General features: G+C 59.9%; 1 protein-coding gene across 1 annotated transcript; it reads right to left on the bottom strand.

Moving 5' to 3' along the window:
* Positions 1-37,357: 37,357 nt before the first annotated feature.
* SPOCK2 (SPARC (osteonectin), cwcv and kazal like domains proteoglycan 2) lies at positions 37,358-56,566 on the bottom strand. The gene is made up of 11 exons (XM_062214200.1): positions 56,178-56,566; positions 45,783-45,791; positions 45,407-45,452; positions 45,082-45,196; positions 43,992-44,106; positions 42,480-42,594; positions 41,978-42,097; positions 41,428-41,646; positions 40,197-40,259; positions 38,923-39,060; positions 37,358-38,841 (listed from the first exon to the last, which is right to left on the bottom strand). The coding sequence occupies exons 1-11, from the start codon at positions 56,364-56,366 to the stop codon at positions 38,696-38,698; spliced, it is 1,275 nt and encodes a 424-aa protein (XP_062070184.1). The 5' UTR covers positions 56,367-56,566; the 3' UTR covers positions 37,358-38,695.
* Between the last annotated feature and the right edge of the window lie 4,382 nt (positions 56,567-60,948).

Raw genomic sequence — 60,948 nt, forward strand, 5'->3', positions numbered from 1 at the left:
GGACCCCTGCAGCACATGGAAGCAGTGAAGCACCCGCGTGGCTGGGGCAGGATTTACGTGCAACTGGGCATTTTTCCTTCCTCTGCCGTCTTTGCGAACGTCAGCCTCTGCGTGGCGCGGAAGGTGAGCGTGTGAGATCTGCAGCCGCCTCTGCCCACTTCCTCACTGCGAGACCTTGCACAGAGGGCTCGACCCATCTATGCCACAGCTTCCCCATCCCTAAGGTGGACCTGTCTGTTAGGCGTCCAGCCCTGTGAAATGGGCTCTGGGTTCTCACCCATTTTACAGATGGGAAAACCAAGGCTTGGGGGCTTGCGTGACAGTGGGCCGAGGCTGAGGTCCAGGCCTTTCTGCCGCTCAGCTGACTGAGAACACCTGTGCCCCACGGTGGGGACAGGAGTGTGCTAGGGCCTCAGGCCCTGCTCCTCCCCTTGGTGACAGATGTCTAGGAAGCACTACTTTGCCAGCCTGGTCCCCTGGGCCTGGGCAGTCTCGGCAGGTGCCGTGTGCCTCTGTGACCATTGCTCGCCAGCGCCTGGCCAGCCCCGCCCCAGGAAGAGGCAGTGGCACTGGCTCTCCCTCTTTAGAGCTTGGCTTTTTCCCTGCCGGCTGGGAGCGCAGGCGTGCGGAAGTGAGCACTCACCTGGCGGGAGGCTTCCCCAGGGCAGCGTGGGGAGAGGGAGCAGACACCCACACAGGTTCTGTACCTTGTCATCCGATACATCTCCCAGTGACGGGGACTTACCCTAGAGACGGAAGCGTGGCTGGAGGCTGGTTCACAGATATTAGACATTAAGTGTTGTTCATAACAGTGGAAAACTGGAAAACCACCGAGGTCCTGAGTGCCGGGGACCGGCTAAGGAAGTCACAGCTACGCGTAGGCGGAGTCTGCGTAGCCATCAAAATGATCTCGCGGAAGGCTTTTATGACAGTCAGGGATGGTTAGGATGTGCGAGTATTGGGTGACAAAAGCAGCCCATGAGACCACGCACACCAGATGACTCCATCTTGTAAGATGAAGTACTGTCTATGGAGGGAAATGCCTGCAAACGTCTAACCCAAACTGGTGACAGTAAACTATGCATAGCCCATCGTGTTGGCTTTCCTGATCCGAATGCTTACCAATTTCCTTCTTAGAAACGTGTTAATTTGAGAGGCAGAGAGAGACACAGAGCTCCCATCCACCGATTCAAAATGCCCACAGTGGCTGGGGCTGGGCCACGGCGGGAGCTGGGAGCAGGGAACGCAATCCGGGTCTCCCAGGTGGGTGGCAGGGACCCCGTGACCTGAGCCATCACCACTACTCCCAGAGTCTGCATCAGGAAGCTGGAGATGGGAGCCAACCCTGGTCACCTGGGTGGAGGCGGAATACCCGCTCCTTAACAACGCGGACTTTCTGTGTTCACGGTGTAGAGAACGCAGCTGCTAAAGTCAGCCTGCCCAGGTTCAGACCCCCGGGGGGGCCAGTGCCGCAGCTCACTAGGCTAATCCTCCGCCTTGCGGCGCCGGCACCCTGGGTTCTAGTCCCGGTCGGGGCGCCGGATTCTGTCCCGGTTGCCCCTCTTCCAGGCCAGCTCTCTGCTGTGGCCAGGGAGTGCAGTGGAGGATGGCCCAAGTGCTTGGGCCCTGCACCCCATGGGAGACCAGGAGAAGCACCTGGCTCCTGCCATTGGATCAGCGCGGTGCGCCAGCCGCGGCGGCCATTGGAGGGTGAACCAACGGTAAAGGAAGACCTTTCTCTCTCTCTCTCTCACTGTCCACTCTGCCTGTCAAAAAATTTAAAATAATAAAATAATAAAAAAAAACCCGGGGGGCCGAGGCCTCTCTGGGTTTCCATCTTCAAGTACGGAATGGGGATGGGGGTCGGGCAGTGGTGAGCGCAGTGTCGCAGGGCCCCCTGTCACTGCGGGCATCACGCTGGCACTCAGGAGGAGTGCCCACGCCCTCTGCCCCACCTGCCCTGCTCCGAAACAAGGCGCCTGCTCTCCCCCTGAGGTCTGCAGCCCACCTTGTCCAGACACCGCTCTGCAGACCTCCGTGCCTGTTCCACAGCCACGGCCTGGAAGACACGGCCCAGCAAGCGCCCGTCTGCTGGCCCCGGAGTGAGACGCGGAAGTTTACGAAAACACATAACCAAATGTTTGATTTGGGCAGAGGCGCCCCAGGAGCACCAAAGGACAGAGGGGCTTTGCAGTGAGGCCCGGGGCTGGGGGGGGGGGGGGGGAGGCTCGCTCGCCTCGGGCCTGTCTTCCCACTTGGTTTCTTCACTCTGGCCTCACCACTTCATCTGCGGCGGGACATCTGGCCCCAATATGGGGCTGATTTCAATAAAACCAAGACATCCCCTTTAGCCCTGTGGACTTGGAAAAAGCCAAGGAGAAATCCTGCGAGGCGGCCAGCAGGAACCCTGAGAGGCGAGGAGGGAGACAGCAAAGAGGAGGGAGTTGGTGACCAAGTGAGCGCCAGGACCTGCGGGGGGTGGGGGGGTGGGGGGGGAGGGCGGGGTTGAGGGCTGCCCCTGGGTTCCCTCTCTCCTGTCGCCCCTCTCCAGGCAGGAGCTGGCTCACATGGGTCCCAGGTTTCTCCAGATGTGGGAGAAGACGCGCTGAAGTTGGCCCCTACGCACACGCATGCGCACGAACCCCTGCCCCTCCTCACCCAGCAGAGCAAAGAGGACAGAGAAACTATGGAGGGTGCACCAGACTCCATCCGCCAGCTCCTTCCCAGGGGGAAGCTGCAGCCCCTCTGCCTGCAGACATCCATGCAGGTGTTACTGGTTGGTTGTTTGTTTTTTTTTTTTTTTAAGATGGTTGACTTTCATTTATTTGAAAGGCTGAGTGACACAGACAGAAGGAGAGACAGAGAGGGGGAGAGAGGGAGAGGGGGAGAGAGAGAGTGAGGAGAGAGAGAGATCTTCCATCTGCTAGTTTACTCCCCAAATGCTTGCAACAGCCAAGGCTGGGCCAGACCAAAGCCAGGAGCCTGGAACTTCATCCACGTCTCCCACGCGGGTGCAGGGGCCCAAGCACTTGGGTCATCTTCCACTGCTTTTCCCCAGGCCATCAGCAGGGAGCTGGATTGGAAGTGACGCAGCCAGGACATGAACCGGCGCCCATATAGGAGGCTGAAGTACCGGCTACTCCACAGTGCTGCCCCCTGGCCCCACCCCCCACCTCCCACTCAAACGCAGGTGTTAAACTCTGGGGACGGAGGAACTGTCGCTGGTGAGCGCATCAGGAAAGGGCGACAGGAACGGCGGGCTGCACATGAGAGAAGGAAGTGAGGGAGGAGAAAGCTGTGATTCCTAGAAAGTCCCACTCCGCCCACCCCACAACGATCTTATTTCTGCAGAATGAGAAAGTCATCCCTCCAGGACCAGGATGGTGAAGAGGGTGCCAAGACCCAAGAGAAGGGCTTCACATTTGCAGGCCGTGAACTTGGCTCTGGTGGGGCCCCCTGGCCGTGGCGCAGGGACCCTGCTGGCCGTCCCCACACGTGGCACAGCTGGTGTGGAGGCCCAGCAGGGCGGGGCTGCCGCTTCTGTTCCTGGCGTGGGCAGGAAGAGGCACTGTGACAATGGCTTGGTCTTGCTCTCACTTGGGCACGGGGAAGACGCTGAGAGAAGGTGGCCAGCTGGCCCGGCAGGGAGCAGAGACCAGCTCTCCTGGGCTGTGCCCAGGCCTCTGAGGGCAGAGATCCATGACTGTGGACCAGGGCACCACATGCAGGTATCGCTCGCCCCCTCACTGTTCATTAAAAAAGCAAAAGCAGCAGGAAGAACACCCTAAATTCACACAGGGTTCTCAAAACAATACATCTCCAGCATTTAAAAATTTTTTTTTTTTACTTAAGAGGCAGAGGGACAGAAATCTTCCATCTGCTGGTTCCCTCCCCAAATGCCCACAGCAACTGGGACCAAGCCAGGTAAAAGCCAGGAGTTGGGGCCTCATTCCAGGTCTCCCATGTGGGACGCAGGCCCCCAGATACTTGAGCCATCCCCTGCTGCCTCACGGGGCGTGCACCTGCAGGAAGCCGGAACAGGAACCCAGGAGCTCGGAGAGGGGACAGGGGTGTCCCAAGGGGCATGTTAGCAGCCAGGTCATGCACTATAATCCCCCCAGGTTCTCACACGAGCCGGTGTCTCCAAGTCCCTGAGAGGCCTGCTGTAGACACGGATTCCTGAGTCTCGGAGTCTGCATTTGAGCGAGTGCCACGGTGAAGCCCACGCTGCTGGTCCCGGGCTCAGCACAACACTGAGACCATCCGCCTCCCCATCCTCACTGGGTTTAGTTGCTCAGGGTGCTCAGGGGATCCTGGGAGGAGCACAGGCCGGGCGCTGCGACGCTGTGGGCATCAAAGCACACGGCCAGCTGTCGGTTCAGTCCTCCCTAGACGCCAGCTGCTCTCACCACCGCCTTGCCTCGCCCCTGTTCTCTTGTCACTTCAGAGAGCGGGCCGGGCTGCTCTGCGGCTGTGCAGGGGCCGTCTCCCGGCGCCCGCTCGCTCCTGGGCCTCAGCCAGCTCCTGGCTCATGGTGTGCGCGCCCCCCACTGTCTTCACGCCTAACCTCCTCTCCCTCTTCCCGTCGTCCTGCGGGGCCCTGCCCGGCCCCTTACACATCCCGCAGAGGTCCCTGTGTCTTACCTGCCTTGTGATGACCACCAAGAAAGCTGCTCTTGCCTGGACACATGGAGCCTTTGGCCTGGGAGGGGCTGGCCCTTGGCCCGCACGGACATAAATCACAAGGATGTCAAGGTGGATGCCGCCTCCCTCTGCAGCCCGGCCGCCAGCCCCACCATGGGAAGACTTGGGAAAAAAAGCACACAAGCTTCCAACAGTGACCCACTGTCCCCCCACCCCCAGCCGCATCCGAGCTGATGCCGGGGCAAGTCTCCTGGCTTCTTTCCCTCAGCTTAGTATAGAAATAAGAAGCCGGGAAGCAAGCTACAAAGAAGCAGACACTGTTTTCTGTTTTGCAAGGCGACAGAAAAGGCATCTGGTCTGAGAGAGCGGAGTCAGGGTGCTCCACGTGGAACACTGGCTCTCAGGAACTGCACCAGTCTTCTAAGGTCTCACTGTTTTCCTGTGGGGTCCTCCCATGGGGGCACCTATGGGACAGGGTTTCCCAGAAGGTCTGCTCATTGGCTTGGGGCCCGTGGAGACAGTGGGGGTCTCTCGGAGACAACCCGAGTCCCCTCAGGGGGGCTCAGCCCCCCTCCTCTGCCAGTTCTGGGTGGAAGACTGCAACTAGCTTGAGCCTGTGGTCCAAAGCCAGAACAAGATGTTCACAGTGGGGAGAGGTGAGAAGCAGCCTTGGCGCAAACCTTCCAGCCTGCACGCACCAGACGTTCTGCTGAAGCCTAAGCAAAAGGCCTCAGAAGGGAAGGGTTGGGGACGCTGGCCAAGGCCTGCTCAGAGCAGCCTCCAAAGAGACAGCCAGGCCAGCCCTGTGACCAGGCAGCCAAGCACATGCCGCCCCAGGCCAGCACCTACAAGCAGTCTTGTCAGGAAGACGGAGCAACGGGCTCAGAGAGGGCAAGCCTCCTGCCTAATCACACAGCCGTTTGACAGCTGATGTGTGCTGATCCTTACCACATGCCAGGCCCCACTCTAGTTGCCCTACGCAGCTACGTAGAGGCCTGTCGAGTCCTCCCAACAACCCCAGAGGCACTGGGCAGGTCGTGCTGCAGTAACACACACTCCCCAGTCTCAGGGCCTAACAGACACAGGCTGACCTCTCACCTACACAAGGCAGCTGCGGGTGCACCGAGCCCCGGGCCCTGCGAGGCAACCTCCCTTCCCGCGGTGAGCCATCGGCCCAGCAGCTCTGACCTGGGGCTCAGCCCGCAGGCCTTCGGCCAGCCCTAGTCTTACATGGCGCCTGCCTGGCTGCAGGAGGCAGGGGAATGTGGGGGAACAGGTGGGATGTTGTGGGTCCAGCTATCTCTGCGGCAGGCGAGTCCTATTATTATCCCCATGTTACAGACAAGAAAATCAAGACAGACAAGCGTTATGACAGACTGTCATAACCAAGTGTCACACACTAGGTAGCTTACACGGCTGAGGACTATGGTTGGGCTGAGACCCCGGCGTCAGTGGGACTGGCCCCAGGCCTGCCTCCTGCTCCTGGGGTTTGCTGGTGTGGTTGGGGCTCCTCCCTTGTGCAGGCTGTCAGCCGCCACAGCCCACTCCTACTGGACTGGGGCCCACCAGGCCAGGATGACCTCATGTGAACCACATGTGCAAGTGGCCTCTCTTCCACAAAGTCACACCCGGGGCACTTAAATACGGAGGGGGTGGGGGGAGGGAGACAGAGATCGGCCCTCAGCAGGTGTGATCGAGGTCATGCAGAGCCAACAGGCAGAAGGATGCCCACTCAGACCCCACAGCCGGCGGCAGCTGCCTGAGCCAGGGGCCGGCCAGTGGGGGTTGGGGCAGGGTCCCTGAGAGACCTGGAGCCTGGTGGCGGTGGTGGAAACCCAACCGTGTTCTAACTGCTGGCTCCACTCCTGGTGCTATCTGTGCTCCGTGAACACAAAGCCCACTTCAGTCTTCAAAGAGGATGTTGAAAACCTTGGGGAAACAGCCCCTCCGCCTCCCCTCTCTCCCGCCGGCCTCCCAGAGACTGGCGGCGCCTGTGCAGGTGCCCCTTGCCACAGTCCTCCCTGGGCCCCCGGGAAGGCGGCTCAGCCCTTCCCATCCCTGCTGGCTGCGGTGACAGTGACCGAGCGAGTGGCCCCACAGCAGAGCTGCAGCTGGAAGGTGTGCCCGCTGCCCGACTCCACCGCCATCCGGTAGCAGCTGGAAGTGGGGAAGGGTGCGTGTGTGTGTGTGTGCACGCGTATGCAGATGTGTGCCTGGGCATCGCTGTCCCCCAGGCCCTGCCCGGACTTTCCCCAACCTCTCCGCACACGGATCCCACTTTGATTTCGTTTTTTAAAGGTTTACTTATTTATCTGAAAAGCAGAGTGACAGAGAGAGGGAGTCAGATCTGCTGGTTCACTCCCCAAATGGCAATACTGGTCAGGCACATCTCCCATGTGGGTGTCACCGGCTGCTTTCCCAGGCACATTAGCAGGAAGCTGGATGGCAAGTGGAGCAGCCAGGACTCGAACTGGCACTCACATGGGATGCGGGTGTCAACAGGTGGCGGCTCACTGCGCCTAGCTGCCTCGCCTGCTAGGCCAAAGTGCCGGCACCAGCCCCACCTTTCAGCAGGATCATGGGGGGCATGTGTTGCAATACACGAATTTAGCAAGAACTCAAGCATTCAGACCACAGCACCAGCAAAGCTTATGATGGTCAGCAGCACTCGGATGTCCGCTCTCATAAGCCACAGCCAGGCCCCTCTCTGCTCAGGAACCTATCTGATGGGCACTAAACAGGAGCCTCACGATGCCCACCCTGGGGCCTGTGCGGTGGCACAGCAGGTTAAGCCACTGCCTGAAACCTCAGCATCCTCTGTGGGCACCGGTTCAAGTCCCAGCTGCCCTACTTCCCATCCAGCTCCCTGCTAATGAGCTTGGGAAAGCAGCAGAGGATGGCCCAAGTCCCTGGGCCCCTGCACCCATGTGAGAGACCTGAATGAGGCTGCTGGCTCCTGGCTTCAGCCTGGCCCAGCCCCGGCTGTCACAGCCATTGAGGAGTGAACCAGCAGAAGGAAGATCACTCTCTTCTCCCTCTCCCTCTGTCACTCTGCCTTTCAAATAAAAACATATTAAAAAAAAAAAAAAAGCACAATACCATTTACAACAGCATCAGAAAAAGAAAATACTTACCATGTAAGCAAACATGTCCTTCTGCTAAAGAGTACAAAACTCCTGATGAAAGAAATCCCAGAAGACCTAAATAAATGGAGAAACATACCATGCTTGTGGCTTGGAAAACTCAGACTAGTACAGATGTCAGTTCTCCCTAAAGTGATCCATAGGTTTAATGCAACTCCTAACAAAATCCCAGAAAGGCTTTTACAGATGTAGACAAACTTATTCTAGATTTATATACAAAACATGGGTCCTAGAATAAAATCTTGACAAAGAATAAAATAGGCTCAAATAAATACATAAATTTTTTAAGAGAGAGAGAGAATAAAGTAAGAAGAATTACTCCACCCAATACCAGGTTTTCCTGTACATCCACAGCAATAAAGACAGGGCGATGTAGGAGACCTGGAATGAGGTCCAGGTCCCTGGCTTCAGCCTGGCCCAGCCCCAGCTGTTGTGGCCATTTGGGGAGTGGACCCACAGATGGAAGACCCCTCTCTCTCTCTCTTTCTCTGTATCTCTGCCTTTCAACTAAATAAATACATCTTAAAATAAACAAATAAGTAAAGGTGGTGTGGTGTGTGGCATTGTGGGAGGGTGGCTTTAAGTGTAAGGTTTTCCCACAGGACACAGCCTGCCCGGGTGGTTACAGGTTATCTTGCATGGTTGCGTCAGAGCAGGGACTGTTCCTTTGAGAGAAACAAGTTATAGCTATCAGTCTGCTCGTCCGGCAGTGCCCGGCATACTTCTGGCTCCTGTACTCTGCTTGCTGGATAATGGCCAAGGCCATCGAAATGGAGTTTCTGCCTTTAGAAGCCCCCCACTGCGACTCGGGGCCGTCTTCTCCGGACCTGCCCCGTGAGAGGGCAGTCGCCAGCCCTAATAAAGACTCCTGATTTGACCTCAGAAGTCTCGCTGTGTCTTTAATCTGTGCCCCCCACAACAGCATGAGCAGCGGGGTAGATCAGTGTACAAACCAGAAGCCTCAAGAACAGATGTGCGTGCAAATGCCTGACATGCCCCAGAGCAGCTCGGTGGCAGGGGAGACCCCCCCCCTTTCCAACCAGGGGCTGGGACAACCCAGGTCTACAGAGTAAGACGCGAACCTCAACCTCCTTGTCACCTGGTTACCTTCCACCGCAGAGAGCTCGGCGTGGGTCACAGGCTGCCGAGTAAATGCAACCCTCCAGGACTTCGAGAAAACCTTAAGAACCTAAGGGTAACCAAAGTGTTCTTAAACTTGACACTGCGAGCGCAAGCCATGAAAGAAAACACTGACGCATTAAACCTCAGAGAAATTAAACCGATACACATCATTGGATCTGGATTTGCATAAGTGGTAAACACAACAGGAGACAATGGAGAAGTTACAGCATCGATTCGATAGGTGGTGATATTAAATAATTATAGTCACATTTTTATCTGTGATATTGTTGCTGTGACCCCTTTATGATCTTGTTCAAGGGTTCAAGGTTCAATGCTAAGATATTTGTCAATGAAAAGATGAAAAGTCTGGGATTTGCCTCTGACTTGGTGGATGAAAAAGGGATACGGGGAACTGGACGGGTCAGGTGTGGGGAGGGAGGGTGCGGGAAGTATCACCATGTTCCTGAACCTGTACATACGAAATACATGAAATGTTTATACCTTAAATAGACTGGTCATGCATTGGCAATTTTTGAATCTAGGTGACAAGCAGAAGGCAGCTCTTCAAGTTATTCCATATACATTATTAATTTTCCATAATACAAAGTTAAAATGGGGGCTGGCACTGTGGCGCAGTGGGTTAAAGCCCTGGCCTGAAGCACCAGCATCCCATATGGGCACCAGTTCTAGTCCCAGCTGCTCCACTTCAATCCAGCTCTCTGCTATGGCCTGGGAAAGCAGTAGAAGATGACCCAAGTCCTTGGGCCCCTGCACCCACATGGGAGACCCGGAAGAAGCTCCTGGCTCCTGCTTCAGATTGGCACAGCTCAGACCATTGCGGCCATCTGGGAGTGAACCAGCGGATGAAAGATCTCTCTGTGTGTCTCTACCTCTCTCTATAACTCTTTCAAATAAATAAAATAAATCTTTAAAAAAAAGTTAAAATGAAATTCAAAATATTCTATCAGATTAATGTGGCAATACTCTTTCCCCTTACTTTCCTTGCAATACAGTATTTGATTTTTTAAAGATTTATTTTATTTATTGGAAAGGCAGAGTGACAGAGCAAGAGGGAGAGTCAGAGAAATCTTCCATCTGTTGCTTTACTCTCCAAATGGCTGCAACAGCTCAGGCTGAGCCAGGAGCCAGGAACCTCATCCAGGCCTCCCACGTGGACCCAGGGGCCCAAGTACTTAGGCCATCTTCCGCTGCTTTCCCAGATACATCAGCTGGGAGCTCCATCAGAAGTGGAGCTGCTGGGACCTGAACCTGCTCTCCAATGTGGAATGCCAGCGTCACAATTGGTGACTTAACCTGCTGTGCACCCAGGCCCCAGGATCTATTTTTTGTGGGCTCCCCACCCCCACAGAGAGCCCCAGCCTCAGGCCCTGTCCTCACAGGTGTTGCTCCCTAACCTCCCCCCAACTTCAAATGAGACCTCACCTGGGCTTTAATTGACTAAAAACAAGCAAACAAACCCAAAACTAAAAAGCACAGCTGTTGGGCTTGGCGCTGTGGTGTAGCAGGTAAAGCCGCCACCTGCAGTGCTGCCATCCCAAATGGGTGCTGGTTCGAATCCCGGCTGCTCCACTTCCGATCCAGCTCTCTGCTATGGCCTGGGAAAGACAGTGGAGGATGTCCCACGTGCTTGGGCCCCTGCACCCATGTGGGAGATCCAGAAGAAGTTCCTGGCTCCTGGCTCCGGATCGGCATAGCTCCAGCCATTTCTGCCATTTGGGGAATGAACCAGCAGATGGAAGATCTCTCTCTCTCTGTCTGTCTCTCTCTCTCTCCCTCTCTCTCTCTGCCTCTGCCTCTCTGTAACTCTGACTTTCAAATAAATAATCTTAAAAAAAAAAAAAAAAAAGAAAGCTTTGGTATGTTGTGCTTGAAGCTCTGTCCTCTGACGTTACACAGTAAAGGATAACAATGGCTGTCACTGTCACTGACTGTGCCTGACTGGAAGGCCAGCAGACGGTAACAGCGGTCACAGCACCCCCGGGAGCGATGTACAGATGGGGACACTGAGTCAAGGAGCAGGCAAGCCCTTACCCAAGGTCACACGGTTCAGGGCAAGAGAGTACAAAGGCCCTGCACCTCACACCCTGTCTGCTGAGGCTCCGTGTCCCCGCAGGCGCTGGGCTGCCCACTCCTGCCTGGACGCCACGGCTCTCAGGGGCGCACAGAGCCCTCCAGTTGGCCGCAGGTGGCAGACTCTGGGCAAACGCCACGCCTGGCCTAGGAAAGCCTGGTGAGCCTGTGTTTACCCCACGGTGCCACGTGCACAAAGGCTCCTTGTTCGGTCCAGGCCGGCAGGTTTTGAAGGACGTGGGTTTAGGACCGGGGCTGTTTACCAGGACTGTGCTCCATGTCTCAGAGGCAGAGGGGATGCCGTCCCTCCCTGGGTGGACACTGAGGCCATGTCCGCTGTCCGGGCACACAGTCCCACCTGACAACTTCCCCCTCACACACACACGTGTGCACATATATTCCAGGAAGCAGGGAAGGTATTTCCTGAGTCCATAAATGGCCTCGTGGGAGCCCACACCTGTGACGACATCTGCGACGTCGCGGTGTGTGTGTGCACGTGTGGGACCGGCCACCCAACTGCCAGAGCCAGGTGCCACAGGACGACTGGACCCCCTTGTCTACTAAGGACTTCCCGAGGGCGAGAGCAGAGAATGAAGCAGGCGCGAGGCCCTTGCAATGGTAAAGCTTCTGGGCTGCCAGCCTGGGCCCCCAACACGGGCCACGTGCCCAGCACGCAGGCCCACGCACACGCATCACGTGCTCACACTGTGGGCACTTTCCTGGCTAGAGGGCGCCTGGCCTCAGGAGAACCTCCAAGGTCTGTGGCTTTGGCAAGATCAAGTCCTTCACTCTTCCTGAGCCTGGGGCCTCATCTGTCAGATGGGTTGTGAGAACACGCGCCTCCCGCAGGGAGCAATGGACTTCGTGTTCCCTTGGTTCAGCCTGTTCTTGGGGTCACATAGGAGTTTCCACGGCGTCCCGGGGCTCCTGGGGACGTGTGCTGGCATTTCTGCCAACCGGCCTGACATCAGAGGGCGTGAGCCTGGGGACGGGGGTGGTGGCTGTCCAGCCTGTCGGGCTCTGCCTGTCGGTGACCTCGCCGGCTTGGTCCACACTGCCTGGGCCACAGGAGTATGCAACAGATGGCAACAACCTTTGGAGCCCCCGGGGCTGGTGGACAGAACACCCCCAGGTGAGGCCCCCAACAGGACCTCGCAGCACCTGCGGCCAAGGTCACTCAGGACAGAGCCTCTTCCAACATGTAGCACCCAGGGAGGCCTCTTGGACACCTGGAGCCCAGCGGCCCTTTGTGGCCTGCAGTAGTCAGTGCTTGGTCATTCTCACTAAACACCTTGGTGAAGCTACTGATGAAGGAAGGGGGTTGACTTTGCCTCTCGGTTTAGAAGCCTCACAGGCCAAGATCCAGCTTCCCCGCTGGTGTGATAGCTGGGGGTGGGGATGATGGATGGGGGATGTGGATGAAGGAAGGGCACGTGGCGAGCCAAGAAGCCGAGGGAGAGGCCGGGCCACCGGCTTTGCAGCCAATCCTCTTGCAAGAGCTGCTTCCAAGGGCTCACGCACGGCAGCCCAGGGCCCGCGAGCTAGGCCCACCTCCTAGACGGCAGAACTGGGGTGAGTGCCCACGCTGCTAGCTCCCTCAACATTCTGGGATTCAGCATCCACACAGATCGGGAGTCAAATGCCATCCAGACCAGAGCGTGGTGTTCACATTTTCCCGACCCCACATGCTGTCTCCCGAGCTGTCCCCACTGTGCCTGCTGGCACGGCAGGGAGAAGAGCCCCCAGCCTGGCCCCACAACCCCTTCTTGCTCTTGTGTGGCCTCTCAGAGACTCCTAGTGGAGGGAAGGGGGCCCTGGGCTCTGGGCTCTGGGCCTGAGCCCCTTGTGTGGTCTCAGGGAAGCCTCATTTCCAGGTCTATCGGTGCAGGTGGGGCGTCTCCATTTCTGACCTGGAGGGGCCCTCCTGTTGGGGGCACACCTGAGGAGGGAGCTTTTTTTTTTTAAAGATTTATTTATTTATTTTAATGCAGAGTTGCAGAGAGGGGAGGGGGTCTTCTATCTGCTGGTTCACTCCCAAGGTGGCCACAATGGTCGGAGCTGTGCCAATCCGAAGCCAGGAGCCAGGAGCTTCTTCCAGGTCTCCCATGTGGGCGCAGGGGCCCAAGGACTTGGACCATATTCCACTGCTTTCCCAGGCCATAGCAGAGAGCTGGATTGGAAATGGAGCAGCCAGGACTCAAAGCAGCGCCCATATGGGATGGCAGCACTGCAGGGGGTGGCTTTACCCGTTACGCCACAGCGCCAGCCCCTTTACAACACGAACCACGTGCGTCTTTGTTCTGATGGAAAGCGGAGACAGGAGGGGTGGGCAGATAGGGCACACACAGTCACACACGGACTAGAGGCAGCACTTCTTGAAAGCTGAGAAGGGGCCGCCACCGCCTGCAATGCCAGCATCCCACATGCGCACCAATTCTGGCTGCTCCACATCCGATCCAGCTCCCCGCTAATGTGCCTGGGAAAGCAGAAGATGGCCCACGTGCTTGGCCCCTGCATCTGCACAGGACACATGGAAGAAGCTCCTGGCCTTGGCTTGGCCCAGCTCCGGCCTCTTCCCTCTCCTCTCTCTGTCATTCTGCCTTTCAAATAAGTACAATAACTTTTCAAAGTATCCAGGCCATATTTTTAACTGAAAAATGAAAATTATAAAATAATGTGATAAAGTATTTAGATAAAAATAAACTATAGGTTCTCTAAACATTTATGCACAGGGAAAGTTCTGGAAAGGTATAAAGGAGCTTCAAAAGTTCATAGGAAAATGAAATGAAAGGATACGTTTATTTTTGGTGCAAAAAATGTTAAAGCCCTGCACATCGGATCTGCAGTAGGCATTCTCTCTGAGCTCTTGGAAGCCCCTCATATCTTACATCGGTCACCATGGCTGCCTCTGAGGAGGGAGGGGCTTCAGGGGCGGCCAAAGAGGGCTTTCTCCTCGTCCTCCTGGCACCGTTAACCCGGCCCAGGGAGCCTGTCCCAGCTCCCAGGGGTCCCAGCAGCAGCGGAATTCCTCGTCCCAGGGCCAAGGCCGGGCTGCGCCCCTGGCATCCGGGGTGGGACTTCTGAGTGGCTTGTTGTAAATAACCAGCTTCCCAGACACTGATAATGAAATGCTACAGCCGCCACCATGAACTGCCCACCAGCGGCCAGGCCGAGCCTGGCTGTCACAGCAACCAGGGGACAGCCTCAGGGGTGCGGCGGAGGACCTGAGACAGAGGACTCGACAGCTGCAGCACAGCGGGCCACGGGGGTTCGAGTTCCCCTGGGCTTCCCTGCCTCCCGGTCTCACAGGACAGGAGGTGGGCTTGTGTCCCAGCTGAGCCACCCTGAGCTTGGGACGGCCCCATTCTCCCGAGGGGGATCCCAGGCCAGTGTTTGCCTTCAGCGCTGTTTGCTGCACAAAGGTGCTTGAATACATCGCCCAGAGCAAAAGCTTCCGCACCAGAGGCCCTTGGCAGGCGAGGGAGGCTCTGAGAGGCCGACTCCTCCCCTGGGGTCACACAGCAGGGCACAGCCCTCCCTTGCCTTTTCTTCCGGCCTCCAAGATGGGCGGGTGGTCTAGCCTGGGACCCAAACAACCGCATCTACTGTGGCCGCCAGGGAAGAGCCACTCCAGGTCCCTGGCTTGTGGGGCAGGCGCTGCCCGCGTGGCCCTCTGGGAAGTGACAGTGCCTCCCATGCTGGTCCCCTACCCCAGTGATGTCACGGAGGAGCCAAAAAGGAGGATGGGGCTCCCAGCTATGCGGAAAACGCCGTTTTCTTTTGCAGACGGAAAAAACCACCACAGTGTGCCCTGTTTGTTTAAATACGAAGTGTATTTATGGAGCAAAAAGGGTTGGTGTCGCCGTTCAGCCCCCTGCCAGGAAACGGGCTTGGCTTGTTTCTGTCTCCTTGGGACACCCTGTCCCCTGATGACCCAAGCTGACTCTTCAGGGTTGGGGGCCGAACCCTGGCCCCTGGCTCTGATACCTCCCCTCCCCCAGCCTCTGGCATCTCGAGCCCACGCCTCTGCACTTGGAGAATGGGCAGTGAGGGGTCAAGTGCACCACTGGCTTCCTCTATCACTTTTTTTTCAAAGATTTATTTATTTGGGGGGGCTGGCGCCATAGCACGGCATCTGGAGCAGCAGCTTAAACTGCTGTGCCCCAACATCAGCACCCACCCATCACTTACTTGTTTGCAAAGTGGGAACTCACACACATACACCTGCCTGTCTCATAGATTAAAAGCAACCTAATAGGGATCTGCGCTGTGGTATAGTAGGTTAAGTCTCCACCTGTGATGTCAGCATCCCATATGGACGCCGGTTCAAGTCCCAGCTGCTCCAGTTCCAATCCAGCTCCCTGCTAATGCACCTGGGAAAGCAGCAGAGGATGGTCCAAGTCCTTGGATCCCTGCACCCTTGTGGGAGACCAGGATGAGGCTCCTGGCTTCAGCCTGGGCCAGCCCCAACCATTGTGACAATTTGGGGAGTGAACCAGTGGATAGAAGATCCTTGTCTCTGTCTCTGTCTGTCTCTCCCTCTGTCTGTCTCTCCCTCACTCTCTGTAACTCTACCTTTCAAATAAATAAATCTTAGAGGCCAGCAGAGTGGTGCAATAGACTAAGCTGCCGCCTGCAGTGCCGGCATCCCATTGGGGTGCTAGTTCAAGTCCCAGCTGCTCCACTTCCAATCCAGCTCTTTGCTATGGCCTGGGAAAGCAGTAGAAGAGGGCCCAAGTCCTTGGGCCCCTGTACCCGTGTGGACAACCCAGAAGCAGCTCCCGGCTCCAGATCAGATCAGCTCTGGCCGTTGCAGCCATTTGGGGAATGAGCCAGGGGATGGAAGACCTTTCCCTCTGTCTGTCCTTCTCTGTAACTCTACCTCTCAAGTAAATAAAACTTATATACAAATTTTTTTATAAAGTGATCTTATAGCAATAACACTGGCTTCCAATGTGGCAAGTTGCTAACATGCATCTATATTTATAGCTAAGGGAATTGGGGTGCCAGATTTTCCTATCGGGAAAGCCAGCCATTGTCCCATAGCCAGGACCGGGACTGAGGACCGTGCCCTCTGCCTGAGTGAGGCCATTCCCGAGTAAGCCCCAAATAAGCTCCGGTGGCAGACAGGGGAATTACAGGGTAGGGTGCTGGAGGCAAGCCAGAAGACCAGGGAGGGGCAGGCCTGGCTGCCACGCTTTCCTGCCTGGGCCGGCGGGCTGCTAAAAATACAGGCACGTGCAGCAGGTGAAACCGGGAGAAGCCCACCTGGAGCTGGGCACAACCCTGGGGAAGTCTCTCACCCCCAACCCAGGCAGAGTGATGAACGGCTGTCGCACCCCCCCCCCCCCCCCGCCCCGTGCTTTCAGAGCTCAAAGTTGCTGTTTCAGGAAGGCCTCCCTGATCTGCCCACCCGCCACAGCCCTACCGGGGCTGGCTGCTCCGGCACACTGCCAGGCACCTGCTGTGTCTCTCATCCATTGTCCTGGGTCTCCCCTGTGCACTCCACACAGCTGGGCCTCGTGTGGCGTCCCCGCTGCCTCCAGCACCCAGCACGGGCCTGGTGTGTCGAGGGCCCCGGTCTCTGGGCACAGGCCGCAGTAACATCACCACCATTTGCTTGCTCAGAGTCCTAACAGAAAAGAAACTTGGCCTGTGGTCCCAAGAGGAGAGCAGAGAAGCAAAGCAGAGGACCTCAGGAAGGGACTGGGGCCCAGGTCTTCAGAAAGCCCAGCTGGGGCCAGACGCCTCCCCAGAGGGCAGGGCTGGCCCCAGATGGAAATGCTGGCCCTTGGCCAAGGACCGCTAAGTGGGTACAGGACAGCAGTGGCGGTCACGCTGGCACCGCACACCTTTGATACAACACGACCAGGACACAACCTCTTTGGCCCTCTACAAACCCCATCGCCCCCCAAAACCTTAGAAAAACCCAAGCTGAACAGCATTCTATGAAATTCCTACTGATGCACTTTGAAAATTATGAAGAATTTCCAGACGGCAACAGCAGAACATTAAACCGGACACGGAGCCCTCCAACTGCACAAGTCACCCACCCATGCCGCAGCCCTGGGCAGAATGTCTGAGAAGCGGGGGAGGGGGTGCAGGTGCACCCCAGGTCTCTGGAGCCCACAGACAGCAGGACAGGGCCTGGGAAGGGGGCCAGGCCGGGGGGTAAAGGGTAGAACCGTGGGCAGGAGCTGGTGCCCCCTCATAGGATCTGTAGAAGGGGTTGGAATGAGGTTGGGCACCCCCTCTACCGGGAGACCCCCACAGGCACAGGGCCACAGTATCCGAGGAAGTCTGAGGCAGGAAGTCACGGCCAGGGCGTCAGGCTGGCCGCCCACAGCCCAGGAGATGCCCTCTGCCTCCATATCCCAGTCCTGCCCTAACAACAAACAGACTGGGGGGAGAGGTGGGGAGGGCCGGGGGCTTAGCTTGGAGTCGGAGGCCCCCTTGCAGCCAGGGCCCAGCTCGGACCTGCTCTGGGGTGTGCAGAAGCAGCTGTCCAATCAGAGACGAGACCAGCATGTTAGAGAGACAGGGCTAATTCCACGGCTGCCAGTGAGTGGAAAAATATAGAAGGCACGCCACATATCACTAGGGGGTGATGGGGCAGGCGGCCCAGCCCAGCTAGCAGCAGCAGCCGGATGAGGGACAGCGCCACTCTGCATTCCCATGCAAGCTCCCTGACGACCTCCCTGAGGGACGGAGAGGGGACGTGTTTCTCTCTGCCGCTCTTCTGCTGCATGACTTGGGGCAAGGATCCTGCCCTCTCTGGGCCGTGCTTCCGGAGTGAACAGGAGGAGGGCTGCTCACGTGAGCTGAGCTCCAGCAGCGGGGGAGCCTGCGCAGTCCTCACGGCCCTGCAGGGCTGGGTGCGGAAGGGTCTTGGGGAGGCGGGGAGGAGGAGCTCTGTTGGGCCGGCAGAGGCAGGCAGGCAGCCCTGGGCAGGACCCTGCATGGCCAGAAGCCCAGGTTCAGAAATTCAGACTGGGGTTTGGATCTCGGCTCTGCCACTTATTTGCTGGGTGATTTTGGGCAAACAGCACGACCTGTCTGGTCTCGGTTTCGCCGTCTGCAAGGCAGATGAAGTGGCTGTACCCACCCTGAGAGGGCACGGCCAAGAGGGGGGTGTCCAAGTTTAGCCGGTCTGTGAGGGGCGCAGTCCCTGACTGTCCCCACACAAAGCCCTTCCGCACCCCCTGTCGCCATGACGGCCAAAAACAGAGACGAAAACTTAGCCACGACTCCAAACATCCCACCTGAGAGCCGCGACCCTGGGGCAGCTGCGGGGGCTCCTCGGGATGCGTGTTGGGGGCCCCTGGCCGATGGCCAAGGAACGCGCAAGTGCAGGGGAGCAGACGGAGGCCCGAGCCCCCAGCCCAACCCTGAGGGGCTCACCAGGCAGAGCAGCACACGGCACTCATAACTGCTAAAGTTAATAAAAAGAGCAATGATGAAAGAACAAAATGGAAGTGGGGGGGGAGGGGGCTCTGCGGGTGCCCAGAGCACCCCCCCCCCCAGCCGTGCCCAGCAGCACACGGAGCCTCCCCTCCCCTAGCCCAGCACCTTCGCCAGGCAGCCTGGGCGCAGCACCTGCCGGCCTCCGGCCGCCCGCACGGCGCTGGCAACGCCGGCCAGTTCACAGCCGCCCTCCGTGGCCACAAAGGCCGCTTTCTCTGGTGGCTGTTTGTGTTGGGCCCTGCCCGGCTCCGCGGCAGCCTCCAGCCTGCTGGCGGGCACAGGGACAGCGCCCCGCCGGCTGCTCAAGGGCTGGCTTTGTGGACCGAGGGGCAGGCGGCCGGTGCGCGCGGCCCGCAGGAGCCAGCTCTCTCCACCTCCCCTCCCCCAGGAGGCCTCTGCCCTGTTCCCAGCCCGCCTCCCCCACCTCTCTCTCTGGCCCCGTCCCGAGCCCAGAGAGGAACACACAGCCCCTGTTCCTCTTCTGCCCACGACATTAATCACTGCGGCTCCGCCGGGCAGCTGCGCCCAGGTCCCCGCAGCCCCATCACAGGCGCCATTGACAACCACGCCCGCCCCTCGGCTGCTGGGGCCCAGCGGCTCCCACACCGCAGCCGGGGCAGTTGCAAGGATGCATTTGTCATGTTTAAAACACTCGCTGCCTTTACGCTCGCCCCGCCTCATCCCAAGGAGGCAGAAAGTGGCTAGGAAGACACATGAGCCGCAGCCAGCACATGCGAGGCCTGGGACAGGACGCTCACGACGGCGGCGACAGATTCTGCCTCCCCGGTTTAGCACAGAGGAAGGTCAGAAGCCGCCCCAGTGTCCAGCAACAGGAGATTGGCTGAGAAAGCCACACGACTGCCCACTGTGGGCCGTGACGGCTACACAACCTCGTTTATTTACAAACAACTCACTCTGGGCCGCAGGCCGGATCCGTCTCTGTGTGCCCAGGGCACTCTCCTGTGGAAGGGGCTGCGAGGCTGGCCCCTGAGCAGTTACAAGCCCCAGAAGGACAGGGGGCAGGCGATGCCACCCACCAGATGCTGGCGCCGTAGCCGGCTGTGTCGCCGGCCAAGGCCCTGTAAGCTGCTAGCCCGGGAGGCCGCCCCACGGACATCCCGGGACCCGCTTCTCCACCTGCACGGTCTACACGCTGGCCATGCGCGTTCCAGCCACCAAAGCCAATCCCAGAAAGTTGTCAGTTCCTAACTCCTGGCATCCCTGGGAGAAGACGAAAGGACTGCTTTTGGGATTGAAGAAGGTGGGGGGGGGGGGAGCGTGCGATGCTCCCCATCTCTCCCCCACCCTCGGCCAGGGCTCTGCAAACACTGGCAATCTGTCCAGAGGATGCCCTGCTGGGCCCACGCAGGTATAGAGGCTGGCTCACTTCCCCTCCCGGGGCTCAGAGACTCCCTGTTCACCTCTCACAGAAAGACGGGCAGTGACACCTCCCAAAAGGGCAGCCACCGGCGGGGGGGGAGCAGCAGCCTAAGCGGCCCCTTGGGACTCCTGCATCCTCGGGGGCCATATCAGAGTGCCTGGTTCAAGTCCCAGCTACTCCACTTCTGATCCGGCTTCCCGCTGATGTGCATCCTGGGAAAACAGCAGATCATAACTCAAGCACTTGGGTCCCTGCCACCCATGTGGGAGACCTAGAGGCGCTCCAGGCTCCTGGCCTCGGCCTGCTTCAGCCCTGTGCAGGCATTTAGGGAGTGAACCAGCAGATGGATGATCTCTGTCCATCTATCTGTCTCTCTGCTTTTCAGGTGACATATCATTTTTAAAGCGCCAGGCACTACCAGTGAGCCAGGAGCAGAACACTGGGGCTGCTGGAACCCTAACACACAGAACACAACTCACCCAGCCTAGGAGGTCCTGGAGAACACCCCAGAACACGTCCCAGCAGGTTCTGCTGAATGACCAATCCCCCGAAACCCAGTGACCTCAATCAACAGCGATCATCCAACTGGCACAGGACTTCTGCGACCACAAAGCCAGGACAGGGCCAGGGTGGTGCTGGCTGAGGGAGGGGCCCCAAGGTCGCAGGCGGAACATGCAGCCCTCTTTCCCCGTCTCCCCGCGCAGGGCAGCCCAGCTTCCTGCCAGCATAGAGACCTCGAGATGGCGCGCGTGCTCACAGGGCCGCCCGCGCGCCCAGTGGGTGTAAGCTGCGTCCCAGCCCCCGGGCTAGTGCTGGATGTCACCTGCTCACTCCCCCTGCTTCCTGCAGGTCAAGGACAAACCACAGGATCAGATTCAAGGGTGCAAGACACAGACCTCATGCCCCGAGGGCAGGGACCATGGCCAGCCAGCAGCACACGGTGGGACACGCGGCAATCACTGGAAAACACCATTGTCCACGCACAGCAGCCACCCGTCCTCACAGCAGGCAGAGCAAGCCGAGGCACACGGAAGCCCTTTGACCTTCGGACCTCGTGGGCCTCAGCTCATCCACAAACACTCCAAGCTACGGCGGTGCAGGGGCACAGGAGGTGGGCTTTGGTCACAGCCCTCAGTCTAACCAAGGGCTATGCCTGGGCAATTATTTGTATCTGTTATTGAGTTCTGCCATATTCTCTGATATTTATTTATTTATTTATTTATTTATTTATTTTGACAGGCAGAGTTAGAGAGAGAGAGAGAGAGAGAGAGAGAGAGAGAGAAAGGTCTTCCTTCTTCCGTTAGTTCACCCCTCAAGTGGCCGCTACAGCTAGCACGTTGCAGCCGGCACACTGCGCCGATCCAAAGCCAGGAGCCAGGTGCTTCCTCCTGGTCTCCCATGCGGGTGCAGGGCCCAAGCACTTGGGCCATCCTCCACTGCCTTCCCGGGCCATAGCAGAGAGCTGGCCTGGAAGAGGAGCAACCGGGACAGAAGCCGGCGCCCCCACCGGGACTAGAACCCCGGGGTGCCGGCGCCGCAGGCGGAGGATTAGCCAAGTGAGCCGCGGCGCCGGCCTGATTTTTATTTTTTAAAAGATTTATTTATTTGAAAGAGTTACAGAGAGGGAGGGAGGGAGGGAGGGAGGGAGGGAGGGAGGAAGGAAGGAAGGAAGGAAGGAAGGAAGGAATAGAGATAGAGAGATAGAGATAGAGATAGAGATAGAGATAGAGATAGAGATAGAGATAGAGATAGAGATAGATCTATCTGTTGGTTCACTCCCCAAATGACTGCAATGGTTAGGGCTGGGCCAGGCCAAAGTTGGAAGCCAGGAGCTTCCTTGGAGTCTCCCACAGGGGTGCAGGGGCCCAAGCACTTGGGCCATCTTTCACTGCTTTCCCAGGCTATAAGCAGAGAGCTAGATTGGAAGTAGAGCAGCCAGGACTCGACCCAGTGCCCCTATGGGATGCCGGCGTCACAGGCAGAGGCTTTACCCACTACAACACAATGCCAGCCCTGCCGTATTCTCTGATTTTTTAAAGAAATGAAACAGGGGCTGATGCCATGGCTCACTTGGTTAATCCTCCGCCTGCGGCACTGGCATCCCATATGGGCGCCGAGTTCTAATCCTGGTTGCTCCTCTTCCAGTCCAGCTCCAGCCCAGGAAGGCAGTGGAGTATGTATGGCCCAAGTGCTTGGGCCCCTGCACCTGCATGGGAGACCTGGAAGAAGTACCTGGCTCCTGGCTTCAGATTGGCACAGTGCTGGCATAGCAGCTACTTGGGGAGTGAACCAACAGAAGGAAGACCTTTCTGTCTCTCTGTCTATAACTCTGTCAAAAAATTATATATATATATGTATATATATATTTACATATATATATATAAACGGAAACAGCAAACTGAAGCTGTGGATGGGAGTGAGGCAAGTGGCGTTTGCTCCACCCTCCGGTGGGACCGAGAGTGAGTCAAGAGGGCTGGCACTGACCGAGGGGGCTGTCAGCCTCCCTGGGAATAAAAGAACAAAATCAGACTGTGGGACTGAAGCAGTTTGGGTGGAATGATAAAGCGTCCACACTTGGCTTTTAAATACTCCGACTGACAGCACCCGGAGGCTGGAGGAGCAGACACCGCCTGGGTTTGATCAGGAAGGAGAGGGTGGGGAGCAGGAGCTCCGGCGCCCTGCTAGTGCACACACCGGGGGCAGCGGTGACGGCCCAACTACCTGGCTCCCTGCCACCCAGAGGGAGACCTGGATTGAGTTTCCAGCTCCTAACTCAGGCCCCAGCCTTTCCCCCGGCTATTGTGGGCATTCGGGGAGTGAACCAGCAAATAAAAGTTCTTTCTTTCAAAGAAATAAACATTTCTAAAAAGGTACCAGGCAACAAAGATTAAGTTTAAAACGGAACGAACTTTGCCCACAAGCTGCTGCCCACCGCACCCCCACTCCCCCCAGCCCTGAGCTGAGAAACCTCGCACTTCAGCCCCTGGATACCGCCTGGACTGGGTGGCCCAGGCCTTGCCTAACACAATGGCAGGAGCGCCCTCTGGTGGCTTTTGGCACAAGTGCGCAGGTCCAAGTTCCTGCTCGCAGAGTAGTGGTTGGCAGCAAAGGTCCCAGAGGGCATAAAGATGCCACACAGCAATCTCAAAGGTTACTGATGCGCCGCCAGCGTTTGGAAGTCGTCAGTCTGGCTTCCTGGGGGAGCGGCACCTCGACAAGGCCCGGCTGGCGTCTCTGTAGCTGCGGGCTCTGCGGGCAGGGTGTCCCGCACACAGCCCCTGTGTGGGCAGCCGGCGTCTCCCCCATCCCCACGGCCATGTGGAACCTGGCCCGATCTGGCAATGGGGGGTGGTGTCTGTGCGAAGCATCGCAAGGTAACTCGTGAGTGTGACAGCAAGGGCTGGAGGGAGGGCTTGCAGGTGCAATGGAAGTGGGGCCAGTGGTACCTCGCAGGGAGGGCCTGGGTTTGCTCACAGCCTACACACGGGACCGGCCCCACACGTGCCTCGAATTCAGGCTTTGCCCTCTGCAGCTCTGGGAAAACCCATCCATGTTGTTGAAGCCACCCATGCCTGACCATTTCCTAGGCAGCTCTAGGAACTGGATACAGAATTCCCAGGAAGTCTGGGCCTGCCTGCGACATCCCCCAATCCGGTGTCTGCTCTGAAGCGCCAGGGTGGAGCGTTCACCAGCTCCTGTCTTCGTGGTGGGCCCATGATGGGACAGTTCTTCCCACCCAACCAGTCCAGAACAACAGCCACGCAAGACCAGGTTGGACCCCAGCATCCCCGCCTTGTGGGATCCTGGAAGGCTTCGTGGAGGCGGCGTCACTGGACCCAGGCCTTCCAGGGTGGATGTGATCAAAACAGGTGGCAGACACATTCCTGGGGCACAGCAGTGGAAGGCCCAGGAGCAGGGAAGTGTGGGCCACGCGCAGAAACGCTTGTCTGTGGACACGCAGTCAATGGGCAGGGAGCCACAGGCTCAGCCGGAACGGAGGTGGGTGGCTCGGTGGGGTCGGCTCACAGGAATTAAAGAGCACAGGACCTCAGCCTCCCCCCGCGCTGCGTTCCCCTTGCACCGGGGAAAGCCTTCACCGCACCACGACCTGGAGCCCCTGCTGCACACTCGCCCCCCTGCCCTCCCCTCCCGGGCTTGGACAGGTGCTGTACCTCCCTCCATCCCTCTCTCTGGGGACAGACAGTGCCCTGGCGGCACGGGTGGGCCCATGATGCTGGTCTGGCCAATCACAGCTCTTCACCCTCCTGGCCACAGCGAGAGACCCAATCCTGTCCCTCCCCGGGATGATGGACACGGGGCAGGAGCAGCCCCCTCTGCGGGCGAGCTCTTCCCCGCCACCTGGAGCCGGCATCAGGTGAGAATGCGAGGGTGGCGAGGGTGGCGGGGGCGAGAGGGGGCCGGTGGGGAGGGGCCCAGCTGCAGCTGCCTCCCCCAGGCCCTTCCAAGAGCGGCCACAGCGTCCACCCCATCTGCGAGCTCCAATAAACACCTTGTCCGTCCAGGCCGAGTGGGGCGCCTAGTGTCCGTCACCAAAGGGTCCTGATTGCCACACTTAGGCTCCCAAAGCCCGCCCCCCGCCAGCAGCTCCCCTCCCCACTCCCACACCGGGTCAGAGAGGTCGCCCGGCCCACTTCCTGGGGTCTCTCTGGCTCCTCGGCTTCTGACCCAGCTTCCTGCGAACGCACGCCCTGCGCGAGGCAGCGTGTCATGGCTGAGGACCTGAGTCCTTGTCACCCATGCGGGAGACCCGAATGGAGCTGCAGGCTCCTGGCTTCCAGCCTGCCCAGCCCTGGCTGTTGCAGGCATTTGCACAGTAAGTCAGCTGATGCATGATCCCTCCCTCTCTCTCGGCCCTTCTAATAAAATGAATTTTAAAAAAAAAATCCTGACGAGCAGCACAGGTTTGAACCCCAGTTAAACACAAAACAGGAGGAGCACACGGTACCCCCAAGCCTCCTGCTTGTGCATCTCTGCCCTAACGCCTCGCACTTCACCTCAGAGCTGCATTTCTTTAGATCTCCTTTCGAAATATCAGCTGGAAAGCAAAGTTCAGGAGGCAGAAAATTGGCCAATTTGCCGGGAACTCAACATGCCTTAGACAAATGCACCAAACGTGTTTTTTTATCAAGTTTTCAGAAATCCACATGAAATATTGACATTTTGGTTCCCAACGAGCAGCAGCTGGGACACAGAGTGGGGCGCAGAGCCACTGAGGAGCAGGGAAGCCGCCGCCGCGTGGGGCACGGAGTTCCGTTACCTGCCCTGGGGCCAAGCCCAGCCTCGGGGACTCGGCCACGGCCACAGCAAGCAGCGCCGGGGCGGGACTGCACGGTTCTGCCTGGGGAGACTGCGGAGCGCGGACAGCACGGGCGGGGAACGCAGAGCCGTATTTAAAGAAACAAAAGCGAATGGGAAAATAACACCACTAGCAGTAAGCAAAAGCAAAAGCCAGAGAGAAAAACCCGCAGCACCACCGAGCAGAACCAGGAAGAGAGCCGCCCGAGCCGCCCACAGGCTGGGTCGGGGGTGTGGGTGGTTTGCTGGCTGCGAAGGGGACGGGCCTCCTGAGTGGGCCCAGGAAGGGGCGGTTTTCTTTGGTTAACTGCATGATAGCGCAGATGAAGACTCAACTGCAAACAGGTGGCCCGCGCAGAATCCTCCTTCCCTAGCTCGGTGGCCCCAGCACTGGGCACCCTGATGACCGGACTAGCACGTGCCATCCACACCCTGCCTGGACTGCCTTACCTCCGGCAGACCCTGCCCACCCGCTGGGAGTCTCTCTCCATGGTGGTGGTGGTGGTGGGGGGTGCCCAAGGCCTGAGCAAGGCCAGAGAGGAACGGAAGAAGTGGTCCTCTTTGCCCGCGGAGGCCTGCACTGGCGGGTTTTGAAGGATATGTAGGAGTTCACCAAGTAGAGAGAGGAATGATGACACACTTCGGGTGCAGGGGCAGGCTCATCACCTGCTGTGAGGCTGGAGAGGCCCAGAGATGAAGAAAGCAGTTGAAGATGAGGCTGGGGCAGGTGTGGGTGGGAGAGGGGGCCCTATCACCAGGCTTTGGGAAGTAAAGGAACTTGACATTCAGCCCATGGCAGGGGTGGGGACGTTTTCCCTGCCATGGGCCATTTGGATATTCATAACATCATTTGTGGCCCATATAAAATGATCCACTTAAAAATTAGCCTAGGGGCCAGCTCCGTGGTGCAGTGGGTTAAGCCACATCATGCAGCCACAGCATCCCACCTGAGCACCTGTTCGAGTCCCAGCTGCTACTTCTGATCCAGCTCTCTGCTATGGCCTGGGAAAGCAGCAGCAGATGACCCAAGTCCTTGGGCCCCTGCGCCCACATGGGAGAGCTGGAACAAGCTCCCGGCTCCTGGCTTCGGCCTGGCCCAGCCCTGGTTGTTGCAGCCATCTGGGGTGTGAATCAGCTCTCTTTGTAACTCTTTCAAATCAATCAATCAATCAATCTTTTTTTAAAAATTGCTTTTCTTTTTTAATTAGTCTGCTCTGGTTTTACCAAATTTCGAGTCCCACATGCGGTTACCTTGACAGGGCCGGGCCAAGTGACTTCACCGGCCTCGTGCAGGCCACGGGCTGCATGCTCCCACCCCTGCCCTGTGGGTAATGGATGCTGGCAGAGGGCTCTGTGCAGAGCGCCGTGGCATCTGTAACAAGGACGGGCAAGCGGGGCTGGAAGGGAGGGACCCGGGAGACCGGCTGGAGGCTGCTGCGGCTGTGCAGGGGGTGTCGGGTGCGCAGGGCCGTGCGAGGGTGGGGGGCCCTCTGCTCAGTGCACTAGGCACCACTGGCGGCCTGCAGACGCTAGTCTGGGGGCCCAGACACACACTCTCTGTCTCTTTCACGCTACCTTTCAGAGAGAGAAGCAGAAGGAGAAGAAAAGGGGGAAGAGGAGGAGGAGGAAGAAGGAAAAGAAAACTCAGGGAGCCGAGCTAAGAGAGCTGAGTGGAGCCAAGGGGGCGTAGGAGCCTGCACACAGCTGTGCCTATGACAGAGCAAAACCGGCAAAGGACAGCAGGTGCCAGAGCCCAGCGTCCTCTCCTGGAGTCACGCGGGCACGGTTAGCTCCTCGGCAGGGAGCAGTGGCGACACAAGCGCCGTTTGCCGTCCCGGAAGCACGGTGTGTTCTTTCACCACTGCCCCTTCACCGCAGGGCGGGACCCAGGCAGCACCAAACAGGACTCCAGTCCCGGCCCCGGGGCCTTGACTTGGCTGCTGTGGTCCCCTCCGGCTGGTTCGGACGGAGGTCCTCGGGCAGATTCATTTCACCGGGAGCAGCTGGGCACCGCCGAGCCTGGTGTGTGCTGAGGGCCAGTTCTCAGAGGCACCCCCTCCCAGGCTCCCCCGAACCCCTGGCTTCCAAAGGAGAGCAGGTGTTCGGCATAAGCCACGCTGTGTCATTTACACAAATGCTTTGGACACGGTGAGCCACGCTTCCTGGAGAATCGTGGGAATCCTCCTGAAATCCAAGTTCCCAGAGCCACACCAGCCAACAGGCCTTCCGAGGGATGGCAGGTGGACCTGCTATGTTACCGCTGCCCTGCCCAGTTCCCAGGAAGGTGGCACTTGACCTTGGCCTGGACAGTCCTGGGCAATGCTGAAAGGACAGAGCCTGCCAGACTGGCCCCAGCCACTTCTCCAGCCTTCAGCAGAGCCTTTGGCTGCCCTGCCATCATAACACACACACGAGATCTCGGTGCCCCCAGCCCCTCTGCACAGAGCAAGCCACCGTGCCCATAGCTCCTGATTGTCACATGGGCCCTGCTGTGCCTTCTCGGAGAGTCTGCAGCCCCTGGGAGAGCTGCTTCCTGCTCCAGCAAGACTCCCACTCAGATGTTTGTTTCCCTGTGCTTGAGGTTGGCTTCCCTCTCGTCCATGGGACTCCTAAGACAGGTCAGGTGTAGGTGATCCCCATCTCCTCTTCCTCTCCATGCCCTGAAAAGCAGCAAGACTGGCACCCAACTGGCTCAATAAACTCAGCCACGTGACCGTGCCAGTTTCATAGGCAAGGGTGGCACAGCTCTGGGGGAAGGCAGACCAGAGGAGCCCCAGAGTCCCTGGGATTTGATGTCCCCAGGAGTCTCCGAGTCTGAGAGTCTCAGGGTGGACATGGCCAATCTGGTCTTGAGCAAGGGCGAGCCTCCTGAGGCTGGTTTGCCAGCAGAGAGAACAGGCAGGGAGCAAAACCCAGGAGAACCAAGTGAAGTGAGTCCCGAGCCTGCTGGGACCGGGGCTGGAACAAGGCCGCCAGGGAGAAGGGAGGAGGCCACTGCCCTCTCACCGCTGCAGGGCGGGACCCAGGCAGCAGAGAACAGGACTCCAGTCCCGGCCCCGGGCCTTGACTTGGCTGCTGTGGTCCCCTCTGGCTGGTTCGGAGGTCCTCGGGCAGGTTTATGTCACCGGGAGCAGCTGGGCACTGCTGAGCCTGGGCAGGCCCTCTGGGGCCAGGCAAGCGCTGGGGGAGCCAGCTGGGGCCAGCTGCCTGGCAGGTGTGGGGAGGGGGCCGGCTGCCCTGCTGGAGATGCTGTCTCCATGGTGCCCGTCACTGACCGTGATACTGTGATGTCCATACAGTTGGTCTCTGACCTGGGCCCCTGACCCAGGGCTTCTAAGGCCTTGGCAGGTGATGGGCACAACTTCTGTTCCAGTGAAGGGGCTCCTGGATGGCCTGGTGATGGGCACTGGTTGCCGGGGGAACTGGCGTGTGACTGGAGGTTGGAACTTTCAGCCATGCCCCCTAACCTCAGAGAACTGGGGGGCTGCTAAAGGGGTGCTGCTCACCAATGGCCAGTGGTTTCGTCCGTCACGCCCGTGTACTGAAGCTTCCGCACATACCCGAGAGGACAGGGCTCAGACATAGCTCGTGGAGGGAGGCGAGCTGGCAGGGAAGCCTCGTGCCTGCCCCACCTGCCTCTGCGGTGCCCCCTCACCTGCCGTTCTGGGTGAAAGCATCTCCCCGAGCTCCATGATGGCTCCAGCGCATCCCGGGAACCCCATCGACAGTCGGGTAATCAGAGGCATGGCCTGCGGCGCCGCGGCTCACTAGGCTAATCCTCTGCCTGCCTGCGGCGCCGGCACACCGGGTTCTAGTCCCGGTCGGGGCGCTAGATTCTGTCCCGGTTGCTCCTCTTCCTGTCCAGCTCTCTGCTGTGGCCAGGGAGTGCAGTGGAGGATGGCCCAGGTCCTTGGGCCCTGCACCCACATGGGAGACCAGGAGAAGCACCTGGCTCCTGGCCTCAGATCAGCGCAGTGCGCCGGCCACAGCGGCCATTGGAGGGTGAACCAATGGAATAGGAAGACCTTTCTCACTGTCTGTCTCTCTCACTGTCCACTCTGCCTGTCAAAAAAAAAAAAAAAAGAGAGAGAGAGAGGCATGGCCTGGGACTTGCTCCTGGGGTCTCCAGGGTTGGGACTGTCCTGGGCAGGGGGCTGACACCACCTCTAGGACACCCGGCTGGAGAATTCTTGGTGTGCGGAGAAAAATCTACACCCAGGTACCGGTGAGCAGAGATGCAGGAGTCTGTGTTGGCCGAGCAAGAGCAGGCACTGCCTGGGCTTTTCCCCACATTGCCCCTAAATGTGATCGAGCAAATGGGGTAGGGAGGAGCCTCCCACCAGCACCAGGGAAGCAAATGACCCCAGGCGGCCTCCTGTCACGTGGCAGGAAGCCAGAAAGAGCAGTGGTGGAGACAGGAGCCAGGCCCAGCCTTCCCTGGAAGCCGGCCCATCCCACAGGAGCAGCTGCCAATCACATCGTGTGCGGCTCGGGGTGCCAAGCGGCCTGGGTGTGCGCCCCAGCTCGGCCACTGGCTAGGCTGTGTGACCTCGGCCAGCCGGGGCCTCGGTCTCTCCATCTGCAATGGTGGAGTGTAAAACCACGAGGGCTGCTGTGAGGCTCGGGGGAAATCACGGCAGTGAGGCCAGGGTCTGCCCTGGCCATGGCTGGGGGGGAGGGGCTCGTGCCAGCAGCATGACCCCAGCTATAGGGCCCTGGCTGTCAGAGTGCCTGGAGGGATGGAGCTCGGCTCTTCCAGCCTGTCGACACCGCTGTCAGAAGTGCAGCGCTCCCAACTCTGTCCTCACCTCCCCCCCTCAGGGTCCCATGCCCAAGCCCTGCCACTTGGTCCTCAGGAAGATGGCTGCAGTGCCCCCAGGCCCTCTTCAGCATTCTTTTCATTTACATACTACCTTTAAGATTTTTAAAAATGTATTTGAAAAGCAGAGTTACAGAGAGGGAGGGAGGGAGAGATAGAAAGAGAAAGGTCTTCAGGACCAGCGCTGTGGTGCAGCAGGTTAATGCCCTGGCCTAAAGCGCCGGCATCACATTTGAGCGCCGGTTCTAGTCCTGGCTACTCCACTTCCGATCCAGCTCTCTGCTATGGCCTGGAAAGGCAGTAGAAGATGGCCCAAGTCCTTGGGCCTCTGCACCCGTGTAGGAGACCCGGAAGAGGCTCCTGGCTCCTGGCTTCAGATCGGCACAGCTCCAGCCATTGCGGCCATCTGGGAGTGAACCATCGGATGGAAGACCTCTCTCTCTCTCTCTCTCTCTCTCTCTCTCTGCCTCTCCTCTCTCTGTGTAACTCTGACTTTCAAATAAATAAAAATAAAAAACAAAAGAAAGGTCTTCCATCTGCTGGTTCACTCCCTAAATGGCCGCAACGGCCAGGGCTCATAACTCCATCCAGGCCTCTCATGCGGGCGGCAGGGACAGGAGCATGTGGGCCATAATCTGCTACTTTCCCAGGCACATTAGCAGGGAGGTGGATGGGACGTGGAGCAGCCGGGACACGACCCAGCGCCCAAACGGAAGCCGGCACTGCAGGCAGCGGCTTCACCTGCTGCTCCTCAATGCCAGCCTCGGGCGTCCTTTTTTTAAAGTACAGTTAATCTCGTCATGGAAATGTGTGAGCCCTGGGGGTTAACTGAGCAAGTGCGCAGCTTAGAGAGAAGGCGAGGGAGGGAGAGAATGTCGTACCGACAGGCCTCTGGATTCTTACTTCTGCCATCTCCCGCAGAATCACAACACCCAGCAACCTCGTCCAACCTCCTCCTGCTACAGACGGGGAAACTGAGGCCCACGGAGACGTGCTGATCCGGGCAGGAGCCCAGCTGGCCTCACCTCAGTACTTCCTCTCAGCACCCGCGGTCCCACGCAGCCACCGGGGACTTAGGGAAATCTGCACTCCCTGGGGAGTCCCACCAGGAGCTGGACCACTGCTGAGCCTGGAGTCAGCCCTGCCTGGGGCAGCCCTGAGGCTCCACCACACACAACGGCCCCAAGCCAGGCCATCCCTGGGCTCATGGGCCCCTGGAGCTGCTGGGGGACTCAAGCACTGATTCTCCTGTTTGGAAATGTAAAAAGCGAGGCTTTGGTTTGTGGATGTGATTTAGGTCAAACGTACCCCTCCCCCAGCCCCCACGGGTGTGTGGAGAGCGGGCGGGCCCAGCTGGCAGGGGAGGCTGCCTGTGAGGATTCCTGTGTGGTGGGGCTTTTTGCTTTTAGGTTTGTTCTCAGGCCCTAGCTGCCCACCCAAGAGGGGTCACTACAGACTCCCTGTCCCCAGGAGGCCGAACACGGAGGAAGAGCAAGGTGGGGCCCACAGTGAGGGAGGGGCCCGTGCAGGAAGGAGGCTGGCCGCAGGCGCCGAGCAGCCGGCTTCCAGCAGGTGCTACCCCAGCGGCCGCTGTCCTGCCTGCACTGCCCGCTGCCCTTGGATCTGTCCCCAGCCATGCTCCACCCACTGCTGGCCCCAAGGGACCCCTGGGTTGCCGGGATTTGGTAACAATGGCTGTGTTGTTCCAGAAGCCAAGGCCTGCCCGGCCTCACCTCTAGCTCCTCATCACCTGAACAAATGTGGATCCCCCAAGTACAAAAGTCAACTGGGGGACACTCATTCAGAGGGTTCCCCTGGGGTAGACCCCTGGGGGCGCCCTCAGCAGGCTGCAGCTCCTCCGAGCTGTCCAGCAAACGCTGCAGCAACGGCCCAGCACGGAGGCCAGGGCTGGGGACTGACAAAGCTGGCAATTCTCCTGCACGTTAGACACTTGCTTTAGCTTTCCTGCCCTGGACCTGGCCCCCAAGCCGCAGCCTCCCGACCTGGAGGGGAGGGCCAGTCCTCACCCCTCACAGGCTCATTCCCATCTGGCCGCCTGCACAGCCTGTCCCCGCCTGTGGGACACTCCCTGCCTCTGTCTGCCAGGCCGGGGTAGCATGCACGTGGCTGCACAATGGCATCAAGTGGGGACCTTCTAAGACACCGGAATGTGCAAGCCCAACCCGGGCAACAGAATCAGAATGTCTTGGGGGTGGGGCCTGGGGGCCCCCAAATGTGCCTAACGTGCAGCCAGCAGTGAGGCCCCGGATCGTCCCTGCCCCGCCAGGGCACCTAGCTGAAGTCGCCGTGCCCTGTGCGGGTGACCCTCCTTCTCCTACCCACAGGAGCTGTAAGCCCCTGGGCGCTGGCCACCGCCCGCTTCGCGCTGTGGTAGACAACACCAGAAGCTGTGGAGCTTCTTCCTTGGAACTAGGACCGCGCACAGACTGTTTAGGAACGAATGAGGCTCCCATCAGTCCGAGACCAAACAGTCCCTTGGTTTGGAGTCTGGTGAGGCCAGAGGAAGCGCAGGGAGGATCACACGGTGATCCGGGAGGCCGAGGGAGCAGCTGGGCCCAACTCCCCTGGATCTTAGAACTGCCTCCTGGACACCACGACTGGACTAGGCCTCCGCCCTCGGCACCGTTCACTTATGACTTTGGGAATTAAATGTCTGCATGGGCTCGAGAGCCACAGCACCAAACCACAGCAGACGGGAGCAGAATGTCCCTCGCCAGCTGCGCTTCCTCGGTCAAACTGCTGAGCCCCAGCTGGCTCTTGTGCAAAGTGGCTTTGATAACCGGATCTACCTCTTGGGCCGATGCAAGGGCCCTCCTGGGCATAGGGTCTTCCACCTAAGAGCAGCGCTGTGCGAGCCTGGTACGAGCAAGTTCACGACCCGCAGTCAACCCAAGCTCCTCCACTCCTCTCCTTCCCCAGCAGCAGCTTCCGGCCCCCACCGCCCCCCACCCGCGGCCTCCCTCACTCGGATGCCGGGAGCAGCTGGCTGGCGAATGACACCCTCCCTCACATGCACTTCCAGAACTCCTGAGCCTCCAGGTCTGAACCTTGGGAAGCAGGAAACACAGGGAGGACAGAAAACCCTTCCCAAGGACGTGCTGCCGCGGCGGGGAGTGTGGGACCCGGACACAGCGCACACCTCTGCGGTCTGCAAAGCACACTGCCAGTGAGACACTGCCGTTGTGAGACGGCGCTCTCCACGCCCGGCAGCCACCTCGCCCATGCTCACGTAGCCATTCCAGGGCTAGCGCGTGCAGGTCCTGCCTCTGTGCCCAAGGCCCGCCAGGCTGCAGAAGGCTCACCTCGAGGGAGGGGATGGGCAAGGCCCACCAGGGAGCGCCAAAAAGTTAGTGCAAACTGAATTAAAAGACGCTTATCTCACTGCAAAAAAAAAGTTCAAATCCATGCACACTCCTATGAGTAGAAACGTCACGAAATAATAACAGCCATCTGCAGTGCTGATAAAAAAAATAGTTATTCTCTTCCCTAACTGCTCGCGTCTTTAAGAACCAAGAGGCAGGGGCAGGTTACAAGGCTTGAGATGTGCACGTCACCTCTGCTCCTTATCCAGCTTCCTAATGAGCCTGGGAGGCAGCACAATGACCCCCGTGTCGGGGGGCCTGCACCCACAGGAGAGACCCAAGGGAGCTCCTGGCTCCTGGCTTCACCCTGGCCAAGACCCAGCTGTTGTGGGCATTTGGGGAGTGAACCAGTCCCTTTCTGTCTTTCTCTCTCTCTCTCTCTCTCTGTGTGTGTCTCTCTCTCCCCCCACTCTGCCTTTAAGGTAAATAAACAAATCTTAAAAGGGGTGGGGGAGGAAAGGCCAGCATTCACTGTCTTTTTAAAATAAATACTTAAAAACAGAGGGGCAGGCAGGCAGCTGGCACAGCAGTGAAGTCACTGGTTAGGACCCTGCACCTGCAGTGCCTGGGCCCAAACCCCGGTTCCTCTGCTTCTGACCCAGCTTCCTGCTACTGCGCACCGCAGGAGGCAGCAGACGATGCCCAAGCGCCTGGGTCCCTGCCACCCTCCTGGGAGACCTGCACTGAGTTTCTGGATCCTGGCTTCAGCCTCGTCCAGCCTGGCTATTTCAGGCATGTGGGAAGTGACCCAGGGCCTGGAAGATCTCTGCCTTTCAAACACAAATGGAAAGAAATAGAAACTTTAATAGGAACTCCTGATGCCACCGAGTATCCAAGAAGCCTGATGGCTGCACACGCTCATCTGGGTGTCTTTTCCGGAATGCCGCCGGGGAAGGGGGTTGAAGTCTTTATAAATTCATGCCCTTAATAAAAGCGCTCTGGGGGCCGGCGCTGTGGCTTAACGGGCTAATCCTCCGCCTTGCGGCGCCGGCACACCGGGTTCTAGTCCCAGCCGGGGCACCGGATTCTATCCCTGTTGCCCCTCTTCCAGGCCAGCTCTCTGCTTTGGCCTGGGAAGGCAGTGGAGGATGGCCCAAGTGCTTGGGCCCTGCACCCGCATGGGAGACCAGGATAAGCACCTGGCTCCTGGTTTCGGATCAGCGAGATGCGCCAGCCGCAGCAGCCATTAGAGGGTGAACCAACGGCAAAAAGGAAGACCTTTCTCTCTGTCTCTCTCTCTCTCACTATCCACTCCGCCTGTCAAAAAAAAAAAAAAAAAAAAAAAAAAGCGCTCCGGGGGCCGGCGCTGTGGCTCACTTGGTTAATCCTCCGCCTGTGGCGCCGGCATCCCATGTGAGCGCCGGGTTCTGGTCCTGGCTGCTCCTCTTCCAGTCCAGCTCTCTGCTGTGGCCCAGGAAGGCAGTGGAGGATGGCCCAAATGCTTGGGCCCTGCACCCACGTGGGAGACTGGGAAGAAGTGCCTGGCTCCTGGCTTCGGGTTGGCGCAGCGCCGGCCGTGGCGGCCATTTGGGGGGTGAACCAATGGAAGGAAGACCTTTCTCTCTGTCTATAACTCTGTCAAATGAATTAAAAATAAATAAATAAATAAAATAAAAGCGCTCTGGAAGCAGATGGTGACCATGGCTATACATCCCTGAGCGTGCGAAACGCCAAATCCTGAAAATGGTCACTCTCCTGTCACGGCCATCTTGCCATCTTCTCACGTCGAAAACGCAACTCTGCCCCTTCTCCAGGCTTTCCATCTCTGCCTTGGGGAGAGCACCCAAAGCGACCCCCAGCCCCTCGCCGAGCTGCTTCTATCAAGGAGCTGAAAACAACCTTAGTGTCCAGACACAGGGCCTCGAGTGCCCCCCAGTAATGCCACCCACAGGGGAAGTCCCGTCTGCAGGGTGGGTGGGGTGAGAGGTGGTTCGGGGCTTCAGCGCAAGGCATGCCAGAAGTATGTGTGGGCTCCGCCTGGTGAGAGATGTGTCAGCCAGCACATCGACAAACACGTATGTTTTTGCAGTAAGACTGACATATGTTAAAGTTTTGTTTCCCAGGCTTGCATTGCGGCAAAGCCAGTAAAGCTGCCGCCTGCAGTGCCGGCATCCCATATGGGCGTTGGTTCGAGTCCTGGCTGCTCCACTTCCAATCCAGCTCCCTGCCAATGGCCTGGGAAAGCAGTAGAAGACATAAGTGCTTGGGTCCCTGCAGCTCCTGGCTCCTGACTTCAGCCTGGCACAGCCTCTGGCTCTTGTCTCCATTTGGGAAGTGAACCAGTGGAGATTTCTGTCTGTCCTCTAACTTTCAAACAAACAAATCTTTAAAAAAAAAAAAAAAGTTTTGCTCCTGACCCTCCCTGAATAAGTCAGGCCTCACCTCCCAGACCTGGCAGGGCCCACGCGAATCTGGGGTCGCCTTTCGGGGCGGGGGGGGGGGGGGCTGTTTTTTGTGGAACATGACACCGTGGGGAGGAACCAGCAGAGCGCGACCAGCAGGTGGTGTTTATAAAGTTTTTATTTTCCATTTTCTGAAAAATAACATTTGACTTCCTGTATGCATGTGTGGAGTGTACTTGTTATCTTAGACTGCAGAATAGGCAGATAAAGACGACACGAGGCGGGGTCCCCACGTGGAGGCGGGCAGGGCGAGGGGTGGGGTCCCCACGTGCAGGCGGGGCCCGGGGTGAAGGGCGGGGCGACGCCCGGGACGCTTGTGCCCATCAACGCAACACACGCGGTCTAACACTTCGTGTTTAGAGTTTTGTAAAGACATCTAAGATTACTGAGACGACTTCGGCACTGAAATCTACGGACGGGAACCCAAGCACTGAACACAACTCTTAACGCTAAGCTCGGTTATTGCACATCACACGGACTGAGCAGGCTGCAGGCTACGAAGCAGGCGGCTCTGCCAGGGCCTTCCGGGGGACAGGCTCTCGCACCCTACCCCCGGCGTCTCCTCCCCGGGACCCCGGCCATCCCGCACGCGCGGCCGCACACGGGGAGACGCGGGCGTCCAGGGCGCGCACTCACGCACGCCGAGCGCTTGGGCTGCTGCGAAGAGCGGAGGCGGCCGCCGCTGCATGGTGGCCGCAGCCCCAGCAGGGGGCGCGCTCGGCCTCGCCGAGCTCCTGGGCCGTGACCCTCGTCCCCCACCCTTGGACCCCTCTGCGTGGTCTCTCAAGGCACATTTTCTCTCTGCTGGCCTAGCGCACCCCAGCCTAGACGCCCGCCTCTCCCAGCAGCGAGGGCCAAAGCCCGGCCAGACGCCGTTCTCGTGAAGTTTGGTTGAGCTTTTTCCACTGAAGCCAGGCTCCCCTTGCCTGCCTAGGCCCAGGCAGCGGGGCAGGCAGGGGCGAGGACTTCCACGTGCAGGGGCTGGGAGCCAGGTGGCTCGGTCATGGACATGGAGCCAAGGGGCCGAGGGAGGCCCGACCTGCAACCTTGCCCCCGAGCCCGTCAGCCCCGTGGGGGAGGGCTGCTTCTGTCTGCCCCTGGGGTTCCTCAGTGGAGTGGAGTCGCGTGGGGGTGCGTCACAGACAGGGGCGAGGCTGTGCCCCTGCAGCCCCACTACGGACTAGTTCAACACCTTTCACTTTCGTCCTAAAACATATGTACAAGGTCAGATAAACGTGCACAACCAGAAAACCCAGAGACAGTGAGAGGCAGAGGCGCCCCTTCCTCTTCAGCGCGCCCCTCCCGGGAGGCCCCAGGGGACAGGTCCGGAAGTGGGGCGGAGAAAGAGGTGAACTCCAAACCCAGCTTGTGAAAGGAGCCTGGGGACAGCGGGGGGGGCTGGCCTGCCACAGAGCAGGGACCTCAGGGACGAGGGGAGGAAGCAGGGGGCCAGGGGAGCTGGAGCCAAGCGACAAGCCCACCACGACAAGCCCACCATCAGTACTGTGCTGTGTCGGAGTCTCCCAGGACGGGAGCCGTGCCCAGGGAGTGCCCCCACCCCCACCCCAGACCCCCACTCACCCTCCCCGCAGCTCTTCCGGCACACAGGGGGCTCAGGCCACCAGGATGGTCCTGGGTGTACACACACAAAAACGCACACACACACGCACACCACTGGGGCATCAGGGGCCCAGGTCCAAGGAAGAGGTCCTTGAGCACAGATGTCAGGATTCTGCTTCTCCAGTGAGGACGGGACAGACTGGGGAAACAACACAGCCAGGGGCATCTGCTCCCTTGGACACGCGGCCTCAGGGCCCAGCCACCAGGCCTAGGGCAGCCCTAGGGGACCCCAAGAGGCAGCAGAGGCCAGCGGGGCTGGGAATGTCCTGGGAGACAAGGACGGCGGGTCATGAGGTCACATCACAGGGTCTCGGGGATGAGTCTTTCCATCAGCCCGGGCACGAGGGGAGCAATCAGGCAGGGTCATGGTCATGGGGGAGGTGGATGCACACCTGGGCCGGCTGCCTGCTGCTCCTGGTCCTCGGGCCCCCTGGAGCGCACAGAGGGATGGGTGCCGAAGCAGCACCCTGCAGGCTGAACCAAGGCGAGCCAGGCAGAGCTGCACGGTGTCACCAAAGCCCTGCCAGACCACAGCCCCGCCAGAGGCGCCCAGAAAGGGCTAGGACAGTCTTGGCTCTCCCAGGTCTTGGCTCTCGGGCTGCCCCACCCCCATTCCTAAAACCCCACCCAGGATCTGCACCTGCCACACCAGGTCCTTGTCCTCACCACAACAGCCCTATCACATCACGGCCTCAGCCCCTTGGGCATAGGTGGCAGAGCCTCCCTCCAGCTCAGGAAATGGAGAAGCCAGCCACAGGGCTTGCCGGGGCTGTCTTGGCCCATCCCTCCACCCCTCACCCCAAAGCAGCTCAGCTCTGTGGGAGGACTCTGGTCAGCAGACAGCTCCCTGCCGGCCCTGCCCTCTGCAGTGGGGACAGCACACAGGCCAGAAGGGGGAGGGAAGGGAGTGGGGGGGGTGGAGCCAGGGTGGAGAGCCAGGGGAATCAGGGCGGGGCTGGGGAGTGGCTGGGGACATCCCATTCATCCTGTCAGGGTGTGCAGGCGTGTGAATGTGTATTTAAAACCCAACAACAGATGCAAATAAAACAACTACAAGATGGCTGAAGGGGCTCTGGGTGACTGCCAGGAGCAGTGTGGATCAAGGACACGGTTGTCAGCGCATGCCACACACACACGCACTCACACACACACCCTAGCCGTGCGGGCCACACACGCGCCATGCACCCGCACTTCCGGTCCTCCCCGTTGGAGCCAGGGTCCTGCCGACCGTCCTCTCCGGATCCATCCACTAAGCCGCCTGCTTCTGTCCAGGCTCTGCTGGCCCGTCTCCCCCGGCGCCTGAGGGCCATCTACCAGATGTAGCCTCCGTCATCCGCCTCGCCCGCCTCGCCCTCCTCGCCCTCCTCCTCCTCGCCGGCTTCCTCCGTCTCCTTCTCCTCCTCATCCTCCCAGCCAACGCCGCTCCCAAAGTCCCCTGAGAAACCCACGAGGTCGTCTGTGAAGGGAACGAGCCGCGGGTGAGCGACGGTCCTGCAGGCCACCCCCAAACCTGCCCGGCTCCCGCCCCCGCCCTTACCGCAGTCGGGGCTCCCGTGCGTGCGGGTGCCGGTCAGCTCCAGGCCCAGCTGGTCCACGCACCAGCAGTCCCCGCTGCTCTGGTCGCACTGCATTTTCCGGTAGTAGCCGTCCTCGTCGCAGCTCGGGATGAAGATGCCTGAAGGGGACAGGCGCGGCGGAGTGAGCGCTCAGAGAGGCAGCCTGGGAGCCCCGCGCGTGAACAGCAGCCGGCCGCCCAAGCTGCCCAGATGCCCAGGCCCCTCCCCTGAAGGGCCTGCTCAGGCCCCTGGGATGCTCCGGCTCGTGGCCCGAGTGCCCCAGGACAGCCAGCCAGCTCTCCCCGTGCCTAGCATCCTCCATCCTACCAGGCGGGCCCGGCCGCTGCCCCCGGCTCCTCTGTGTCCACCCTCTGCCCTCTCAGTGCTGGGGAAGAGCCACGCAGACCACGTCAAGGCGCCAGGAGCCAGGAGGCCGGTGCCCCGCAGCTCTGCTTCCGGGCAGACCCGGCTCGGGCAGGCGCAGTCAGCGCGGTGTGCGAGCGCTCGCGGGGTGGCGTTTCAACTTCCGGTCTCTTCCGTCCAGCCACGTGGCTGCTCCTCTGTGTGCCCTCGATGCTGCCCTTGGGAGCTTCCTTCTCCTCCCTGAGATCTCCCCGCGAAGGCCGCTCCTCCGAGAGGCCCCCGGAGGCGCAGACCGACTCCAGGGCCCTGGCACTGCGCCTCGGCACCACGTGTGGAGCCACGGCTGTAGCCGTGTCTTCACGGTGCATCTCCGTGTGTGCATGCGTGTGGATGTCTGTGTGTGTGTGGATGTGGGTGTATGTATGTGTGTGTGTGCGCGTGTGTATGGTGTGTGTGTGTGCGCATGTGTATGGTGTGTGTGTGTGGATGTATGAGTGTGTAGCATGCATGTAAGCATGTGTGTGTGCATGTACATATGTGTTGGCGCGTTTCCCAGCCGGCCCGCGCTGACTTCGAGGGGGCCAGGGCCCACTCGTGTCCCCCTCAGTCTGGCCCCGCCGAGGGCAGTGGCTGCCGTCTCCACAAGGCTGGCAGTGGAGGGCTTGTAGAGTGCACGAGTGAGCACCTGTCACGCAGGGCCTCACCTGAGCTTGCCGAGTCCAGGTGAATGGAAGGTTCTAGGGTCCTCCTGTGTCCCAGGCTCCAGCCCCCGCACACACGGCGGGGAATCAGAGCTCAGACCACACCTGTCAAGGGGCTGCTGGGGAGACCCCGCCCCCGCCCCGCCCGCTCCTCCCGCTGCCCGTCCTCAGCACCGCGACCCGGCCCTCACCTGGCTTCCTCTTGGCAGCCTCCTGGATCTGGATGCGCTCCAGCTCCGCCAGGCAGGGGGGCTCTGCGGGGAGAGGCAGCCTCAGAGGTGGCCGCGCAGCGGGCGCCCCCTGGAGGGGAAAACGTCCAGTCTCCAAACAGGAGAGGCCCTCCTGGCTGTGGGTGAGCTGAAGACCCCGAGAAGCCCAGGACTCTCTGAGGGTGGTGGGCACCCTTGGGTGGGCAGACAGGGTTCAGCTGAGGAGGTGGGGTGAACACATGGACACCCCCGGTGAGGGACCCCAGGGGGAACAGGTGGCTAGGGTGAGACAGCGTTCCCGAGGCCAACCTGTGACGTTCCTGTGACCTTGGCCCCTGGGAGCTGGAGGGCTGCCTGCCTATGCCACAGGAACCGTCCCCAGCCTCCCACTCAGGAAGGTGGACGGAGTGGGTACAATGAGTTCAAGGGCCTGGGACGGGAAGTGTGGGCGCAAGGCAGGGAGCGGGAGGGGCACACAGGGACAGACACCGACCAGGAGGCCACCCTAGAGGGGGGATCTGTGAGGCCCTGCTCCTGCACGGGGTCCTGCTCCCAGATGACCTCCGTTCATCCTCACGACCGTCTCCAAGGCACGCACCCTTCTCCCGATCCCGAGGAAGAACCGAGCTTGAAAACCTTTGCTCACTTGCCCAGGGTCCCAAGGTAGCCTACGGTGGAGCCCCAGCCAAAGCCGAAGCCCCTGGCCACAGATGCCGTACCCCTCACCCGAATGCAGGAACCAGCCAGCAAGGCACAACCCCAGGGCTGGCCCCAGCTCCCAGGCAGGCAGGTCAGCTGACCCCACTGTGGACTTTGCGCCTTGGCTGAGGTCATCCCTAAGCACACATCCAGCTCTGGTTTGGGTGTAGACATCTCACAAGTGTGTCCACACCGCTGAGGCGTTGATGACTACCTAAGCGCTTATCCAGGGCACAGAAGGGAGGAGCGGAGTCCCAGGGAAGCTCGCACGTTTGGCTCACAGGCCCTCTTTCTCAGAGAAGACCTCCACGTGTGCACAAGCCCCAGCATCCAGCTCTGCCTTGCAGCCTGCCCGGGAAGGGGTCAGATGCCCTGGCTTCGCTGGGCTCCAAGAGAAGCAGCCCTGAGAGTGCTGGAAGTGGGAGGACCCGAAGTCTGGACTCGGGAGTGGCCAGGAGGAGTGGCTCTGCCTCCCCGGGAGCGGCCGGTGCGGCGGACCAGGGGCCACACTCACTCTCCCTCCAGAAGCAGAAGCACCACTCGGCGGTGGAGACGCGGCCATCCTTGTAGGTGTCGCAGGAGTTGAAGAAGGGGCGGATGCAGACCTCGTACTTGTCCAGGTTGATGGCGGCCAGCTCCGACTGGTCCAGGAAGAGGTCGGCGCTGGTGTCCAGCTTGGAGAACATCCAGCCGATAGAGTCCTTGCAGCTGGCGCCCAGGCTCTTGTCCAGCCCTGGGGGAAGGGTGGGACGTGCTCCATCCATCTGTCCTTCCCCCTGCCTCTGGGCAGGGTCAATGCCACCTGGACGTGCCAGTCCCGCTACACCTCCCTGCTCTGAAAGCCCTTCAGGGAGAAGAGTGCCGCCCTCCGCTCGGCTTCCAACCCCAGGGCCTGGGCCTGTTCACCCGCATCCCATCAGCAGCCACACCCCTCACACTCTGGCCACTGCTGGCCTCTGCTTCTCCCGGGGTTAAGGCTCTTTTAGGGCAGGAGGAAGCGAGCACGGACTGGCCCCGTGCACCATCTCCTGGATCCCTCGCCCAGCCCGCTCCGGCTCCCATACCAGCCACGGGGCCTGCAGAGCTGCTGGCCGAGCCGTTCTGCTTGGAGTTCTCGTGTAGGAGCTGGAACCAGTCCCGTAGCCGGTCTCCCAGGTCAGCCAGGTCTTGGCCCGTGCAGGTCTCTGCAGGTGGCAGGACAGAGAATGTGGGCAGGGAGGATGTGAGGGTAGGGTCTGTGGGCTCCTGTCCCACAGGCCAGGAGGCCAGGCAGTGAGTGATCTGGGGGGCACCAGGGAAGGGCAGCCAGAAACCCAGGATTTCCTTGCTGGCCTCTGCCACTCTCCCCCTGAGCATCAAACCCCCTGCCTCCGCCCCACCTCCCCCACACCCCCGGGAAGAAACATGAGGGCTGAGCCCCCCGAGTCCCTAGGCCACTCTCTGTTGCTGCCACTTTCCCTTCCCACCTTGCAGACCTCTCTTGCCTTCCTAGAGCCCTGAAGGAGGCGCCCGGGGCAGCCTGGCAGTGGGCCCCCCACAGGCTGGTGGGACCCAGGCTCCGGTTACCTGGCTTGCCATCCGTGGTGGAGGTGGTGGCTTGCTCCGTAGGGCACGGACAGGGGCCCTCGCATCTCACTGTCAGCTGCTTACTGCTCAGGCATGCCTGCTGCTCCAGCTTACACTGCACGAGAAACACGGGGCTGGGGGCCGGGGCTGGGCGCTGGGGGCTGAGGATTGGGGCTGGGGGCTGAGGATTGGGGCTGGGGGCTGGGGACTGGGGGCAGCCTCCAGCCTACCTACAGTGGCAGCCACATCTGCCTCACCTTTGGACTGCCTGGAAGAGCCCCCCACATCCTCTGCAGTTGGCAGGGCAGAGTGGCAAGGCCCGCAAGCCCAGGGAGGGGGTTGCAGGGAGCAGTGCCAGTTCTTGAAGGCCTCCCCCCAGGCCCACCCCTACCGGCCTGCCCTCTCTACATACTTGTCCTTCCCATCTCCCCCTGCGCCCCACTTCAGCCGTGCATTGCTCATGCCTGGCCCTCAGAATGTACCCACTTCCTGCTCCTTAGTCCATGTGTCTGGGCCTTCTGGCCCCTCCCTCCATGGTCTTCCCAGGCCACAGCCAGGGCAGGGGCTCCTCTCAGCTCTCTGGATAACAAGCAGCCAAGCCACCGTCCACCATCCACCGGGCACCTGCCAATGCCCCAGCCATCGGCTACAGAGGGTTTCTGGAGGGTATCGGAGCAAGCAGGGCTCACTCTGCCCTGTGGCCAGGGCCTCCCCAGTCCGCCTGCATCTCCTGTCGGGGGACGGTGGTGTGGAGTTTATCCCCTCACCCAGACAGTCTGCCAGGGAAGACTATCTTTCTCCTGGTACAGGGAGCCCCAGGGCTCCCCCGCACTGGGATGGAAGCCGGATGGAGCAGCCTCCCCTCCCCGCAGGATGCCGCGCCCTTGGCCGCAGGACACACGCTGTCCTCATGCCCTGCTCTCCTAAGCACAGCCTCTCCCTGGCCTCCCCTCTCCCTCCCTTCTTCTCAGGTGGCCTTGTCCACTCAGCAACATCCCACTCCAGCCTGCACCTCAGCCCTGGCCAACAGCCGGTGTCCTCTGTGGACCCAGTGGTCCCCAGCCCCTCAGCGCTAGCAGTGAGTCTCTGTGTGTCTCGGGGTCATGACACGTGGCCTCACTGAATCCGCACCCACGTCCCCCACTGCAGCCACAGGCCCCCCACCCGCCACACTTCCCTCCCGCAGCCTGTTCCCTCCTGCCCAGAGCGCCCGTGCGTGCGGTGGACAGCAGGGTGGCGCAGCGCCTTCCCCACACTACTCTGTGCTTCCGCGAAGCCCTGCCCTCAGTGATGCCTGTCCATGTCTTCCAGGCCCCACCCTCTACCTGCACCTGCCTGTGGCCAGGGCAGGGTCTGGCTGTGAGTCTCCCGTGGCCCCAGCCAGGCCGCTGGCTGCACTGAATGCAGTGAGCAGCCCTGGGGACCCCTGGGGAGGTCCAGCACAGTGCTCATCTCTGCCCCTGCAGCCTCGGGTGTGCCCCACCCCCGCCCCCCCGGGCCTGCGCTGCTCACCACGGAGCTGTAGGTGTGGCCATCAGAGCCGCACACAGAGGCCAGCTGGGCCATGTGGCAGGGCTTGCAGAGGGCGTCTTTGTTTCCATGGAGCTTCAGGGGGGGCTGCTTGATCCTACAGGACAGGGGTGGCGAGGGAGGCGAAAGAGAGAGGCACGGGGAAGGGAAGGTTCAGGACCGTTCCAGCAAGAGGCTGGACCTGCCGTCTACGTAGAGCAGCCCCCTCCCTGCCCTGCCCACCCTCCCATGGCACCCCTGGCTGGACCCTCCTCCAACTCCTAAGGGTGGAACCAACTGAGCAGGGCACAGCCCCCAGACCCCTTTCCAGGAGTTATTGAGTCCACTGGGGCCTTCACGTAGCACCGCCCGGGCTGACTGCGGGAGCTGCAGGGGCGTCATACTCAGAGACCAGCCCACAGCAGAGGCCGCTGGGACAGCCCACAGGTCCCGGCCCTGCACGACCACGTGGCCTCCAGGGGCCAGGGCCGAGGCGGCTCCTGCAGGCACCTAAGGGCCATGTTCTGTAATCCTGGAGACAGAGCCTCCCCAGGGGTCCTGGAGCCAGGTCTTGTCTTTGGGCTGGAACGCGGGCCTTCTCCAGTGGCCCCTCGGAGGCTACAGCTGTGGACACTGCATGCAATCTGCTTGTCAGAGCCAGAAGGAGCCGCAAATCATGGGGGCCAACCTATTCGCCTTAGAGACACAGATGCCCCACACAGCGTGACTTCCCACGTGCCCTAAGGAAAGTCGGCTGCTGTGCTATAAGGATGAGATCCACACGACGAGGAACTGAGCCCTCCGACCAGCAGCCGCGAGCCTGGATGGTGGGGGGGGGGGTCCTCCAGCCCCAGCCAACATCTCGACTGTGACCCCACGATGGGCACTGAACAAAAACCATCCAGCAGAATCACTTCGGCTCCCGGAACCTCAGAAATCATGCGAGGTAACACCTACCAGTTGTTTTAAGCTACTGAGCGTCAGGGTGCTCTATATGTCAACCATAACTAACAGGTAAGGAGAGGTCAGCCGAGCCCTTGCGCTTTGAGCAGGCCCCCTGCATCCCACCTGGGCACCGCCCCCAGCCCCTTACCTGTGCGCCAGCTTCTTGCGGCTGATGCACATGGCCCGCTGGTAGCCCTGGGCGATGCACACCTTGTGGCGGCTGCACTTCACCTTCTGGCAGGGGTCTTTGGTGGTGTCCAGGGCTGGAGGGACACAGGGTCAGACCTCAGGTCCCCTGGGAGAATGCAGGACCCCCCCCCCTCCAGCCCTACTTCAGAGCCCGGAGGCCCCTCCCTCCGGCAGCCCCTCACTGAAAGCTCAGAAGTGCCCCCACCCCCTGCACCGGTCAGGGCCTGTGGCCAAGCCTCGCCCTCTGGTCTCGGTCCTCCTGCATGCCAGGAGGGGCACAGTACCTTCATCTCCTTGCTGACTGTCCTCCCAGCTCTTGATGTAGTCGTCCTAGGGCAGGGCAGAGAGGGACAGGGGAGGAGGAGCGCTGAGTCACCTCCCAGAGCCCAGATGCAGCCGCAGCAGCAAGGAGCGGGGAGACGAGGCCACTGCGTCCACTCGCGCTCTGCCGCCACGCACCAGGGCCCCTGGGCACCCGGGCCCTGCCAGCTGCCCCGCCCACACTTCTCTTCCCCTGCGCCCACATCCAGAATCCTCTCTGGCCTCTCCTGGAGGTCCCTATTCCCCCTGTGCCACACTGGAGGGAGAGTGGGGGGTCAGGAGGGAAAGGGCTGCTCTGCAGAGACCTAGGCTGGGGGGCACGGGGTGGGGGGTACTCACCTCCACCTCCTGCAGACCAGGGAATGGCGGCCCACAGCGCAGACGGAGCAGGAGGGGAAAGGAAGAGAGAAGGGGATTTCAGTGTGAGCTCACCTGCGGGCCCTGCCCAAGACCCCCAGGGACTCCAACAGGAGCCAGGTGTCTCTGACTTCACTGCTGGGGCGCAGCAGGGAGGGGGGCTCTGAGAGGGCCTTGCACAGCCCCGCCCGGTGATTCTCACGCCCGTGCCCGGGGTGTCCCAGAGATGAGACAGGGAGCGCTCTCTTCTGCCAGGGTCCCCTCCTGACACCCACGCCCCTGAGAGTACGGCAGGAGGAGGGGCCCTGTCTTCCGGGCTGCGAGCCCCTGGTGTGGGTGCAGGGTCTGACTTTCCTGCAGAGTTCTGACGGCACGCTCAGCGAGGGAGCCAGCGTGCCAAGGATGATGGCGTCATAACCCATGTCACACCCTCGGACAGAGGGAGGATCCTGAGAGGTCCTCCGGGGCCAGCTCAGTTGGCCCAGCCACGAGAGAGGAAATGACCTGACCCAGGCCCCACAGCTCTGCAGCCTAAGGTATGGCAGACCTCGCCCTGTTCTAGCCACAGGGGCTCCTTGCCAGTGTGGCCAGGAAAAATCGGCTCCCACCCTGGTCCCACCTGCTCGGCCAGCATAAAACACCCAACGCATCTGGTTCTCCCCTCTCCGCTCTGGGGTAGACACAGTCTCTGAAAACCAGCCCACGGCCTCCAGGGTGGCTCCCAGCAGAAGCCCTGCCAGGCGGGCAGGGAGAGGGCTAGCAGGCTGGCGGGGCCAAGGAGCCAACTGGGGCCCCAGAGCTGGGGGCCAAGGGCATGAGAAGCCACCGCAGCTGCCCGCTCCTCCTGGGTCCCGCTCCGCCCCAGGACCAGAGACGTGCTGGGGTTGGGGGCAGGGATCCCTTAGCTGTCAGGCCTGGAACTCTGGCAGCAAGGGATACAAGGAGGGTACCTCCCACACGACTTTGGAGGCCTGGGGCTCTGGTCCTCTGAGACTTCCCTGGAAGCCAGCAAGCCTTGGAACAGGCGGGGACAAGGGCCTCTGTGGCAAAGGCCAGTCGGGGCCCAAGCACAGCGGGTAGATGCATTGTGTACAGGTGTAGCTGAGTGTGAGTTTGTGCACACGGTGTGCACTGGTCATGCCCAGGTGCACGCACACATGCTCACAGCGTGTATTATATAATGTGTGTAGGCACGTGTGTGTGTGTACACGCCCTGGGCTATGCGCATGTGCACACACGTGCAGAGCAATCCTGGAAGACAGGACACTTGCAGGCAGCTCACCCAGCGCCAGATGGTTCCCATCCAGAATCGAAGTCAAAAACCCACTTCTGCGAGCAGCCTCCAGTTTTCACACCGGGGGCCAGGGGTCTCCCTCAGGCTGGGCCTTCCTGCCTCTCCCCAGCAGGAGGGAGGGAGCATGAGATAAGTTGGGGAGGAGGGGGTGGGCAGGGAACAGCAGAGCATTCCCCATGACAGCTGGCCATCACTCTCACTTTCATGATGTCTCTTGGTCTTTCTCCCTGTCTCCTGCATTTGGCCTCTCCCTTCCACACCTGCTCTGCCCACACCTGGCTCAACGCACACCTGTTCGCAGCCAAGCAGCCTGGTACCCAGAAGCAGACAGGAGGGCCTCCTGCTGCCCACACCCGACCCTCCCCACCCCACCCCCCACCCCCGGTTCAGGCACCACCAGTTCCACAAGGCTTGCACTGAGCTCTCTGCACTTCCCGGGCGAGCTTCCGAGGAGGCCACAGGCCCAATGTCCCTGCTCGGCTAGGGCCAAGGGACGCCAGTTCAGACCCAGCCTTTCTCCTGGGCTCCCTGGGAGGGTGCGGTGCCCAGCCAGGGAGGCCTCACTGCCACCACAGGTGGGAAACGGAGGCTGCCAATGACCAAGTAGTGGGCCAAAGCAGAGACTGGCCTCCATCAGGATGGGGTCTGTCCATCTGCTCCCGCCCTTCCCTGGGACAGGGACAAGAGAAACGGCTGGGCTTTGGGGGACCGGGGAGTCACCTGCTGGCAACCCTAGACCCCAGCCGCACCAGAACTGTGGGAGGCTCAGCCGAGGCCTTGGCACCGGTGCCCTCCCACGCTCGGCCTGACCCTGTTGCCCGAGCCCGTGCAGAGTCTTTGGGACTCCGTACACAACGGTGTTTTCTCGAGGGGCAGGACCAGGAATTTCTGGATGGAAATTCAGGGGAAGTCGTGGCCGGGAATTGGAAGAAGGGGGCTTTTGCACCAGCAGCTCCAGCCACGCCCTGAGCCCCCAGCAGAGGTGAGCCTGCTCTCCCAGGTGCAGCTAGCAGGGCCAGGGCCCCTTAGGCTCACGGGTGCTGACCCCGCCTCCAGCAAGGCTCTGCCTACTGCACACCCTGGCAGCCAGGGATAGTCAGCGCTGGTGGGGCACCTGGGGGAGGGGGAGAGGAGGGCTGCAGTCCCACAGAGACCCCCCCATCTCCTGACCTGCATACATGAACGCATGCATGCACACACCGGCAGGCACGGCACGGGGCTCAGCACCTGTGTCCTGGCTCCAGAGTCAAGGAGACAGTGCTCGGGGGTGGGGACGCATGGCATCTAGGAAGCACTCAACAACCCCGAGCGGTTATGGCAGCACAGGAAACTTGGGGTGGGGCAAACTGGGGGACACGAGGCCAAAGGAGGAGGCCCTGGAGAGAGGTCACTGGGGGAGAGCAGACAGGGCCCCCGGGGTCAGGTGCAGGCTGTGTGTGATGCCTTTCCCGCAGCCCTGTATGTTGTGAGAAGTGGCCTGATAAGGGCACCAGGGTCTTCTCTACGCTGGCCCTGCTGCCAGAAAAGTGGGTCCCGGAGGAGCCTCAACTCTAGTGCTCTAGAGCCAGGGCCTGGCCAGCGGGGAGATGGGGCACAGAGACCCCAGACTCTGGGCTAACAGAAGAGCATGTCCATCCACCTGGTGAGGACGCCTGGGGGGAGCACAGAGCAGACAGGAGAGCAGAGCTTCCAGAACGCAAGCATGCTCCGTGGCTTGGGTGGAACGGTGCCTATAAAGGCAGAGCTGGGGCCGATCTGACCCATTTCTCAGGTGAAGAAGCTGAGGCTCAGAGAGGCTAAAGGACTTGTGGGGGACTGGCACCCAGAACTCTGATTGCAGAAACGTCAGCTGAAACAGAAAGTCCCAGGCCAGCGGTGGCCCAAGCCCGGCTCACAGGAGTCCTGCCGTCGAGGGAGGGGCTGGCACTGGAGGCAGAAGACACCTGGGGCCCCCCTTCTCCAGGCACTAGCAGCCCCTTCACACACCCCTGGTTCTGCTGGTTTGGAGCTAACCCATCTCCGGCTTTGATCTCTGCGGCTCTGAGCTCGGTTGCCATGGAGACAGGGCCCGCTGCGCCAAGCCGGGAGAGTGGCGGGCGGAGTGTGCGCAGGCAGGGCTTGGGGAGGGGGGTTGCATGCTGGGTGTTTCCAAGCCTGTTTACTTCCTGTCATTTTAATTAGCACCCAAATCACCCGCTCACTTCACAGCTTGAATTAACCCCCTCTCTCCCTGCCTCTCCCTCTGGTGGGAGGGTGGGGCGCAGCAGCGCATAAGCATAGAAGCGTGGCCCACAAGGCCCTGGCTGTCGGGGCTGAGACCCTCCCCGGGTGGTCCTGCACCTGCCTCTACAGCAGAGTAACAGGAGACTGACAGCCATCACCGCCCCCGCGGGGACTCGGGCGCGGGCTCCTGCTCTGCCTGGCCATGCCTGCCAGCAAGAGTTACTCGCCTGGGGGGCTGTTTCCTTGTCTATAAAATGGGGATGACCTCCCCTCCCACACACACACACACACACACACACACACACCCCTTGCTTTCCTCTCGGAGCTGCAGGAACCCAGAGGACACTCTGTGACCTGGGAAGCTCTGTGCTTCCAGAGAACACAGACAGCGACCCCTGAAGCCCGCCTTCCTCCGGGCTTCTGAGATGTCTCCGTAGGACGACTACAACCAGGGACAGCCTCGGAACTGCAACACGTTCATCCTGAGACTGGAAAAAGCCACGCGGCTGTAGCCCCGCTGGGCACCGCGTCTGCTTTTCCTAGCCCATCGGGAATCTCTGGGGATGGAAGTAGGCTAGGCTCACTCAGCCTCAGAGAGGCCCTGGCCCCCGCACTATCTACACCTCGTTCCCCGAGGGGCCCAGCCTGCCTGAGAAGGCCCAGGAGTGGGTGGGACCTCCTCCCCCTCAGACACAGCCACAGAGCACGGAGAGGCAGCCAGAAAGGATCGAGGAGGGGTGAGGCACTAACCCGGGCCCCTCTTGGAGCAGGCAGCCCGGACAGGCATCCGGGGGACTGCTGCCTCCCACCTCCCCTTCCCTCGGAAGAATTCCCTTGAAGGGCAAAAATGTGCTTGTTGTTGCTCCCTGCATGCCCGTGGCCCGGCCCAGCTCAGGTACCCAATGCCTGACTGCCCCCACCACTGCAGCGGCCTCTGGGCCCCATCCCCAGGGTCGAGGGCTGCTCCAGGCATCAGCCCAGAAGGGCAGGGGACAGGTGCAAGGGGCAGGGGCCCGGGGGCGGGGGGTTCCGTTCTGAGCTGCCTCGGGACCTTGGCTTCCCTCCTGGGACGTGGGTGAAGGTCGGGTTTCAATGCAAGGGGTCTCTGAGGAAGACCCGCGTCTGCGGCTTTGGAAACACGGGCCCTGAGAGGTGGCAGAATGGCAGGCCATGGGGAGACGGCGTCTCGCTGCCTGCCCTTCCCCAGCCTGTTCCTTTTCTTTTTAAAAAAATTATTTATTTATATGAGAGGCACGCACATACATACACACGTCTGGTTCACTCCCCAAATGCCCGCAAGAGCCAGGGCTGGGCCACAGCCGAGGCAGCGCGTCAGGGACTTAATCCAGGTCTCCCCCTGGGGTGCAGGAGCCCAGTGACTTGATCCCTCACTTGCTGCCTCCCACGTGTGCCCCCGTGGGAAGTGGAGTCCAGAGCCGCAGCCAGGAGGGGCACCGGCACTGGGACGTGGAACATGAGCATCTTGTCTGCTGGGCCAGTTTGTGTGGGCACTGGGCCCTCAGCAACTAGTGGTGCTGAGCTCTTCCAAACTGAGCGCCACGAGGCCGGCACAGCTGCAGCCTGCGTCACGTCCCCCGGCCTGTGCAAGCAACAAGGGCTCGGGGAAGCTTGCATGAGGCCGAAGGGGAGGCACCAGTGAAGCCCGCCATGTCCTGCTCAGCAGCCTTGACCTCCGGTTGGTGCCAAGGAAGAAGAGAGCAGGAGAGGGCAGGACACCATGCCTTGGGAAGCTGCTTCCTACAGGTGTGTGGGCCAGCCAGCCTGCCTCGTGGGGTCAGAGCTTTCCACCCAGGTGCAGGCCCGCAGGCTGGGTGACAATCTTCCTGCGTGTCACTACTCACCCCCTTACCCCATGAATTATAGAAGTTAGGGTGCCAGGGTTCTAGCTGTGTCTATCTCAGCTGGGGTCCGAGCAGAGCTCAGACCCAGCCCCGGCCCCTCCTTGCCTTCCGGGGCCTGAGCGCAGCGCTGCTCCCTGGAGAGGAGGGGGCCCTGGGAGGGCAGCTAGATCGGAGCCTTTCTGGCCGTGACAGCCCCCAGGGTGTAGACTTACAGTGAGCACACACATGGCGATGGGTGGCAAGGCACAGTCTACTCCCGACTGCTCAGGCACAGGGAGGTGAACAGTACAGGTTTCAAATATCAGCAGGAGGCCTCTCGTCCCCGCCCACAGTGTGACGCTGCAAGGCCGCACTCAGTGGGTACCATGCGCACTGATGGCCACTAAATACTGCAGGAGCTGCACCTGCGGCCAGCACACCTGAGGAACCCGGCTGGGCCCCGGGCTGCCCAAATGCTGCGGCCACACCTAGGTGTGGGCAAGCCTTTTCCCTCCCCACACCCTGAGCAGGCTCACCTCCCACCAGCAAGCACGCATGCAGAGACAGCACTACCCACTGCGTGGTCACGCCCGCCGGGAGGGTGCTGGGGGCGGGCCTTCCGGAAGCGATCAAGCTTAGGAGCAGTCAGGAAGGTAGAGCCCCAGGATGCCACGTGGGGATCCAGGAAGAGCACCCGGCCGTGGACATCCCAGCCTCCCGAGCAGTGGGAAACAGAGCCCAGTCGACCAGACCTCCCTGTGAGTGGTACCCTGCTACAGCAACGCAGGACCAGGGCCAGAAGGGGCCTCCCAGCCCCACCCACCACGAAGGCCCATGTCCCAGGTTTCCCGGTCTCTGGCTGACACATGCCCGCCCTAGCCTGCTCACAGAGAACGGCTCTTCCTTAACCCCAGACACCTGCCGCCCAGCCGGTGGTGGTGGTGGGACAGGGTGGGCTCTGTCTGTGGGTGGAGGAGCTGGTGACAGGCTCTTGTGCCATCTTCGCAGAGTCCCAGGATGCTCAGGGCTCTGCAGATCCTTCTGTTCAGCTTGCCCGTTAAAACAGTGGCAAAGTCAAGGGCCACCCAGCTGCTTCTGTCCTCGCAATGGGCAGGCCGGCTCCTGGGGCTCTCTCCCGCCTCAGATGGCCACTGACCTTCTGCAGAATTAGGGGGAGGGGCACTGGCGCCCCGTCTGCTCCAGGCTGCTGGAAGATGATGGGGGCAGGACAGCCTCCCCAGGCCAGGCTCAGAGTCCCTGGAAGATGCCAGCCCCCACCCCCAGGGAGACAAGAGTTAGAAGCCAGAGAGGAAGAGGCGACCGGGGAAGGACCCATCCTCCCATGCTTATACCCCAACCCGTTCTGACCCACAATGGGGTCCTTCTCGCCCACCTGTGCTTCCCCACAAACATCTCTGTGGCTCATCGCGCACCTGCACGGGTTCAAGTGTGTGGGGTAGCCAGGGGGTAAGAGGCGGGGCCCATTGTGGCCACTGCTTGCTGCCAGTGTCTCTGATGTTCATAAACACGCAAGAACCCCTTGGAATCTGCAGGGAGTGCTGTCCCTGGACCAGCCCCAGGGTTCATGCGAACACCCCCTCCCTGGATGCGCGAGGGGCGACCTGCTGTGACTGAGTGAGCACACTGTGACTAGGAAGTCACAGTTATGGGAAACTGAGGCACAGTGTGTGTTGGGGGGTGTTTTTCCTCTGGGGGAAGGGAGACTGTCGCCTGCGTGGACAAGGTGTGCCCTTCCTTCCAGCCGCTTGGTCTGCACCCGAGGCTCCACCATGCTGCCTCCCACCTCTCCTGGGTGGAGAGGCTGCTTGGGGTGTTGCTCAGCGCAGCTGAGATGCAGGCTGTTAAAGCCCCTCCCGGCAGGGCATCTCGGGGGACAGACAGGACATGAGCCAGGGTGGACTTTGTTCCTTCTCATTCCCACTGTCTTAGACCTGGAGTTCCCTGCAAGGCCAAGTTGAGTCAGATGACCTGGGTTCAAATCCCACCGCTGTCACGGACAAGCTATTTGCCCCTCGAGGAAGTTACTCAGTGCCACAGTTTCTCGCACCATAAAATGGGTACACTATAAAGAAGCAGGCTGGGGAGCCGCCCAAGAGGCAATGCCTGCAAAGTGCTCACTGCAGGGTCTGGCACAGGGAGTGCTCCCTGCGGTCAGTGATGCAGCAGATAGGAACCGTGCGCCAAGCACCATGCTACGCTTGGAATTGAGTGGAGGACAAAGCAGAGAGGAGCCCGAGAGAGAGAAACAGAGAGAGAGAGAGAGAGAGAGAGAGAGAGAGAGAGAGAGAGGTGTCAGTTCCTCCCTGCCAGGCTGTGGAGCTGCCCTGCAGATGGCTGCAGAGCGCACCTCCTCCCCTCAGAGAGCCCACCTCAGTGAGGCCCTGTGTGCTTTGTTCCAAGACCTGCAGCAAAGTCCCTCCCCGCGCTACAAGGAGTGAATGTGGAGATGGGGCCAGGGAGGGCAGGGCCAGGCCCCAGCATGAGCAGAGCCATATGCAGGCTCCGGGTGCCAGGGCCCTGCGCCCACGGCAGGGGGGTTAATCAGCTGGTAAGCCCTGCCTTCCCGGTAATCCTGGGGCTCGGGAAAGAGCGCTCAGCTCTGCTCCCTGCTAACCAGCTCAGCTGGTGCAGCTCCCAACCTCTTACCTCTTCCTCCCTGGATCCCCTCACGCCTCCCTGAGCAATCCTGACAGTGCTGCTGAGTGAGGAGACACCTCCTCCACCCGCACTACTGACCCCCTCCTAGGCCCTGAGAGTACCCCACCCAGCCTGCTTGTCTCCCCTTCCAGGCAACAGGGGCCTGCGCCATTGATTAGCAACAAGGTTCTGGCTCAACCTGGCAATGCATCAGGAGTTCAGAAGAAACTCCTCTCTCCCTTGTGAAGGGCCAAGCACCGCATTTTCAAAGGAGCTGGCCCGATGGAGATGCCGCTGGGCCCAGAAGCGGGGCCTCTAGAGGCAGAGGAGGCTTGACAAGTGTCTGGAGGGCTGTTCCGGCCCTGCGTATGGTCTGTGCACTGCACAACTCCAGGGGGCGCTGTTCACACCAAGGCACTGCTGGCCTCATGCAGTGCAGTGGCTCTGAGCAAGCAGCCTGCTTCCTGCTCTTCTGCAGAAGCTGCCGACACATCCGCAGGGCCAGGCCCTCCTGCTCGGCCTTGTCTGTCCTACTCTCCCTGCCCCTATGCTCCTGCAGCTGGGCTCTGTCTTCAGCCGCCTTTCGGAGGAAATCTGTGCTATCAAAGCCTGAGCACCCCCCCACCCCAGTTAGCATCTGTTCTAAAGCTTTCCATGAATTCTGTGGGGACCTGTCCTACAGAATTTCAACGCTGGTGCTTTCTCCCGGGGAGCCGGGGAGGAGAAGAGATGCAGCTGGCACCTGTGGGGGGGAGGGGGCCAGCCCTGGGCTGTGGGGTTCAGCAGTCCCAGCTTCTCACCCTCCACCCACAGAGTGCCCCACTGGAAGCAGGTGCAGTGAGGGGGGTGGGAGGAACCTTTTATTTTTAAACCTCTACTGTTCCGGTGAAGCATTTCTTTTCCCTCTGACCTATCTGGGAGGATCAGCCAGCCAGCGAGCCCGAGCCGGAGGGAGGCCTGGACCAGTGACACATGGCAGCCGGCTGCCGCCCCCTCGCTGCAGAGGGCGGGCTGCCGCCCAGGCAGCGGCAGGACACTGCAGCTACCGCCGGACTGGGCCTGCAGGTGCCTCGGGAAGGCCCTGCTAAACCCCCAGGCTGGCCCACGGAAGGAGACCGCCAGCCCACTCGGGGCCCTCGGCCTGGCAGCTTGATTTCGGGGCGACACAGGGACTTGTCTCCCCCTAGCAAAAAGATCGGTCTCTGCTCGCTCCCCTCATCTGGCTGGCGACCAGGGGGGAGCTTGTGTGTTTTAAACAGGTCTCTAGGGCACCTGGCCGATGCACGCGGTTTAGGAGAAAGGTTGCGGGCGGCTTGTGCGGATCGAGGTGCTCGCCTGGGGGGGCCGCTGGGAGGGACGTGTCAAGAACGGGGGTCGCAGAGAGGCAGCCCGTCCAGGTCAGGGCGTCTCCGGCGGTGCACTGGCTCCCCACCCCCCAGCCACGGTGCTCAGGGCCCAGCCACGCCCTTCGTCCCCCTTCCTCGCGCCCCCGGCACTCCTGGGACCGGCCCGCAGCTCCGCCCGCCCTCGGAGCCACAGGTGCCGAGAAAGCGCCGCAGCGACGTCGGCGCGCCCGCAGCCGCCTCCCCGCCCCCACCCCGCAAAGTTCGGTCCAAGGTGAAGCCCGGGTTCCGGCGGGCGTCCGCTGCTGGGCTATCCTCCCCGCTGCCCAAGCCCGCCGGGCTACGGACTCTTCCTCCGGTTGGGAGCCGCTCCTCTGGCCCGGGTCCGGGCTCCCCGCAAAAGCTGGAAACCAGCCTGGGTGACGGGGACGCGCCCCTGGGCAGGGGGACCCCGGACCTGGCTCTGACGGGGCCCCATGGCGGTCTCGCCTTTTGGCATCCAGCCTTCTGAGGCTTGCAGGGACCCCCAACTCAAAGCTCGGGCACGGGCCGTTCCCCCAAAGCCCACGGTGGGAACACGGGGCTCCTTCCACCGGCCCCACCCAGCCCTGCCCCTTCCGCAGTGCCCCGTATGTGAAGCCTGCAGCATCCACCCGCTGGGGGCAGGCCCAGGGGCGACTCAAGCTGGGAGCGGGTCGGGGCCCAGTCGCAGCGGGGCCCGAGTCCTCCCCCCGCACCCCGCGCCCCTTCTTGGCACCCGGCCCACGAGGGACCCGGTGGCGAGCGCGCGCCCCCGGAGCGTCTCCTTGCCAGGGCGGATGTGGGACCGGAGTGGGGGGGTCCCCAGGCCGCCGGCCGAGGGCACGCGGGGAAGGGGTGCCGGATTGGGGACTCTCGGTGTAGTCGGCGGCCGGGCTGCTGGGGCCTCTGGCTGCGACGCGCGTGGGTCCCCGCCGCCGAAGCTCCGTCTCCAAACCCGCGGCCCCGGCCCTCTGCCCGTGCCGCCCTGCGCACTCACGTCTCGGAAGCGGTTCCAGTGCTTGATCTTGCCGCTGTACTGCGAGATGGACGACAGCCATTGCTCGTCCTCCATGAAATTGCCGGGGGTCTCGCCTTCCTTGAGCCCTTTGGCGTCGCCTTCGGCCAGGGCGGCCGCTGCGAGCAGCAGCAGCGCCAGCGCCAGCCGCCCGCAGCCCGGGGCGCGCATCGCGGTCTGGGTTGGCCCGGGGGGCCTCGACTCGTGCGGTATTTCAACGGCCTTCCTTCCACCCGGCCGCCGGCGAGGCAGGCACTGCCGCCCTCCTCTCCTCCGTCGTCCGACTCCGGCGACGGGCGGGGAGTGGGTCGCGGCTGAAATGTGACCTGGTTAGGAGATGCACTTGTCTGAGAGAGCCGGGCGCTGGACGCGGCGGGGGAGGGCGGAGGGGGGGGGGAATCAGAGAGCCTGCGCCGGCAGGGGCTGAGTCTGTAGCTGTAGCATCAGCATCACGTTTGACATCATCATACCTGGTTTAAAAAAAAAAAAAAAAAAAAAGGAGGGGGCAGATTTCAGAGGGAAGCGCGGGATCTGAGCGCCTCTCGCCAGCCGCAGCGCAGCGCAGCGCGCGCCCGGGAGGCGGACTCCTGCCCCGCTCCTGCTGTCTCTGCAGCGGTGGATAGCCCCGGGGCTCCCTGGGCCGGATGGGATTGGGGAGAAGAGAGCAAATATGCTCTGGTTACACAGCCAGCCCCGTCTCAGGTGTCTGAAACGGAGATTCGACCACACTCTTCTCCCCTCACCTCCCACCCTGAGGGGCCTGCGCCACAGCCCCGACAGCTGGCTCCCTGCCTTAATGGGTGGCTTCCCTAAGACAAAAGCCATGGAACAACTGGCCGCCTCGGAGCAGTGGCTCCCAGCACTGCGTGCTCTTTCCCAGGGCTCTGGGTGGCTCAGAGGCAGGCATCCTGCTCCCCAGGCAGCTGTTGAGGGACTGCCAGCCCCTTTGTCAGCTCTTCTTAGGGCAGCCCTAAAAGGCGAGCGTCTGACCATTTCATCTGCCTGGAGGCCGCAAACCCGGGAAAGCCACCCGTGGTTGTGACGGCGCACTTTAACAAGCCCCCACAGAAGGTGGTGGGTGGGGCGAGGCCACTCTTGTTTGAGGTGCTGCGGCTTTTGTTAAAGCGATGACCCTCGTCACAGCCTGTGGGAATGGCTGGAGGCTGGGCACAGTCCCAGGATCCGGGCAGAAACGGGCTGAGGTTTACCTTACAAATTGAAAAGGAAACAGACTATTTGGCAGGACACAAACATCAAACTTTTGGGACTAGATTGTATTTTTATAAAAAATACTTGGCTCCTGTGATATTAAAAGAATCAAAGGCAATGAAAAACATGATCGTAATCGGTAGGAAAAATACACAGGTTTCAAGGCTCACAGGCACCCTCGGGCTTCCTTGCCTGGGAACTCCATGCCTCAGCAGCTGGGCGGGGGCTCCGTGGGGAAGACAGAAAACAATAGCTCCCTTTCCGCGTTCTCTGGTTTCCTCTGCAGCGGACTTAGTGGCAGTGCTGCAGCAAGGCCCTGGCCATGGATGTCTTCATCTCAGAGCAAATAAAGTGGTCTTCCCAGGGTGTACAGGGGCCATGACAGTGCAGGGAGAACACAGTTGGTTATGTAGACTGGGGAGACAGAATACCACTTCCGAGCTGGGTTCCTGGACAAGTTCACCTATTTCCTATGTATGAATTTATGGTACTACCACCTATGCTCTTAAGATTCCTGTGAAACTCAAGCAAAATCACATACTAAGTGTCTGGGCATGGTGGGCACTTTAAAAAAATAGTTAGTTCTTCTTCCCTTAAGTTGGGAGAAGGCTGTAACATCCTCTAATTCCAGAGACGTACCGAAATTTACCATCTTGTCCTGCCATCTCCATCCCAGTCTTTCAGCAGAGCTAACTCCAAAGTACTAGGAAAGAGATCCCAGACACCACTGCTCTCTGGGTCCAGTACTGTCAGAAGGAAGTCTTCTGCAGTTACCAAAGTTGTTCAATAAAGTGTCTGGAAAGGTGTGAACAGGACGTCCATCAACCGGGTGGGCATTATGGCACAGAGGGATGAAGCTGCCACTTGGGACACCCACGTCCCATCTTGGAGTGCCTAAGGGAAGCTCCACCTCTGCTTCTGATCCAGTTTCTTGCTAATGCACACCCTGGGAAGCTGTAGATGATGACCCAAGTACTTGGGTCACTGCCACCCACATGGAACACCGGGATGGAGCGCCTCACTCCTGACTTTGGCCTGGCTCAGCCCTGGCAGTTGCAGGCATTTGGGGAGTGAACCCCAAATAGATGGAAGAGCTCTAATCTCTGTGTCATTCTGCCTTTCAAAAATAAATAAATCTTAGAGTAGGAAAAAAATGTGCATCCCAAAGGCAAGAGCTATCTCCAGGCCTTTCCTCCAAGCTGGACTCGCCCTGGGTGATGCCTCGGAGCTCCAGCGATGTTAGCCCTGTGCTGAAAGGTTGTGAGCAGCAGGCAGCCGCTGCTAAGCCAACAGTGAGAGACTTAGGGGCAGAATCCAAATCTCCAGAGGGCAGGCCTAAGAACTATGTAAATGGACAACAATCACAGTTTATAAAGAAAAAGCAAAGGTTTTCCTAATTTTTGAGAGAATTACTAGGAAATTAACCTTTCAAACCAGTGCCCCCAACATGAGGAGCTGCTTGTGAACTTCTTAGATGGTCCACGTATCTCACGGACTTCTCTGTTTGCATTTCCTATTTAGCAATAAAGAATGGAGAAGAGTAGCCTTGGTTCTCTAGTAAGAAACAAGAAATGCAAATGTAGCTAGTCCCTAGGAAGTCACTCACTCTTCTCTCTACACGGCCCCACAAGCACAGTGTTTAACTATGTTCACCAACAGCCAAACCTAGAAACCGACTCAGGGGCCCCCGATCAGGAGCCAACGAGTTACATTATAAAACATACCTGCATCCGTGCATCAGTGGACGGACATTCAGGTTGCTTCCCGTTCTAGGTTGGGATGAACTGTGTGGTCATCGACGTGGGAGTACAGCTCTCTTTGACAGGCTGTCATTCCCCTTGCATGTACACTCTGGAGTGAGACTGCTATATGTAGTTCTAGTTCTAGTTTTTTGAAGAACCTCCATACTGTTTTCCAGAATGGCTGTCTTAAATTTGCATTCCCACCAACCGTTTGCAAGGGTTCTGTCTTCTCCGTAGCCTCACTGACACTTCTCTTTTGCCTTTTTGGTAATAGCCAACCTAATAAAGAAAATACAGTGCATATATGCACCACGGAGCACTATTCAGCCATAAAAAAGGATGAAATCTTTGTCATTTGCAACAACATGGATGGAACTGGAAGTCACTCTGTTAAGTGAAATAAGCCGAGCACAGAAAGACAAGCATCTGACTCATGCGAAGTCTTTTTAAAAAGGCGATTTATAGAAGTTGAAAATATAATGGAGAGGCTGACACTGTAGCACAGCAGGTTAGGCTGCCACCTGTGGCACTGGATCCCACACTAGAGCCCTGGTTGAGTCCCAGCTTCTCCACTTCTGATCCAGCTCCCTGCTAATGCATCTGGGAAAGCCAGCATCCCATGTGGGTGCCAGTTTGGGTCCCAGCTGCTCCATTTCCCATCTGGCTCTCTGCTGTGGCCTGGGAAAGCAGTAGAAGATGGCCCAAGTGCTTGGGCAACTGCTGAAGCCGGGCTATTGTGGCCACTTGGGGAGTGAATCAGCAAACGGAAGATCTTTCTCTCTCTCTCCCTCCCTAATTCTGCCTTTCAAATAAATAACTTTTTAAAAACTTGTTTATTTATTTGAAAAGTAGTTACAGAGAGGCAGAGAGAGAGAGAGGTCTTCCATCACTGGTTCACTCCCCAGATGGTCACAACACCCGGAGCTGGGCTGATCCGAAGCAAGGAGCCAGAAACTTCTTCCAGGTCTCCCACACGGGAGCAGGGGCCCAAGGACCTGGGCCATCCTCCACTGCTTTCCCAGGCCACAGCAGAGAGCCAGATGGGAAGTGGAGCAGATGGGACCCGAACCGGCACACACATGGGATGCTAGAACTGCAGATGGCAGCCTTAACCACTATGCCACAGTGCCGGCCCCTCAAATAAATAACTTCTTAAAAATGGGATTTTGAATGTTTTCACCATACAGACATGTTAAATGTTTGGGAAGAGTGATACATTTACCCTGACTGAAACTTTACACAATGTCTGTTTCAAAATACCACATGTAGCCCATAAATAGGAACAATTTTTATGTGTGTTAAAAAAAAAAAATGATACCTAGAGTGGACTGGTGTACAGCTCTCCATTAACAAGCAGTGTGACCCACCACGCCACAGGGTGGGAGAAGCTCACAGTAGGGATCATACACAACATGGCCCTGCATGGAAGGAAGCTAAGCACAGCAGTTCTCACACCGCCCGGTCTCCAGAGTCCTTGACACTAAGATTATTTAGCACCCCAAGGAACTTCTGTTTGTATGAATTAGCTAACTTTTACACTTAACAATAATACTAAGAATCTTTTAGAATTTAATTAAAATATAATAATGTACCCGTTCCTTTTTTTAAGAAGATTTATTTATTTATTTTTTATTTTTTGACAGGCAGAGTGGATAGTGTGAGAGAGAGACAGAGAGAAAGGTCTTCCTTTTTGCCGTTGGTTCACCCTCCAATGGCCGCTGCGGCCGGCTCATCGCGCTGATCCGAAGCCAGGAGCCAGGTGCTTCTCCTGGTCTCCCATGGGGTGCAGGGCCCAAGGACTT

Source organism: Lepus europaeus, chromosome 17 (genome assembly GCF_033115175.1).
Source record: "Lepus europaeus isolate LE1 chromosome 17, mLepTim1.pri, whole genome shotgun sequence".
Taxonomy (NCBI): Eukaryota; Metazoa; Chordata; class Mammalia; order Lagomorpha; family Leporidae; genus Lepus; species Lepus europaeus.

Excerpts from the sequence above, each read along its gene's own strand:
- SPOCK2 (XM_062214200.1), bottom strand. The coding sequence starts at position 56,366 with ATGCGCGCCCCGGGCTGCGGGCGGCTGGCGCTGGCGCTGCTGCTGCTC. Across the intron at positions 42,098-42,479 it reads CACCACGGATGGCAAGCCAG|AGACCTGCACGGGCCAAGAC; the intron begins GTAACCGGAGCC and ends TGCCACCTGCAG. Across the intron at positions 39,061-40,196 it reads GGCTGCCAAGAGGAAGCCAG|GCATCTTCATCCCGAGCTGC; the intron begins GTGAGGGCCGGG and ends TGTCCCCTTCAG.